We start from the raw sequence: 72,089 nt of genomic DNA on the forward strand, positions 1-72,089 counted from the left end.
GTTTATATGCATGGCTTATGTGATTGATATGGCGTATGTGGTAGAGATAGCATTTATATTTGATATGATATGTGTTATGTGGACTATGTGTGGGGTATGCTCTGGGGAACTCACTAAGTTTTGTGCTTATAGTTTACAATTTTTGTTTCAGGTATCATCGATTTGGAAAAGAAGAGCTCGGATTGATCGCAATGTACACGCCTATGATTTCCGCGATGAATGATTTTGGGATAAAATCTGATAAATGATTTACTTAACTATGGTTTGGAATGTTTGAATTAAATGGTTTCAATGTTTTAGTTATATTAAAAATGAAATTTTTACCCTTGATTTTTGGGTCGTTACATGATAGCTCCAAAAAATTTTCAACTTTTGCAAATTCTCTCTCTTTATTTCATATATCTCACCATTTTCACTCAAACCCTGCATGTTTAAGCAGGGGAGCCTAACTTCAACCTTTATTGGTTAGAGGTAATTTTCTAGGTGCAAAGACTACATAAGCTCTCTTGGATAGATTTCAAGTACACGCTGCAAAACGTTTTACATCGTACACACTACCAGATTACCTTTCATATCACATGAATTTTCACTAGAACTGGGAAGCCACAAATACACTATAACATATGTTGGCTCAATTAAACATCTGAGCTCACATCTAATCCCAACCAATACTAGCAATTTAATTTTTAAATTATCACTAGATCTAAAAAAAAATAGATTATTTTTTCAAATCTATAGTATTTTAAATTTTAAAATTTTTCCAATCTAGCAATGTTATTTCTGATTTAAACTTAAATTCCTTTTTCGACCCCTTACCCTACACTTTTTCATACAATACCGAATAAAATTCAAACCATAAACTTGCATTTTCAAAAAGTGTGGTGCATAAAATCTTCATTGCATCTCCATGTAGGAAAGCATACGCCACGTATTATGGATGAAAGAAATAGTAGTAACCAGATTTATGATATTTCAATTCATGATAATAGTAAGCCATAACATGAATATGGAATAAAAGGCTTCAAAATCATGGAAGTATGTGGCTCACGACGTGAGGTACGAAACTCACGAAGTGAGAACTGGATGTGAGCAGAACGTTTTTCTTCTTTTGAATCTTCAAGTTGTGTAAACTCTAATACCCACTTAAATCGTTAAAACTCATTTAAGAATATATTTTTTGCACTCTTTCCTTCTTTCTTTAAAATTGCACATGATTGTCACCCCACACTTATCAAAAAGTGTGGTCTTTGGTTCTAAAACTCTAATGCACTCGACTCTCTATTTTAGTTTTCTCACTCGCTATGTTAATAATTCTGCAAACAAAACAAACCATTCGTTGTAACAAGAAAACAAACATCTACCATTCGATTACATGTCTTTGAAACAAACCAAATAAAAATAAAACCACACAAATTAAACACACCAAAAATAAACTAAGAAAATAATATAAAACTCAAATAAAAAGGATAAATAAGTCATTCATCATCTCCATCTCCACTTGCTCCACTAGGCCCGACTCCGTCGTGTTATCTCGAAGCCCAAAGCTCTTCCCAAGTTGGTATGTAAGGGTAGTGAGGTGGCATGGTGGGTGGACACTCGAGATGGAAATGTGAGAACAATATGTACATGGATTGGTTGTGATAATTTACTCTCCCTCGAAGATTGTTGTTGTTGTGGACCCCGCTCTCCTCTCGCCCTCTTGGTCTCGGTTGTTCCTCGAATTGCTCAACCTGTTCCCCCTCATTATCAGCTGCAATACTCCAATGTGATCCCATATTAAGGAAAACATGCATTGACTCCAAGAAACTCATTGTAAGATCGGTACCCATGATGCATCTTAGAGTACGCATCACCCTAGGCACAAATATCCAATACGAATTTGCCAATCGGGTTACAAAATTCCATCTCGCTATTCGGCTCCCAACTCCTGATGTGACCGCCTTACTTGCCAAGTATTACGCAAGAAAATAAGGAATATTGCAACAAACGGTCGGTGTGACGATGCTCCATATAAAAAAACAAATTCAAAGTCGTTACTTTATCCCCATGTTTTTTATGATTAATTGAAAATGTCACGAGACGGTGGATGCGACGATGAAGCGGCGACCAAATTTGGCTTTCTTATGAGACCTCGGAAAGAAACTCACCATTAGCAATTGTTGTCCAAAAACCATACCCATTTACACCTTGGATGTAATCCCGATGTAACAACTCAAATTTTCAAACAATTTTTTTCATTTTTAAATTTCTCAAAACATAGTTCATAGCGTCAACCCATGCCAAAATGTAATTGTCAAGTACAAAATTTCATGAAACAAAGTCAAGTATCCCAGAATCATCAAGCTGATGTGTACAATAATGTCGGTGCCTTCCCGCGATCATGTGATGTACCTGAAACACATTTAATCAACACTATAAGTACAAATCTTAGTGAGCTCCCCAAAATACCATATACACCAATAATTATCCTATAGTGACTAAACCATAGTAAGGACCCTTCGGTCATGTGTCTTAGTGAAGACCCTTCGGTCTCACGTCTCGGTATGGACCCTTCGGTCATATCTCAACATATACACAGAATATTATAACATTATAAGTAACAAAGATAGAAATCATAATAACACATAAGCAGATACAACCCTTGAGTCAGTAATACAACTAAGACCCTCCGGTTATACAAAAGCTACCATGCAGGTAAGTATAGTGAGAAGACTCACATCTTGCTAAAAAGCAATCAATCTCGCACCCGAACTACCGGTCTAGAATCCGCCTAATTGTGTCACATTTAACTCTAATTAATAATTAATACTAATAACCTCGAAATGCTAGACTGAGTCTCTCTATAAAATCTCAGGAGGGTGAAAATACCATTTTGCCCCTCCTTTGCCAAAGGTCCACAAATTGACCTAAAGCGCAAAAGTCAATGAAAGTCAACATCCACCGAGTACATTGGGCGTACAACCAACCATGCATGCATCGGTGGATCTCAGCGCTATGTTGCGCGTAGCTGGGAGTACGCACGACGTACTCCTCAAATTTCCACTCCTCACTTCACTTGGTCTTAATCCCTTAAGACAAATGCTACAACTATAGATCTGAGTTGAATAAGGCCTATTACTTCATAAAGTTGTGGACTTTAAGCCTTAGCATGGCTGAACAAGTCCCAAACTCACAAACTCTAACCTTCTCCACACAAAGGTCCACACAACTCATGCATGGAGAGATTTATACGATCATGTTCCCTTTTTTATGAATCTAGGAAACAAAATACACTTAAAAGGACAAGAGATATGCTCTGGAGTTCACCAAACTCACAAAGCTCCAAAATTGGGACATAAAACCCTAAAATGGACCCAAAACATGAACTAACACAACAATGAGCAAGTTTCGAACTTGATACCTCTGGAAGATATACCAACAAGAGTAGAGTTCAGATCCAACCTCTGTCTGACCTGTCTGACCTTTCTGACGACTCTACGCCATTAGCAACCTCTGTCTGACCTATTGGATATGCTCTGACGTCTTGAGCACTATATTGATGCTCCTCATAACTCTCTGTCCAACCTCTCCCCAACGGATAGGGTCCGACACCTCCTCCTAAACAAAAGCTTAAAGGGAGGCATCCTGATGCTGGAGTGATAGTTGTTGTTGTAAGAAAACTCAGCCAAGGGAAGGTAGAAGTCCCAACTCCCACCAAAATCCATAAAGAAAGTGCGAAGAATATCCTCAAGCGTTTGAATCGTCCGCTTGCTTTTCCCGTCCGTCTGCGGATGGTACGCGGTGCTAAAGTGCAACCGGGTACCCAACTCCTCATCACATTTCTGCTAGAATCTGGAAATAAAACACACATCATGGTCAGACACTATAGTTGTTGGCACTCCGTGCCGAGCCACCACCCCCCGAACATAGACCTCGGCCAGCTTCTTTGCGGAAGATTTCTCACTTATAGCCAATAAGTGTCAATCGGGGCACTCGTTGCTCTTCAACTCAGGGCATTAACTACCACATTAGCCTTACCTGGATGATACAAAATATCACAGTCGTAGTCATTCACTACATCCAACCATCTTCTTTGCCACATATTCAGGTTTGGTTGGTCCATAAGGTACCTCAGGATCTTATGGTCCGTGTAGACGGTATAGTAGACACCATAGAGGTAATGGCGCCAAGTCATGAGGGAGAATACCACTACCCCTAGCTCCAAATCATGGGTGGGATACCTCATCTCGTGAGGTTTCATCTGGATCGGCCAAGGAAACTCCTAATCTCGGATGGGGATCTCGGCACCTCCCATTGCATAATTGCCTCAATCTTGGCCAGGTCAACGAAAATATCATTCTGGTTGACGAGATGTCCCAAGAACTAGACCTCTCGTAGCCATAAATCTCACTTAGAGAATTTGGCGTATAGTGTCTCCATCCTCAACACCCCAAGAATCTTCCGGAGATGCTCCTCATGTTGCTCTCTGGTATTTGAATATACCAAAATGTCATCAATGAAGACGATCACCAATCGATCCAAAACGGGCCTACACACCCGGTTCAAGAGATCCATGAACGCAGTCGGTGCATTGGTGAGCCTGAAAGGCATCACCACGAACTCGTAATGCCCATAACGAGTCCAGAAGGCCGTCTTCTGAATATCCTCCTCACGTACCCTCATCTGATGATATCCAGATCTCAAGTTGATCTTGGAAAACCAAGATGACCCATGTAACAAGTCGAATAGGTCATCGATCATTGGCAACGGATAGCGGTTCTTAACTGTCAACTGTGTGAACCATCCTTCTTCTTGACAAAAAGGATCGGCGCTCCCCGCGGTGAACTACTCGGTCAAATGAATCCATTCCCTAACAGCTCCTGAAGTTGTGAGAATAACTCTTGCATCTCGGGCGGCACAAGACGATATGGTGCCTTGGCGATAGGCGTCGCCCCCGAAACCATATCGATCTGAAACTCCACCTGCCTCACAGGAGGCACACTCGGTAACTCCTTGGGGAAAACATCAGGAAAATCACATACCACCGGAACATCAAAAACAAAAATCGACCCCTCTTTTACAACCCGAGTATCCACCACATAAGCCAGGAAACCCATACATCCATGCTGCAAACTCTGCCTTGCCCTGGCAGTAGAGAAGAAAGCTGATTCCGATCTAGTACCCTCTGTAACATCCCGAAATATCAAGAGTAGAGTTGAAGGGCTAAAAGAGTAAGTTGTGGAAGAGTGACTCGGCGAGTCCATGGATGGACTCAGCGAGTAGAGTCGCGACTGGGTCGCGTGTTAAGTAGCCGACTCGGCGAGTCGGTAAGGAGGACTCGGCGAGTAGGCGCTGAGTGGAGAAAACCCTAATTCCCGGTGTTGAGCCCTATATAAAGAACATAACAGCCCACTCTCAGCCTCTTTATTCATCTCCAAGTCCAGAAACCCTTAGCCTTCGTGTGTGAGTGATCATATCTCAATTGGGAGCTTGAAGGAGATGATTATTGAAGGAATTTTGAGAGATTGAAGGCTTGGAGCAAGGGGCTTTGCTTGGATTCGAATTACATTGCAGATTGGGCGTCCATTGGAGGTAATATCTCGTTCTTGGGCTATTGTTATGTTGTTTCTTCATTTTGGGGTTTGTGGGAACTTGCTTATAGATGTAATTGGAAGCCTAGAGGTTAGATCTGAGGTTGCTACCTCAGATCTGGAATGGAGAAGAATCAGAGAGCATGAAAGTCCTTGTGTTGGAGTGTTTAGTGAAGCTTACATGTCCCAAACCCTAAACCAAAGTGCAAAAAGCCTAGATCTCGTTGGATTCACGTAAAGTTTGCCACTTTATGTGATGAAGGGGTTGTAGGAAGATAGATCTATGTTTTGGATCAATTGCATGGCTTGGAGTGCTTTTGTATAGATTCAGACCGGTGGTACTCGGTGAGTCACATGGGTGTACTCGACGAGTTGTTTGAAGATGAGCTGGGACTCGGCGAGTTGGAAGAACAACTCAGCGAGTTGGATGAAGATGGCCTGGAACTCGGCGAGTTGTATGAACAACTCGGCGAGTAGGTTGAAGATAGCCATAGACTCGGCGAGTCTTGTCGAAGAGTTTCGATATTCTCTGGTTGAGTCGAGAATTGGTGAGTCAAGGGATGACTCGGTGAGTTGTGTGCGAGAGGACTCGGAAGTTGTGGGACTCGGCGAGTCTCGGGGTGACTCGGCGAGTTAGGTCGCGGATTGAGTGAAGTTCTGAGTATGGGAACTCGGCGAGTCATCGGGTTGACTCGGCGAGTAGGGTCAGTCAGGGGTTGACTTGGACCTTGTCTTTGACCAAGGGTTGACCAGTGGTTTCCAGGGGTATTTTGGTAATTGTTGATTATTGTTTGAGTTCAGTGCATTGGTGGTTGTCCAGAGGTGGAGATAGTATCAGTGATCGGAGCAGCTTGAGTTATCTGTTCAGTCGGCAGTTTCGAGGTGAGTTATCCTCACTATATCGACAGGGTCTACGGCACCAAGGCCGACCCTTTATCGGATGGAAATCCGGGTAGTGTTTGTTGTTATGATATTGCGGAATATGGGCCGGAAGGCATTACGTTATGGACCGGAAGGCATTATATGTTGTGGGCCGGAAGGCATTACATGTTGTGGGCCGGAAGGCATTGCGATGTGGACCGAAAGGTCATGGCCTGGAAAGGCGTATGTGTGTAATTAGTATGTTAACTGATTTGTAGGGCGATGTTATGCTAGTGACCGGTTAGGCCGGTATCTTGGTTAGGGTAATGATATGTTATGTGATCTGTTGATCGATTTGCTGACTGTGATCTGTTGTATGATTATATGTTATGTGCACAGTTGCTTGGTTTGGGGTTTGACCCGATATGTATGGTTGTTCTATGATCTGTTATGTTATGTGGGCATTTTATGTTATGGGCCGGAAGGCGATGTGTTATGGGCCGGAAGGCAATATGCTATGGGCCGGAAGGCAATATGTTTTGGACCGGAACATCGTGGCCTGGAAAGGCGCATTAGTGGTTGGTATTTTTGGGGGGTATCTCACTAAGCTTTCGGGCTTACAGTTGTGGTTTTATGTTTTCAGGTCCTCAGGAGTCTGTGGCAAGGAAAAGGCGTGATCGTACCGTTCCCCGCGTTGGTGTTTTATGATTTGAACCTGGGAAAAATACTCTGTTAAATAATGTATTGAAAACCTTTTTGTAACAACGTTATTAAAATGGGTGGTTTTTGAAAAGTTTTAATTGTTTTGAAATTTTGGTCGTTAGACCCTCGCCATAAATAGTAAGCACTCCCCCACTTGATTCCCGAACAGTCACCAACTGTCACTTACAATCGATCAAAGCCCCAAATTGGCTCAACCAATCCATGCCCACTATAACACATACATCCCCCATCGCTATCGGCACCAGATAAATCAGAAACTCAACACCAAAAATCTCCAAAACACAACCACGAAAGACATCGGTAGCAAAAACCACATGTTCATCAGCTATGGAAACCCTCAGTGGCCAACTCAAGGCCTCGTGTCTGGTGCTAAAACAACAACTAGAGGATAAGGACATAAAGGATCGACTTGCACCTGAGTCAAATAACACTAAAGCAAGCACAAAATTCACAAGAAAATTACCTAACAAGAAACACAACATAAGCATAAAAAAATTCAAATCAATAACATAAATAAGAGATACATACCAATAATGACATCAGGTACTGTGCGAACCTCCTCCATAGTTAGCTGAAAAGCTCTCCCACGAACCCTCGGAGCCTCGACCTTTACTGGCCATCCCTCAGTAATATGAAAAGTAGCAGGAGCAGGGGTCGTGGTCGACCCCTTAGCGAGCTGTGGACAATCAACTTTCCTGTGGCCTGTCTGATTGCAATGAAAGCAAACCGAAAATCCCTTGGGGAAATCCTTCGACATGTGCCTATCCTTGTCGCATTTGAAATAAATCCCTAATTGGCAAGATCCCTCATGACTCTTACCGCACTTGCCACAAGTGCGGCCCTTCTTACCTCCTTTTCTAGAATCAGTGGGGTTACATCGCTTAGTTGCAGGCTGCGACTGCACGGGCCTCCGGTCTCTCTCCAGAGACTCCCTCTCCTCTCTTGTCTGGATCTCCAGCTTTGTCTCCCTCCTCCAGGCATTGGTCTGGAGCTCAGCCAATGTCCGATACGATGAGTTCTCCACGAACTCCTGAATATCCCTCCTCAAAATGCTTGAGTACTGGCTTACACGTGCTTGCTCCATAGACACGTGCTCAGGGTAGCATAATTCCCTCTCGTGAAACATCCTCATGATCTTTGTCACTGTCTTTGTCTTCTGCTTGAGAGACAGAAACTCCTGGGCCAACTATTCCCTCTCCACCTGTGGCACAAACTCATCTCGAAACAGCTGGGTGAACCTCTCCCAAGTCACTGCAGCACGCCCTTCAGGAGAATAATCATTTGTCACAAACTTCCACCAGTCCTTCGCTCCCAAGCGAAGCTGGTTTAGCACAAATCGAACCTTCAGGTTCATAAGGCATGAACAGGGATAAAAGCACCCCTCAACATCATAGATCCATCTCATCACAGTAATCGGGTCATGGGTCCCATCAAACTCTGGTGGCTTCATGTTACCGAACTCTCGGAACATCAAAGAACCACCCCCTGATGCCTCGTAGCTGCAAGGGTTGCGGCGGCTGCGACAGCAGCAACCTCGGTGATAGACTCATAGCGCTCATCAAAAGTCTCGATTAATATGGACTTAATAGACCCAAACATCTCTGGAATAGCCTCCCTGAAAGCTAAGGCCACCTCCTCAGTAATGATCCTGCAGATCTTCGTATCACTAGCACTCGGCCTCTTAGGGTCGTTGGATACTAAACCTCGGGTAACTACCATACTCTCTCTGAAACATAAACATGGAAATCATCAAAGACATACTAAAGCGCACACACTCCACACTTATACACTCCTACAAGCTCCTTAACATCTTTCTCCTTTAGGTCACGTACGGATATGGTGTTTTCAGTAGTACGGGCCCAATACTATCTTCTACACCAACCCGTATTTTTCCCAAGTCTTCCTCTTAAGATCCTATCTCACAAGTACTCTATTCCACATAGATATCTATCTACTCGCTCAGTAGACTTCTCAAACTAAACATCTAGGCACTCATCCTAGATTACTCAATTAAGGAAACACTCCTTAGGCTATGGCATCATGGATCAGGGAACTCTAGCTCATACATCCTGAAGATACCTAACCTATCATCTAGCATGTAGTTCTAATAGTTCAATTAACAATTTCTCACATAATAAAATCAAATAAGGGTACTTTAGGAAATCACCGCTCGGGCTCTGGCTGATTGTACACAATGCTTCAACCTGCTTTTCTCTTAAAATCCTTTACTCTTTTTGGAAAAATCTTTTTTAAGAAAGTCATTTCTTTTGAAAATTTATCAAATCCTTAGTTTGAGTGCACACATACCCAAGGGCGTGCCTAAATCCCTGAAACCAACGCTCTGATACCAACTTGTAACAACTCAAATTTCAAACAATTTTTTTCATTTTTAAATTTCTCAAAACATAGTTCATAGCATCAACCCATGCCAAAATGTAATTGTCAAATACAAAATTTCATGAAACAAAGTCAAGTATCCAAGAATCCACATAAACCCTAATCATCAAGTTGGTGTGTACAATCATGTCAGTACCTTCCCGCGATCCTATGATGTACCTGAAACACATTTAATCAATATTGTAAGCACAAAGCTTAGTGAGTTCCCCAAAATACCATATACACAAATAATTACCTCTCATGACTAAACCCCAGTAAAGACCCTCCGGTCATGTGTCTCAGTGAAGACCCTCCGGTCTCACGTCTTGGTATGGATCCTCCGGTCATATCTCAACATATACAAAGAATATTATAACAAAATAAGTAACAAAGACAAAATGCATTATAACACAAAAGCATATAAGACCCTCTGGTCAGTAATACAATTAAGACCCTCCGATCATACAAAAGTTACCACGCAGGTAAGTATAGTGAGAAGACTCACCTCTCGTTGAAAAGCAATCAATCTCGCACCCGAACTGCCGGTCTAGACTCTGCCTAATTATGTCACATTCAACTCTAATTAATATTTAATAATTAATACTATAATCTCAAAATGCTAGACCGAGTCTCTCTACAAAATCTCAAGAGGGTGAAAATACCATTTTGCACCTCCTTGGCCAAAGGTCCACAAATTGACCAAATGTTCAAAAGTCAACGAAAGTCAACACCCAACAAGTATGCTAGGCGTACAACCCTCTACGTTGGGCGTACAACCAAACATCCATGCATCGGGGGGTCTCAAAGCTATGGTACGCGTAGCTGGGAGTACGTAAGACATACTCCTCATATTTCCACTCCTCACGTCACTTGGTCTTAATCCGTTAAGACAAATGCTAAAACTATAGATCTGAGCTGAATAAGGCCTATTACTTCATAAAGTCGTGGACTTTAAGCCTTAGCATGGTTGAACAAGTCCCAAACTCAAAAACTCTAACCTTCTCCACATAAAGGTCCACATAACTCATGCATGGAGAGGTTTAGATGATCAAGTTCCCATTTTTATGAATTTAAGCAACTAAATACACTTAAAAGGATAGAAGATATGCTTTGGAGTTTACCAAACTCACAAAGATCCAAACTTGGGACATAAAACCCTAAAAATGGACCCAAAACATGAACTAACACAACAATTAGCAAATTTTGAACTTGATACCTCTGGAAGATGCACCAACAAGAGTAGAGTTTAGATCCAAGAGCTAAAGGCACAAGCTATCCTTCCTTCAAGGCTCTTTCTTCACCAAAAGCATCACAAGAACACTCAAATGAGCCACAAGCACTCGCACAAGCTAGAGATACAAAATTAGGGTTTGAAGGAGATTGGAGGCTGGAAATAGTGGCTGGAAATGAGGCCATCATGCTCCTTAAATAGGGGCAAAAAAGGCATTAGGGTTTTACTCTGTGCCTATTACACCCAACGTACCCTCTAGTACGCCCAGCATACTAGGTGGTCTCCACGCACATGAAAAGTGCTTGAGTATTCTACGTGTACACATGCGTACGCCCTGCATACTTAATTACCACCTTTTCTCAATAAGGGCTAGTCTTGACAAATACATAAAAGATTAAGGTCATAGAACTATACCTCTTTTCAAGATGTTACATCCAAGCGGATGATCTAAAAAACCTATCAAAAATGGGAGACATTGTTTCATGTTGTTCGTACAAGCCCATTCATCATGCAAACTCGGCCAAACTACATTCTCTATATTGACCACCGAGACGAAAAACCAAGGTCGTGGCAAAGTGGGGATCAACTGTGTTCGTTTCAAAAGAAGTTGTTGAGAAAAATTCCACACACAATTCCTTTAAAACCTCTTCTTTAATGGAAAATAAATTCCTCCACCTGTTACAAGTGAAAGACACCCCATTGTTGAAGAATGTATTTGTGAGATAAGGGTTCAATCTTCCCAAAATCCCAATTTCATTCAACTTGTCTCAATCTATTGTTGGCGAAATGGAAAACTCATGATTGTAGAGCCACCCCAACGTGTTCGCGTAGTTGTTCAACATTTCTTGTGGGACGTCATCGAGAAATTCATAAAACGGGTGTAGGCTTGCTACATTCCTTCTTTGTTGTTGAAGAGCTACTCTTGGACCCATAATACCTGCAAAATAGAAAATAAACCAAACCTAAAACGGAAAACCACAAATTAAACGTGAACAGAAAACACAGAAAATGATTCACCCAGTTATCATGTCATGAGCTTGAATCTCACGTCGTGAGTTTGGTTCGTCAAGAAAATCAAAATCTGGCATCAACTAGGTAAACTCAAACCAAAACAAGCATTGGGGTTTCCTTAGGATGTAAATCTAAGTCCATAGAACACACATGCAACAACAAATTCACTAACAAAAAGAACCAATTTTGGCAATTACATCTCAAGAACAAAACCTAACTTTAAATACACAAAATTAGTAAAATTAACAAGATTAGAGTATGTGAATCTTACCGAAATTGAATATTGAACACGAAATTGAGAAAAAGTTGAGAAAATCAAGATCGAAGCATGGGGACCAATATCCTTTTCTGTTCGTGAGTGGTTTCTAAGAAAGTGATAGCAAATGTTTGAGGTTGTGTATAAAATGGTCCCCTTTGTATTTTTTAAAGCTCACGTCGTGAGTTCGAACTGATTAAAAAAACGGGATAAATTTATTTTCCACACCGTGGTACTTAATCCCACGTCGTGGTTTCGAGATTTTTGACCAAAAACAATATTTTTCTCCCTTTTAAAATTCTTACCACTCTTGAATTTAATCCCACAGTTGGTTTTTTTACTTTTCTTTTAAAAATTAAGATGGCTATGATGACTTATCCTAAAACTTCAATTAAAATGCAAAACTATATCAAAAGAAAATTCAAATTCAAATCGAGCTCAGGTTGCCACTCGAGAAGCGCTTCTTTTTAATGTAGTTGTGAGTCGGACTCCTTTCTCGGTCTAAGTTGTTGCTGGTGAAAGTGTAGTCTCCCTTTTCTCTTTTTTCTCCTTCCACCTACTTTTGTAAGTTTGCACCCTTATTATATACACCTTCTTGGAATTTTCTTTCTTTGTTTGAACGTTTCATGCCTCGTGCTTTCTTTTAACTCCTTGGTATTTTTCATTATTCGATTTCTTCACTTGATTTTCAGCAAGTCCCTTTATGTCTACCTCCATTCTATTAGAATGTACCTCCTTTCCTTCTTGATCATCCTTTTCATCACTTGAACTTATTTCTTCACTTTCACAAACCTCTTCATCTTTTATTTTTGGTGTAGTAAAGGTGGAGACTTGTAATACCATTTGAATTAAGGCTCTTGGCTTGGCAAGCTTGACTTCTTTTTTAGGCTTTTCTATTGTTTGAACCTCTTCTTCTATTAATTTTTATAATTCTTCAAGTTCATTTTCATCATCCATAAAGAACACTTCATTTTGAATCTTAGACTTCTCAAATTCTTCGGCTCCAAATGTCATCTCTTAATTTTCCCACTCACAAGGTGAGCTTTTATTCACAAACATCCACTAAGGCTCACACGGTATTAAGTAATGGGCGTCTAAGGATAATAGGTCCATCTTCATACTCATTCGTGTCTATTACCATAAAGTCAATTGGAAAAACAAATTTTCCAATTTTTACCAATATATCTTTAATTATGCTTCGAGGACGAGTCACCGAACGATTTTCCATATGAATTGTCATCATTGTGGTCTTCAGTTCTAGAAGGTTGAGTTTCTAATAAAACAAATAAGGCATTAAGTTTATACTAGCTCCAGAATCGGCTAAGGCAAATGTCTTTGTGTTATTTCCAAACTCGCATGATAGAGTAAGGCGTCCGGGATTTCCCATTATCTTTGGTATTCCTACATAATTACCATTGATCATTGTTCAAAGAACTACCTTAGAAGACTTCTCTAATTGTTGGCGAGTGTGGAGGAGATCTTGTATAAATTTAGCGTATTCGGGAATTTTGACTAATGCTTCAATAGATGGGGTATTAATGGGAATACCCTTGACTTGTCGGATAAATCTTTTGTGCTCTTTTTTCATGGATGTGCCTTTGCTCAAGAAGGAAATGGTAATGGAGGTTGATATGGTTGGACAAAAGAAGAAATTTTCTGCCCAGACCTTGCCTACGATGTGAGCATGTAGTCCTCACGTTATGAGACCTGTACATCATATTCATATTTTTCGTTAATCTTCTTTCTTTTCGGCTGTGGACCGGTATGTCTTCATCTAATGCCTCTAAAAATTCATATATGGTGTCTTCTTCAGTAGATATGGCCACGACATGTGGTTGCGGTCTGTTATTGAGAATTTTAGGTGGTAACTGTTCATTAACTAGTAGTGTGCTTAATTGCCCGAGTTGAGTCTCAATGTTTTTAATAGAAGCTTGTTGGTTTCTAACAATAACATTAGTTGCATCGTGTCGTTTTTCAGAAGCCTCCATGAACCTATGAAGCATTGACTTAAAGTCTATCTTCTTCTTCGGTGGTGGTTGTTCTTTTTGGTAGTAGCACTGTCCAGTTTGCCTATATTTTTCTTCTTTTTTGGTTTTTGTACTCTTCATATGGAAACCATTCTTTCCCCCATCAACGGCGCCAAAAACTTGATGTGCACATATTATACCTATCTAGCTTTAAATTTATTGACCTAAGTACTTATTTACTAATGTACTTATAGGCTGTGTACCCAGTCAGTTTTTAGTATAGTAAAGTAAGTTGGGTATCGAACGCAAGGAACGGATTTAGCTAATAATTTAACTACTAAAAATTATTCTCAAAAAACAATAACTAAAAAGGGTTTTTATTTTATTTTGCAATTCATATTAAGTTAAAACATAACAAACACTTAACTAAAAACGGATGTTATCAAGATATTAAAAACACTTTCGTTTAGTCTCAAATCCACCTTCTTCCAATGGTTAGTTCTTATTTATGGATTAATAAAGTTGGTTACTAAAATAGATATTATTAGCAATTTTGATCAGATCTACTAATATTTTTCGTAATTCATGAACTATGTAATGATCATACACAAGCAAACACATAATTGATAATTAATGATAATTTAGCTATGTAAGATATATCTAAGATAAATATTTATGATCAAGACGATTTACCAAACACAATTATGATCAAATCGTGTTCTCTAACATAGTTAAAGTTATTTTCTTTATTACCTAATCTAAAATTTGATGAATCCTAGCTCTAATAGTTTAATGATCATAAACTACTAGGTAATCAAGCTCATGTAATCTAAATTGATAATTTAACTACACCTAACTTAAATGTAAGCAACAAATATTAAAGCTTTAATATGCTAGGAATCAATAATCAAACACAAACTAAATCCAACTTCATATAATCCATAAAATAAGAAACTAGCGCATAGTTTACGGTTTCATTTAAGTAAACGAAAGTCGACTAAATTAGCTACTCATGGCAGAAAGTAAACACAATAAATCATAAGAATTCAACATGATTGAATTAATGCAAACCGAATGCGATGTATGATCTTCTAATCTTCAATCTTCAAAAGTTTTCTCTTACAAGAGTTGTTTTTCACACTTTCTAACCTCTAAACTCGATTATTACTCCAGAAAATCAGATTCCAACCTCCAAAGTCAAATGTGCAAATGAGTATTTATAGTTTCCAAATATCGTGTCTCACATCATGAGCATAGTTATCTAGCATAATCTATACTCACGTCATGATCTATAGATCCCACATCGTGAATTCAGCCTTTGCACAAATATCGCGAATTTCCTTATAAACACGGCATGTTACTATATTGCTACGTCGTGGGGGTGTCTTTGCTTGGTTCTTCTTTCTTTTAAGCTTCATTAAGCTCCCAATTTAGCTCGAGTCCTTCCAAGTTCCAATATTCGTCACTTCTGGTCCTTTTTCCTCAAGAATGTTTAACTCAATAAGTATCAAAATATCTTTGCAATTAACCAAAATATTACTTAACATGTATTTAAAATAATGCCTAAATAATGTATAAATATGGCAATATCACAATCGATGGTGGGGGTGTCAATTCCCGTATAGATCTATACATATCTTCCTAGCTCTCGTAAGATTCAGATTACAGGTATCGGGGTAGCCGAATTTAATCAGGCTAAGGATGAATATTAACAGCTCACTAACGCATTAACCTTAGGTATTTTATCTTTTATGTTTTATCTTTTCTAGTGATTTTAAAATTATCATAATATAAACCCCTTTTAATTTTATATTTGATAATTATATCTATTACATCTCATAATTATTTTGTATGCATATGTATATATTTTATTTTGTGATACATATAAACACCCTAATTATGGTTAATTTGATAGCTGAATATTTGGGCAAAGTAACAATTAGGTACAATGCATATACCTATATTTGACCAGCACTACTTTTAGGTACTAAGTTGTCTTAGTGATTTGGCCATTATAACATCTAGGTATTACCTCTTCCTAGACTATCGGGCATCATAACTCTTAGGTATAATATCATAAATTACAACTAGGCATAATATCTGTAGCTATATTATCCTAAGGCTTTATGCTTTATAAAGTAATTGATATTTATGGATATAAATATATTTTGATAAAACAATTTGATAAACATGTATTCTCCTTGTAAAACATTTAAAATAGTGAAATCGGGGCCGTGAACTCACCCTAGTTGCGTGAGACCATTGGTGTAGGGTGGAATTAGGCTCGGGACCGCTCCAAGGGTAGCAACTTCGAGACTTTCAGAGAAAGTGAGAATGGAAGGTGTGCAGAAGTGATCTACATGGATTTGGGGTGCACGCAATGCAAATATCTACGGATGTCGCGCATGATCATTGTGGCTCCATCTAGAGAAGGCCACATCTCACTTCCCAAATTGGCCACGTCACTCGCAATCTGCTTGAATCCGGTGTTAGGTGCGCAACGGACATAGACACACTCCCGCACGCACAAAAAGATTTTGCAAAAATCATAACTTCTTTGTGCGAGCTCCGATCTAAGCCCTCTTTATATTTATATGATGATCTCAATGGGTACTACAACTATTATTTAGGTTGTTTTAGCTAGTTTTGACTTTCATTTTTGTACCTAACAGGGATAAAAATAAATTATTTTACAAAAATCATATATCTCTCGTACGGATCCCGTTTTCGACACCCTTTGTCCTAAAGTTTATATCATAAAGAGTACTATGAATCTATTTTTTGCACTTTTAGACAAAACCCAACCAATTTCTAATTACCGTTTTGACGTAATTAATTTAAATTACGCGGTTTATTTCTATTTTTATAAAATCCATATTTATTTCCTTTGGAGTCGAATTTACGAATCTTATATCCTTTAGATTATGTTAACGAGTACTTTCCAATTAACCAGTTTAGAAAATAGTACAACTTTTTAGACGTTAATTTTCGAGTCTAATAGTCATTTTAAATAATAAATGTAATGACACGTTTGATTTTTATTATCTCAAAATCAAATATTACAATACTAAGCTATTACATCTATTTTTTCTATTGTTTCCTAATGATGATTCAGTGACGGAAACCTCTCGGTTGTCACTATATATATATATATATATATATATATATATATATATATATATATATATATATATATATATATATATATATATATATATATATATATATATATAATCAGTATTTTACATACCCATATTTTCCCACGAACCACTCTTAAAATGCGAACTTTTTATGTGATATTTTTTTTCAAAAAAAGTGACATAAAACACCAAATCGGTCCTATAGAAGTATAATCGCAAAAAAAGTCTCGAAAAAATGCATATACGACAGGTGCACATGTGCATTTTTTACGAACATTGTGAATTTCCAACATTTGTACACATATGCACCTGTTGTATATCCATACTTTTTATGAGATCATTTTTGCAAATACGTTTCTATGAGACCGATTTGGTGCTTTATATCACTTTTTTTGAAAAAAAAAATATTACACAAAAATAAAAATCATTTTAAGAGTGACTCGCAGGAAAATAAGAATTCGTAAAAGATCCTGATATTATATCATGGTTGCAGAAATCAGAATTAATCGTTTGGCGTTCTCCAACCAACTAAGATTAGTGTGTTTGACGAAAATTAGTGATTAATCGGGTTTGGTGGGATTAATTGGTCTTGACGGGATTAATCAGTCAACAAAAGTAAAAAAAAAAATCAAAAAATTAAAATTTTTTTTACTCCAAAATTTTTAAAATTTCAAATACTATACCAAAATGTTCATATTTTCGTATTTTCAAAGTTTCAAATTACCAATTATCTTATTTTTTTTTATTTTTGAATTACTTATTTTTCTTAAAATATATTAGTCTTTGATTAATTTTAATATTTTATTAATAATCTATGGTCCACGATTAATCCACACCAAGACCGATTAATCCCTTAACATGAGTCGACTGTCGAGCTACCGTCGGACAATTTTTACAACATTGATATATATATATATATATATATATATATATATATATATATATATATATATATATATATATAGAGAGAGAGAGAGAGAGAGAGAGAAAGAAAGAGAGAGAGACAGAAAGCTGATATTATTAGGATATAATGGCTTAAATAGTGAAATATGATTGAAAATCATTGATATTTGGTATTCTGAAATGGACATTTTCGGATTTGGATATACAGATTCTTTATTTATAATATAAATACATGTTATTTATTTAAAATATGTATTATACATTAAAATGTACTTTAAGGGGTGTGATATTATCGAGACAACATTGAGGTCATGTCATACCCCATGACCCCTCGCTGGTAGTACACCTTCAAACCCTTGCTAAAATGTTTTGTGTTTAACCCGATAATAAAGAATGGTTAAATACTTGTAAGGGTAATTGTTGCTATGTCGGGTTCTGTAATAGGTTATTCGGTTGTTGTGTCTAACTCATATGTCCGTTGGTTGTGCGTCGTAGTTGAATTCCAACTATAAAACATGTGCAACAGCATAAAAAGGATTGTTAAACTTGCCGCAGGGACTGTGCCCGGGAGCAAGCTCCGATGATCAAATTAAATTGTTGTGTCAAAAGAAAGACAACTCCTCTTAGCAGGAAAGAGCTGATTAGATGGAGACAGAGATGTCTTTATAAGAGAGAATGAGAGATTGAAGTAAATCCGGAATATTTATATGGAGTGTTGAGAGAAGCTGTTATTTATATGAAGGGAAAGGAAAACCATGACAATATTATATTAGATAGTGTATCATTTTACTAATATCATATTGAATCTTGTGTTCTTGCTAGATCATGTTTTACTATGTAGGAATCTAGAGATTTGTTCTACTTTTCTATAGGGTTGTTTTTCTATCTTTCCTTAGCTTTGGCTGGCCTAGTAAGTAATTATCTTGTGTGGACTTATGTTGTGAACGGGCTAACCCCATACACCATTAGTATGCATGTTTTATAATTATATATATATTTAGTTACTAACCTTATTGTACGCAATCTATCATTTAACTTGTCAGATTGCTTAAAAATTCCAATATGACAAGAGAAACCCACTATACCGGTTATATTTGTACTCTTCAAACAATTTGAAGAAATTAAATGGTAAATCACACATAAAAGAAAAAGATTAATGAATAAATATATATACAATTCTACAATTTGGTTACCTTTACAAATAATTATTTTTATATAAATTCAAGATAAACTTGTAGATAATAATTGACGACTATAATTAATAAACATATAAAATGCTTTTCATATAGAAACATTGAATTGTTGTTGGTTCAATTCAAGTGAAATTTGTTGGAATTGTTTTAGGTAGGATAGAATTATAAATTTTAAAGGAGATTAAGTCCATATTTGTAAAAAAATATGGTGGGATAGCTTGAGTAGGGAATGGGGTGGGGTTATCACGTGCCATGATCCTTATAAATACAAGCATGGTGAGACAAGAGGTTGCACCAAAAGCAAAGGAGTGGTCAAGCCATTAAAAGTACTAAATATACGCACAAACAAATCTTTTCACCTCTCTCTTTCTCTTTCTCTCTCTGATTCGACACAAATCCATTCGAATTGTACTAGCCGCACCTATTACTACATCAAATCCCATATTCCTTTTGGCTCTCTGTTGGTAGTGCGTAGTGTGTGACTGTGTGTTTTCAATTTTCATCACCAGAGCAGATTCTTGCCCAAATTTGTTATCAAAGTGGATTTAAACTTACTTTTAGAGCAAGAAATGGAGCTAAATGGTGAAATGAAGGTGTCAAAGTTCAAGAGGATTTGTGTTTTCTGTGGGAGTAGTCAGGGCAAGAAAAGCAGCTATCAAGATGCTGCAATTGAGCTTGGAAAAGAATTGGTATTTTTTACATTCCATCTCTTACTTTTTTCAAGATTTTTGAATCCGGGCTTTCTTGAAATCATGTGTATTTGCAATGTTCAAATGGGTTTTTCTTTTCAAATGTCTTAGCTATTTGATTCAGTCAACATCAAGATCAAGAAACCTTTTGTTGTTCTTCAAGATTCTTGAAAAACATTCATATATGATGAGTTCTTAGTTTTGTTTCTTCTTTTCATGTCTTAACTTTGCATGTATACAAAAAAAACGAAAACCCATTTCAAATCTTTCAAAAAACATCGCTGCTAAGACGGGATCAAAGCGTCTTTCATAACCGAGTTGACTCAGTACACTCGTGTTCATTTGCAGGTTTCAAGAAACATCGATTTGGTGTATGGTGGAGGTAGCATTGGGTTAATGGGATTGGTTTCGCAAGCTGTTCATGATGGTGGTCGCCATGTCATTGGGTAAGATAATACAAAAAGTGTGTCTAATCATGGATTCGTAACCTAGAAAACCTCAAAACACACACAAACAAAAATATCAATTAAACTTAAAAACAAGATGATTAAAAAATTAATGTTTTGCCATGTTATTGTCTGTTTACAGGGTCATTCCGAAGACACTCATGCCTCGAGAGGTATGTCTAATGTCTGCCATGGCTACAGAAGAAAAAAAAAAGTCTTTACATAAATAAATAAATATGTGAAATACGATTAATATTGTATATTATATATAATATATATGTATTGTAAAAGTTTATTGGCTTTAATGTTCCTCTATCCCAATGTTGGTGAGAAAAGAATTGTTATTGAACTTTGTTTCTTTGTTTGGTCCTTGTAATTTGTAGCCTTATCCAGATAACATAACATGTTGGGTAGTTTGTCTGTTATATGTTTTTTGGGTTCAAAATGGTAGTTCTGATATTTTTCCATTTCTGATTTAAAACATGCCAAATTGGGTCAGTAGGACAAGTTTTAATGCATGTTGTACAAGTGATTCTTATCACTGTTTCACTTTTCTCTAAAATTAGTATTTTTGATTGTTTTTGTATTAATTTGGTTACTGTTTTTGGTCTATACAGTTGACTGGTGAAACAGTAGGAGAAGTTAAAGCAGTGGCAGATATGCACCAAAGGAAAGCTGAGATGGCTAAGCATTCTGATGCTTTTATTGCTTTACCAGGTTAGTTTTCTAATTATAATTTTTTTTTTTTTTTAAAAGTAATGTGTTTTTTTTTAAATCTACATGTAAGTGATAAAGTTTAAGCACTTTAAAAGTTAAAGGGGTTAGTTATAATTATTTGGCTTTGACCTTCCAATTTTCTCTCAAAAGATATGAAAAAGTTGGGTTCTTTATGATGCAAAGTGCACTTACTAGAGTTGATTATGAAGAAAAAAGCAATTAGGGGTAATTTAGAGGATGCTTAGCTCACAATGATAATAAAGGACACTTTTTGGTCTTTTTCCTTAACAAAAGGTACAACTGTTCATGCGTAAATCACAAACCTAGAAGCTACATTTCAAGTTGTGGTATTAAGTAATGACCAGATTTTGTTCTTTGTAGTGCTGTGAAAGCAACTTGTAACAGAAGCTTTATGGTCAAATAAAGCTCTGTACTTTTTAACAACCCATATCCCAAGATTCATGATTAAAAAGATCAGGCTTTTGGAAACCCTAGAATCTTGACCAATCCATCAACATCTTTTAACTCAAAATATGATATTTATAAACATATGTTATAATTTGTTGTTTTAAATTTGCGATTTGTTATATATGAGTGTAGGTGGGTATGGCACTCTTGAAGAGCTTCTTGAAGTCATAACATGGGCTCAACTTGGAATTCATGATAAGCCTGTAAGTTCTCCAAAATACCCTTTTCTGAATTTTGAAAAGTAATTAAAATTTTACACATTTGATAAGAAAATAATTTAAATTTCGAAAATCTTGTAGGTCGGATTGCTGAATGTTGATGGTTACTACAATTCGTTACTCTCGTTCATTGACAAAGCGGTTGAAGAAGGCTTTATTAGCCCAAGTGCTCGCCACATCATCGTTTCGGCTCCTACTGCTAAAGTTTTGGTTCGCAAATTGGAGGTAAAATCCCCAAATTGTTGACTTTTTAGGTCAAGCGCATGACATTTTCAAACTTAAAATTGTTATCCATATCTTAGAAATTGAACATGATGTGATAAAGTTGAATGGGTTACGTCAATTTTTTGAAAAAAATTGAGTATTTCATGTGATTATAATGTTGGAATTTAGTTGGTTTGACTTTTATTTTCTTGGAATGAAAAAACAGGAGTATGTGCCAAGCCATGAAGGTGTTGCTTCAAAGTTGAACTGGGAAATTGAGCAACAACTTGAATTCACTGACTATGATATCTCTAGATGATCAAAGAAGAAAAAGATTGAAGACTTTTGGAAGAAAAAAAAAAAGGAGCTAACTTTGAAAGGGCTTTTGTTCTAATTAGATTTTTGATGTGAAGGGTAGTAATCTTTTTTTGATTTTGTAAATTATTAATGATGGAAATGACTTCCAAGAAAACATGTGGGAAAGCTCTCATTTTGTAACCCCCCTTCACTTGCAACTCTGGTTTATTTCACAGGTTGTAAAGATTACCATATATATGCATATTACTATCTTCTCTTTACTATTCTCCAATAGTTTTAAATATTGTTAATTTGTTATGGTTTAAGTGAAGGAATTTCATTGTTTACTTTTTGTATGCATTTTTTTGTATGCATTTATGACATGTACTGTGATGATTTTGATGGGAAACCATGATTTGTGATCACATGTAAGATTGAAAAAAAGGGGTCGATATGTTTGAGATATGTTGGAGACATGTTTGAACAAAACCATATGATAAAAGTTTTTGTATGGTTTGAGCGGTAGACAACCATTGATTTGACCAAAAGTGTCTATCACACTTTCTTGATTTTCTTTTGACTTACGTTTTCAGTTCTTGGTCTATCCTCACATACACTTGAATCCAAACTAGATTAAATCATTATAACAATTACAAAATAGTGATAAAGGAACAAAAACTAATCAAATTTTATTACTTTTTCACTTAAAAATAAATTCTAAATTCTTTTAGTTTTCACCATTTTACGAATTTCATGCTTCATGGTTTAACTCTATTTCGAAGCACTTCGTCGTCATCATTTCTTAACCACCCAAAATCCCACGTGTTTTTTGAGGTTTTCAAACACATAAAACCATCATATAATCGATGTTTTGAGTTGTAATTGTTCAACGATAACTTCTAAGCATTCATTATTTTGCACATTTGCTCCTGCTCAATGTCCATAAGTAACGGATAAACATAATAATTTATAAAAAATAAGTCCATCAATGGATGAGCATTCATTAGATTCTAACATGAACTCAATCCAAAATTAGCAAGTTAGATAGATTTAGATCGTAAATCCTTTTGATTACATGAGTCAACCGGATCAACTAGATTAATTAAATAAGTTGAATTATGGTTGAAATTTGTAACGTCAACCACCTATATATATATATATATATATATATATATATATATATATATATATATATATATATATATATATACCGAAAACACCAAAAAGATTTGAGAATGTGAGAACATTTGTGAACTAATCATTCTATAATGCCATAAAAGGAAAGGAATTTTACAATATAATTAATCATGGATAACTTATGGGTAATTAATTAATTCCTAAAATCATGAGATTTAATCTGATTATTTAATAGATTTTTTTACCTAAACATTAGGAATTTACAGAATCTATTTTTAATTAATAAAATCAATAAAATGGTTTTAAAAAATGTTTTTACCATAATTTAAAAAAAAAAAAGTTTTTTTTTGTTTAAAGTTTTTTTTTTACCAACCACATCAAAAATACTGATGCATTAATTATTTTATTTGTATATTTGTAATCATGCATGAATAAAACATATTTCTAATCATATATGAATCTGGTAATAATAATAGATGAATTAAGTTATATTCATAAATAAAAAACACAAATGAATAAACACATGTAAATATGGATTGCTTCTAAATAGAAAACATTGAATACACATTTAATCACTAATGAATACACTTCAATCAGTAATGAATATACATCTACTCTTATGAATACATTTGAGTACACATTTATTCATAAATGAAAACATCTAATATGAATTACTTATGAATAGAAAACATTGTTAAAAGACAAAGAACTTTTAATATGGTACCATCAAAGTAAAAATTTAGAATAGTTACACAAAGCCAAATCCATGTTCTTGCTCTTTTGTTGGACCTGCCTGAAATATGGAAAGCAAAGACATAGTCAAACTCTATTCAGCACCATTTGTTTCATAGAAGCATGAGATATATGGTAGCTTCTCTTAATTCGGTTCTTCAAGAATATTACTCAAAACCAAAAGCCTAATCATATGGGCCTTTTTTAGAATTCGATTTTAGGAGAAAACAAAAAAAAATTCAGAAATAGTTACAACACAATTATTGTTCTATAGAGGTTAAATAAAAATAAAGTCTTATCTGAACATCGGGAATCAGTGAAAAAGGTGCGAAGGAGAAATCCAATCTAAAGGCAAGTGGACTTTGTGTGCAATCTGTTTAGGTTTTGAGTAATCAGAGGAAAAATTACCTTTGTGTGATCTAATGGTGTGGTCTATTGACCTGAGATCTCTCTTGATTTTGATCGCAGAACCCATGATTGTCTTGGGTTGTCACGGTGGCTGAGGCGGCGGAGGAGTGAGAACCTGAGATCCTTCTTGATCTTCTATCAGAATCTGTGATTGTCGTTTCTGTAATTAGGGCTCAAATATAGGGGAGAGAGATGATGTTACTAAAGTAGAGAGGAGAGTGGTATAAAAGAGGGAGATATCGGTGGAGACGATGGGGGAACAGAGGGTATGTAGGTTCATTCCAAAATCGATGTACACGGAGCAGTGGGAAGCGATCGAATAGATGAGACAATAACGTGGGAAGAGACGTGTATCAGTACAAATAATATATTATGTGAGAGAGAGAGAGAGAGAGAGATTTTAGGAGCTGATAAAAATAGGATAAAACCTAATGACTATAGTACCCTCTTAGTTAATTAAGAAGTTACAGTTTAATCCTATGACTTTCAGAATTTATATAAATGGCCCATTAATATTAACCTTTGATTTTAAAATTTAGAGGGCTTACAACTATTCTCACGTTCTCAACCTTTTAGGTGTTCTCATTTCATCCTATATATATATATATATATATATATATATATATATATATATATATATATATTATTCTACAAAATCTTATATAATGAAAGTTACACAAACAAAGACCTAAAGGCTTAGAAATTTACAATGTTATTTGGAACATTAATTGTAGTAACTTGAAACAATTATATTGGTTTGTAAGTTACTTTAAAAATCTATAGTATTTTTGTTTTATTTAATTTTTAGGTTTTTTGTCACTGTGATGATTTTGGTGTGTTAATGCCTAATATTTGGGAAGATTTGTTCAAATTTTCCCTTCGACCATTTTTTTTTATCTTCTACAATAGGTCACCACCACTACAAGAAGCAGTTACCACCCTTTGGTCGGTTACCTTCTACCTCCCTACTCTGTCTCCATTCTCTCTATCAAGAAACCGCTACTATCATTATCCTTTGCCCAAACTGCCACCATTTTCGGATCTGCACACAACATTGGAACCACTTTCCCTCCACTATCAAACCCCACTAACCACCGCTATCTTCTGACCATTGGAGATACCTACACTACCATCCTCCCTCCTTCGGAAAACCAAAAATCCAAACCATTTTCGGATCTACACACACAATTAGATTTGTCTTCCCTCCATCATCAAACCCCACTAGCTACCATTGGTTTCCGACCACTACAACTATCCATGCCACCCTCCTCCATCCATCGGGAAACCAAAAACCCCTTTATCTCTCCCTTTCGATTTCACCACAACCCCTACCACTACCAGAAGCAAACCACCTCCACATTTAGTTGCAACTGTGAACCCTAGTCGCCACCACCCATGTTGTTTGTTTTGATTTTTAGATGGTGGTGGTGGTGGCGATACCACCTCTGTCTTGTGTGTCATCGTAAACCCTAGCCGACATATATATGTTGCATCTTTTGATTTGTATAGGGTGTTGGTTGTTATGGTAGAGGCAGATGGTGGTGGCAAGCAGGTTTGTTTTTGTGTTTTGATGGTGGTGGTTGCTTCTGGTGGTACATCAGGACAAATTGTGGTGGTGGTGACCTGTTGTAAATAAGGGTGACCTAATGTAGGCAAGGGACCTGTTGTATAATGTAAAACATGATTGAATGGAAAATCTGAACAAATTAATCTTCCTAAATATTAGGCATTAACGTACCAAAAATTATTGCATGAAGAAAACCATCAAAACTTGACAACTTGAAGACTTTTCTATTAAAAACATTTAATCTTTTAAGTTAACTAAGTTAAAATAGATCCAATCTATTTATTTAAGAGGCCATAGTGGGAAAAAAGTTAATGGGTGAAAGGTCAATCTGTATTTTTTAAAGACTAACAGACATCCATTTTATATTATATTCCTAAACTACTCCAAATTTACTTATTTGTCCACATAGAGATTTGAACCATCAATCCTTTAAAAGAGGAATACTTTTTCAAACACCTTGATACAGGTAGACCAAAGACCCTTTGAATCTTTGATGGTCAATATGTTTATCTTAGGCTAAAGGTCATGGTGATCTTTTTGCCTATGAAAAAAATATGTTACATAGGTGTCATATTGTCACGTAAGATTTTACCATGACAAGATTACAAAAATGGTCCCTGTGGATGGCAAATTTATGTGTTTTTTGGTCCAAAATGAAATGTCAATGCACCACTGGTCCAAAATTGGATATTTCTATTGTTTTTGGTTCCTCACACTAACTTTCGTCCATGTGTGTCATTACCTGCAATAAAGACGAGGGTATCTTCATCTTTCCACCTCCATATCATCGATTACCACCATATTGAAGTATATACACAGTTAGAGTTAATGAACCTTCACTCTCTACCCACTAAACCCACTTACTCTAACAACATCAAAGTTACTTGAGAGAAACAGGGAAGCTTCGGTCCAATAGAGAGGTCATAACTCCATGACTTGCGAGGGTCAAGGAGGGAATGCATGAAGCAGTCAAGGAGGGAATGGAGGTGGCAATCAAGGCAGGAGTTAGTGTGGTTTGTTCAAAAACTTATATTTTGGTTTAGGACTACTTTATGCATTTGGATGTAATGGTTTAGAACTACCTTGTTGTCATGGTTTTATTTTGGTCCTTTAGTTGTAACATCCATGTTCCAGATTGGTTAATCCTTTTGTTGTCTAAGACTAAAGATGGTTTTTTTAAGAAAACTATGTGTCACGATGTGGCGCAAGGATGCCGATGACGTGGCCATGTTGGAAATGGTCGTGCATTTTATGGAGCCACCACAGTGTGGCAGTTGTTCAAGCTCACGCCCACGTATTTCTAGGGTTGCTCCTATATTTAAGCATATTAACCCCCATTCTAGATCATCTTCTTCAGCCTCCATCCCTTTATTTCGAAACCCTAGCCTCTCTTCCATGGAAAAGATATTTGTAGCTTGATCTTGAGGTTAATGTCCTCTTTTGGTGAAACTTGAAGAATAAAGAAATTCATATTGGGTAAGGAAGCAAGGAACAAACTTGGATCCAACATCTTCTCCACATTTTTGAGTTATTGGAGGTATAAAGTTTATATCTTAACCTTTGTGTTTCTTATTGATGTTTGAGCCCATTTTTGGATGTTTTGGTCCCATTCTTGGATGCTCGTGGAGTTTGAGGAACTCTGAAGCTTGATATGGTTCTCTCATGGTCATGAACTTATGATGTTAGTGAGAAAAAGGTCTTAGCTTGAGTGTTCTTGACCTCGTGTTTGAGTTTTGGTCATATTAAGTTCTTGTTGGACTTAAGGCTCATGATCTTACCTTTGGATGAAGTCCTAATGGATAAAGTTGGAAACTCTATCCATTAACTTATTGAGAATGAGTAGATCTGAAGTTTTGGATTTAGATATGTAAGGATTAAGTGCTTAGTGAAGAAAATGACACTTTAGACAGTTTCCCACGGCATGGCGAAGGTGACCATGGCGTGCCAGAGTTTGAAACCTCGACTGTTTTGTCCTGGCATGGCCACGACGTGGCCAAAGAAGGCCACATCATGGCAATGGTCTGCATGTTAACTGTTTGAATTTGACCATTGATCGCTGACTTTTTGACCAGTTTCACTTTTGGTCAAACTTGAGTAGAATTGAGCTTTTAGCTAAGGATTTATTCAGTTTGGCTTTAGGAAGCTTGGGTTGGCTGTTATGTTGTTGAGGTGGCGGTTAAGCTTCCGATGAGTAGTTCAGGTGAGTTTTCCTTCATTGTACTCGTGGGCCGAAGGCACCAATGTCAGTCCAATGGATTATGTTTGTAGAATGATAGTTGTCTTTGTGACACTTACTGTTATGTCTGCATGTGCTTGTTGTCTTTATAACTCTTGCGAATATGATTGTATGCTTAGCTGTAGGGGTGAAATAGACTCGATATCGGTTTAAAGATACCGAATGGGGTGAAATAGACCCAATACCGGTTGAAAGATACTGAAGATGGTGAAATAGACATAGTACCGACTGAAAGATACCGAAGGGGGTGAAATAGACACAATATCGGTTGAAAGATACCGAAGGGGGTGAAATAAACCCACTACCGGTTGAAAGACACTGAAGGGGATGAAATGGACGCAATTATGTTTTGATTGTTATGTATGTATGTATGGGGTATTTTGGGGATATCACTAAGCTTTGTGTTTATGGTTTTGTGGTTTAAACATTTTCGGGTACTATCAATTTTAAAAAGAAGAGCCCGGCTTGATCGTACTGCATCCCCTGAAGATTTATTCTGCAATGATTATTTATGATTTTACTCTGATGTTTCAGAATACTTTTATTCCAATCGTCTTTTGGTATATTGTATGAAAGGTTTTGAATTATTTAAAATGAAAATTTTACTTGGTATTTTTGAGATGTTACATTAGCCCTTTTGGTCATGAATTTAATGTTAACCTTTTGTGATTGTTAAAGAATGATGTTTATGGTGTATTTGTAATGGTTTACCACATTTAGAGGCTTTGATGAGTTTGTTCTGAAACAACAAATACACATTAACATTAGGTGACAACTACATTACATTTTCATTACAATCATCAAAAGAATACACATTTATGAAGTTGTCCAAAATAACCCTAAATCGATATTACAATATCAAATAGCAAAAAACTACCACGTTCCCCTGTTATAATAGCATAATCCAAAAATCCCCAAAATTCCATGCAACTACAGGGGTTCCTAATTCATAAACCTTAAATGAAAAATACCCAAACTACCACAAATAGTACCCAACTTGCAAACAAACACATCTTCAGTTTTGCCACTTGATAGTTTGCATTGTTGATATTTCTCAATAATAGGTATTATCAGCATAGATCTTGCACACATTGGAGGATCAGTCCATCCTAAGAATATGCATCTGTAACCCTTCAAGAAGAAGAAGAAGAAGAAGATAAGCATGAGGGTGATTTTCCAAAATGAGGGTAAAATACCAAAATGGAACACTTACTTGTTGAGGGCAGGAATGAAACCTCCGACCAGGGTTTGTTGATGTCCAAGAGGTGTGAACCACCGCAACCCTACCATAGAAACACATCACCATTTTGATTGTTGATGTCTAAGAAGTTGCAAACACAAAGTATGAGTAGGGAAGAATATGAGGCTCGTAAAGGTTGAAGATGGAAGAGTGGGGTAACTAGCTCCTGCTTTTATTTTGAATAAAGTTGCAAAAACGGTCCATGTAGGTGGAAAGACGAAAATACCCTCGTCTTTATTGTAGATAATGACACACATGGACGGAAGTTAGTGTGAGGGACCAAAAACAATAGAAATATCTAATTTTGGAAGTGTGAGGGACCAAAAACAATAGAAATATCTAATTTTGGACCAATGGTGCACCAATATTTCGTTCTGGACCAAATACATATAAATTTGCCAAACACAATGACCATTTTTGCAGTTTTGTTTTTTACCATTTTTGCCGTTTTTTGCTTATGACTAGGGTGTGATGATGGTTTTGTTTGTGAACTTTTTTTTTATTTCAAAATAAAATATATGAATTTTTTTAATAAAAATCATTAATATTAATTATAATAAAACATAAATTTCATTAGACAACTTAAAAAAATAACATGAAATTTAAAATTCCATTAAAAACCCTAGAATAGAAATAACATAACATTGAAACTTCATTTATGTTGTAGATTATATTTTTCCCGAATCGACGTTTTGACCGCCTTAGCTGTTTCTTGATCTTTATAGTCGAGGTGTCTCACATCTTGCATTAATAATGAATATCTCGTGCGTCGGATGGTTTCAGTCAGATGTTTCTTCAAACTTGTATTCAATTATGCCATTTGCACCATCATTTCATCCGATTTGGTTGACTGTTCGGTACTGACCGGCGAATTTGAAGATATCTTTGTTTTTTTTTCCTCTAGCTTTTGCATTGTCCCTTCCCATGGGACGACAAGACGATTGTATTTCTTCATGATCATCGTTGTCATCATCAAGATCAACGCCTAATGTGATCATCCGATGACATTTGTTGTGAGCTCGAATATGAAGAGGTTTTTCTTTTTTTGAAGGCTTCAAATTTTCATATTTTCCAAATTCCTTCCACCGAACATTTTTTCGTGGTGGTTAGGATTGGAAATAGATTTGGGTTTGCGTTTCGGTTGGGTGTTTTGTTTGTGGTGGTTGGGATTGAAATTAGAATTGTGGTAACATTTGGAATTGTGAATAGTAACTAGGAACACCACCTACAAACATTTGGTTTTGAAAGTAAATTGATGGATCGATTTGTGTCCGGTAAGAGGTGGTGGTGATGATGGATCATATCCCAAGAGTGTAATTGGGTTGGAAGAGTTGGAAACATTTGAGTTGTTGGAAGACATTTTGAGAGAATAAGGTTTGTATTTTGAGTGGATTGAATAGCAAATGGGTGTGTATATATATAGTGGTAATTTGTTTAAAAAAATAGCAAACGGCCATACGTGCTCCAAACGAATTCATTTCAAACAATCATATGAGCTCAACGGGGCATTTTTTCCGTCGGTAGAACCTTGCCTCAAGTGAATTATTGTCGGCAAAAAACAATCGGGGTCGGTGTACACCGCCGATAATATGTGCCACATCTATATGAGTTATGACACCCTATAGTCTAATAGGCCTCAAAAATCTCAACCTGTTTAGTTAATGAGTCAAAGGTATACCCTACTCAGAGTCTCATACTCTCATCAATGGATACAAAATAGTCAACTATTCTTTGAAAACAGTCAATGTCATATAATGTTTCCCCCATGTTAAATCTTTGATTTGATATCAATATATCCTCTACAACAATCGAATCCAATTGGGCCCGGACCCTTTTTCAAGATTTTATTTACACGATGGAGTTGTATGACAAATTTGGTGGAAACAATTCCCTAGGAAGTAAGTAACTCGAGTATATGGTACTGAAAATGTTTTAAAATTGTTTACCTCGTCAAATAATGGTATATGTTTTTTTAATGTACCCCCACGAGGGACCCAGGTATGGGCCTTGGTTTCATGCCTTGAGATGCAATAGCTTGGAGTACACGTTTATAGAGATGGAAACTGAGGAGAGATACGTCTTTTTGCCATCAGTCAATATCATAACTTGTTTCAGGGTTACTTGTAGTGATTCCATTCCAGACTATAGACGTTGGGGGTTCCATGGTTGTTGAAACCCATGGGATGGAAGCTTTAGTTGCTAAAGAATTGATGCATCTGAAATAACTTCTTCACAGCTTTCGAGAGCTTTTTTCCATGGTGTCTTACCATGTGGCGAAGACCTCGATTAGAAAGGTTTCGATCTGTTTAGTGCCAATGAGGTGTTATCTTCTCCAAAACGTTTTATATAATGACACACAGTAGTATACTAAGGTCATCCAAAATGGAAGTTGTATTAGAGTTTAATAGAATAAATATGAATATAATAAAGAGGAGAGAGAGTGTGGGGTTGAATGGGCATGCAACGGTTCAATGGATTTGTAAAGGAAAATTATTAATTTTTTAAGAATTTAAATGAATGTATACATTCTCTTTCCTACTTGGCATTTCATACCACTCTCCATGGGTTTAATCCATTGGAGATGGCCTAAAAGGCTATGAAAAATTCCAACAATTCAAATAATGAATTAGACATATGAGAAACTAGGGTTAGCTGAAATCATCAAACATCTACACAGGGATCAGTGAATCCAGTGCGAATAAAGATCAAGTGAGCATTCGATATCAATTGACTTCAGAAACTGAAGAACAACCCTAATCAAGGAATTTTGATTTCAACTCGAAATGCTTCAGCCTTGGTGCCAAGCTTCATACATGTCATTTGCTTTGCAAGTATTGAATTTGAAATCGATCTTCTTCGTCTTCCGAGCTCCATAAAAACATGGATTAAGTATTTCAATGAAGAAATTGAAGATTGAAATTATCTTCATAACAGTTCGATTACGATTAAGTGTGCCACTTTACGGATGGGCTGAGGAGGGGAGGTGTTTGGTTCGGTTGCAAAAATGGTCGTTAATCGTTAGTTACTTAATTTTAGTCGCTGTTAAAATAAATAAATAAAAATTAATAATAACTTTAGTCTAAGTTTCAAATTTTAATATGGACAGCTTTTATGGTTTGATTTTGTTATATGATTACTCTCAAAATAGTTAAATTTAAATTCAAACTCTTAGTATTTAAAATATGATGAGAAACCATTAGAGTATTAGACCAAATTTGCAAATATTTATTTAAACAAAATAAAAGATATTAAAAGAGCATGAAGTCTTAAACTTAACTCTCAACACCTTCTCTTTAGTCTTTATCCGTTCCTCAACCCCTGGGGAAAGGTGTAAACAAGACGAGACAATTCACAAGAAACTCGAACCCAACTCAGAAAATACTTGAAATCGACTCGACTTTAATCGACTCGAGCTATTCGAGTACCTTATCAAGTCGGGCTCAAGTAATAAATTACCCGGCTCATAAAGCTCACGAGCTTAATCGAGAATTTATAAAATTACATTTTTTCCCTTCATATATTTTTAAATTACTAAAATATATCAACACTTTAGATTTTAGGCACCGGTTAAGGAGTAAGAACTTAAATTGCATTTCAAAACTTTTGAAAATGTTTATTTTTGGTATTTTGAAGGTATGTAAAATGTAATGACATAGATGATTGATGCAATATTGACATTAGATGGTTTATAGTCATTTTTTTTAACAATGTAAAAACATGTGGAATGTTTTTAATTTTTGATGATTTTTAACTTTTCTTTAATTTTAGTTGAGTCAAGTCAAACTCGCGAGACGAACTCAATTGTATCGAGTATTTCACGATTTGAGTCAGAGCTTGAAATTTAGGCTCAAGGCGAGTTCAAGTCAAACTTCGAGCTCGAGTATTTTAGGCGAGTCAAACTTCGAGCTTTACACTGCTCAACTCAACTTATTTACACCCCTAACCCCTCTTCGCCCCACCTCACCTATGTTGCCGCTTCACTTCCTCCGCCCACCACCCTAAGTCGTCTTGTCATCTCAAGTTCTAGTCATCACAAGGTTTAATGGTTAAAAGAGTATGTGTTTAGATGGCACAAAACTCTTTAAACACTCTTTCACAAATATCATAAACTATGTAGCATATGAACCATTACACACTACAAACGTAAAGGGATTGCACATTCCATCATCTTGTGATACCGTCTAGAATGTCGTCATAAACATCACAACCATTGCGAATTTGGATATCCAAGTCATCAAAAATGTCAGGACCACATAAGTCATAATCATATCCTATTTGTGGATGTACATGATCATGATTTAAAATTTGAAGACAAAGTAAGTTATCCCCATTTCAAAATTATGCCCTTTAAAAAATTTATAAATACAACGATATATGTATAGCATTTCAAACATGACGAAGATAATTTTTTTAGTTTTAAGTACTTCAACAAATAATAGACGATTTCACACAAATAATAATACAAACAAAAGACAAGAACATAGTATTCACATGGTTCACAAGACTAGAAAGACGAACACAAAGGAGAGAGAGAGAGAGAGAGAGAGAGAGAGAGAGAGAGAGAGAGAGTATTGATTTTAGCGCATTAAAATTTTGCTATCTTAGCTTACACAAATTCAAAGGATCTAGATATAGGATAAAATGAAATAATGATGTGCAAATAGTGAATTAAGACTCGACAACTTAATAAAAATAGTGCGTAAATATTATTAAATTGCAAAGTACAAAGATATAAAATATGGGACATGTGCTTTAAGGTAATACCCACCTCATTTACATATGTTATCTTCTAATAAGCTCCTCTAAGTGTTTGAAGGATTATAACATACTTAGATAAGTACAATCAAAACAAATACTTCGATAAACACAATCAAACCAAGTGCCATCATAGCTCGGCCAAAATTAAACTATCAAACTATAAATCGAAAAACAGGTATGCAACACCCTACAAACAAATTTGCAAGGCCTTACAAGTAATATGCATAGCCTTACAAACATGCACCTTTGCACATTTGAACGAAACTAAGGCATTGTTTTATGGTTCTTGCAAAATTTCCTAATCTCATCCAACTTAAACTAAGGTTGGACTTTAAATATTCGGGGCATATCCAAAACTCAACTTAGACATATAACAAAATTCTACCAACATCATTAACTTAATACAATCCTTAATCTAGGTGCCCATTCCAAGAATATCAAATTTAAGCCTTAACACTCAAGGATTACCGCCATAAAATGGTTTTACTAAATATTTTAATTAATTATTAGAATTTACTTTAAATCTTAAAGTAATTAATTTCTTTGAAATTTAACTTAAAGATCAAAAAATTTAACCCGAAAACGTAAGTGTTACAAAAACAACTTCCTCCAGTGACACCTTCGACTTGGTTTGGGTTTTCAGGATTAGCAAAATCAAGATTGAATGAATGTCGTTATTCTTATTCAATCATATAAAACAGTTTACAGCTATTCCTAATTTCCTATTCAATTATATAAAACTTAATTAGGGTTTATGCATGCCAATTTGCCATCAGTAAACTTAATATGTGCATCGTCAACCTCGAAACAATCAATTGCAGTATGGCAAATTGCTATAGTATATAGATTAAACCTCAACACTGAAGTTCACATAAACATCTACTCATTCACATTTAACATAGGAAAATCTATAGTTCAAAAAAGAAGAAGTTATGCAAACAGTCATATTTTCAAACCAAAACCAAAAACAATAATTTTGATTACAAGTGTGATCCAATTGAATCATTCATCTAAGATCAACGGAGATATTCAAAATCGGAGTCTTTATAATATATCAAAAGCAGTAATTTTCAAAATTCCTACATAGAAACACTTTCAAGAAAGAAATACCAGAAAAATCAAAGCTGCATCAATCCAGAGGAATCTCCACATCACCATCAGCAATTTCCTGTTGCAAATCCTTAGGATCCTTCCCGTCGACAGTACAACCAACGGAAACACACGTCCCGAGGATCTCCTTCACAGTTCCCGCCAACTCCTTCGCCATCGACCTCGGCCTCATCACTTTCGCAATCTCGATAACATCATCTAACGATATGTTTCCAGAATGCTTGATGTTCTTCACCTTCTTCCTGTCGCGTTCCGGTTCTTTTAGGGCTTTGATAACGAGAGCAGCGGCGGACGGAACGACGGAGACTTTAGCTTGCCGGTTTTGGACGGTAAGCTTGACGGTGACTCGCAATCCCTTCCAGTCCTTGGCGGTTTCTTTAGCAATGTCTTCTCCAATTTTCTTGGGAGAGAGACCAAGAGGTCCGATTTTCGGGGCGAGTGAAGATGCAGCCCCGACCTCACCACCGGTGACGCGGACGTAGACGTCAACAACCTGAGATGGATCGAACTTAGGAGGCATTTCTCCGGTGAATTGGGATACAGAGGTGGTGAGGTGCGAGGGTTTGAGAGAACGGAAGAAGTGCAGAAATTGAAGTGTTAGCCATAACTAGGGTTTTGTTGGTTAAAAAGATTAGATGGACTAAGCTTCATAATGGGCCTCTATTAATTTGGGCTTGAGTATATGGGCTCACTTAATTGGGTAGATTATTAGACTTTACAATCTTGGGCAATCAACTCTTTTCATGTATCATGGATCTTAATGACATGTATGATACTATGATAATCGGGCCTTTCGAACACCTTTTAAGTTGTATAGTTTAGAACTTTAGATGGCTTCTTTTTTTTTTCTTTTTTTTTGCATTTTTTTTTTTGCATTTTTTATATTTATACTACCTAAATGAAATATATGCAACTAATTTTATAACAATGATACATCATAGCAACAAAATAAATGATACAAAAAGTTGTATAAGATATTCTCATCCATCCTGAAAATATCTATACATATGCCAAATGATTGAGTTGCCCTGCTCATGAACTATATATAACTTAGAACCGTTTCTTTACTGTAACAAAAAACACACCAAAATAGGTGTGTATTACATCAATCTCTTCTCCTTCTCTTCTACATAACGAGTGATGCCCGGACCAAATTGGGAGGATATGCATGTCGATGTTGTTCCTTACTCTTTGAAAGCACAAAAACCTTTAATAGAACCGAGTAAACTAAGAAAATGATGGTTATATGTTGACATATGTCTAATTATTTATTCAAACTCAACATGATTTGATGATGAATGGGAAAGGAGGTCCTTAAATAGGGATGAAAAGCCAGTTATGAGTTGTGGTGGAAAGTAGAAAAATGACAAAGCAATGAGCATCTTAGAAAGGATATACCATTGGCACAACACATAAAGTGCACCCAAATTATCCCAGCCCCATGTTCCTTGGTGGCCACTGTTACATTCTTTGAATTATGTCATACTTATCTGCTTCATTTTATTTAAGTTTTCATCGCTTTTATTGTTTAAACCAAGTTAATTTCCTAATGATTTAGATCCGAAACTACAAATATTGTTTAAGTAGATGCAACAATGTTAAATCAAGAGAACTCTCATGTCATAAAACACTTCTGATTGTTATGTTAGTGAACATAACCTACATTCCAAAGAAAAAAAACAAGATAACAACTTTCATTATTAAAATTAGTTATTCAATATCTTATCAACAAAAAAAAAACAGGCCCTCTTTATATAATCCTAATCTCATTCATTCCACCACACACACACACATTGTTAGGCTATATATTATTAACAGCACACAACTCGTGCCCTTTAAAAGCCTGAAGAAAAAAAACCCGGTAACGATGTCATTGCCTATACCCAAGTTTGGGCTTTTCCTTCAAAGTTGTGGCTGAAAGTGATGAGTCAGAATTGGGCTCGGTTGACGAAGTGGGCCGGGCCCAAATCTTGATATGGCCTTCTCGACACACAGTGAGCACGGATTCCTGTGTGAAAATTAAACCCGAGAGTGGATCCGTGTGGACCCGGTGGACTACTAAAGGTGAGAGCTTCGGGACATCACGCATGCTTGGCGCAGGTCGTAATGTGCCAGGTGGCCATGCGTGGTCCCAGTGAGCTGACTGGCTCCCAGTGCTCATTGTTGGGGACCCACCGGGAGCCCTACGCATTGGGACCACTAACTCCTCCATTTCCAAATCCCATAATAGTACTTGTGTGTCCTGTTGCATCAAATTATAATTTAAAATTACTTTTTTTTAAATGATTTATTTCGTATATAGGGGTATTTTGGTCATTTAATGAAAAATGGATATACTAATACAACATTATTACCTGACCAACAGAACCAAATCGATATACAACATTTTCACTAGCTCCATCTGAATTCGGGGCAGACCAATATGAATCAAAAGCAACCCCGCTGACCTGTCGCCCGCATTATAATAATATCAGAAATGAGAAAAAAAAAACAAAAAGGGTATAAATGTAAAAAGACATACCCATGAGCTATGTCCTTCACCCCATGCTACAATTTTCCTTTCTTCCATACTCCATACTTGAACAAGGTCATCTTCACCTCCGGTTAATATGTATTTACCATCCATGCTGTCATTTCATTGGTTATCAGTTACACTTGTTTTTTTACGAATAAAATTAAATAATAATAATAATAATAATAATAATAATAATAAATTAAAGAGTTAAAGAAAGGAGCTTTTAACCTCCAAGTGCAACATAATAAAGCACCATAATAGCTTTTGCCTCCACATATAAGTTGTTCGGTTTTAAAATCAAAAACTCGTAGATAACCTACAACAAATATTATTTTAAATATAATTAATAAACTTATATTTACAGATATAAGAGATTAAATATAGTACAAAAAAATGAAGGATGTTGTTATTAATTATTATATATTATATATTAATACCATCCCTTCCAACAATAGCTATATAGGCTCCATCACTTGAAAAGCCAATACTGTTAATTGAACCTTGACATATATGCCATCTAGCAATTGGATTCTGTACATAGGTAATAAAAATTATAAATTATAAATTATAATTACATAAAAGAAAATATACAAATTTGGATACATGTCAATTGGTACCTTGCTGTATCGTGCATGTGAGACAGAAAATTGATTTTGATCTTTAATAACTGGGAATGAAGGGTCCCCTGAACCATCTTTATTCTGGATATATAAATGGTAAGATTAATAAAAATATTAATAAGTTTCCATTATTCACCATATTAATTAGAGACAGACTATTATTATTATTATTATTATTGTAAATGTAAATGACTTGCCTTTTCATATACATACATATTTCCATCTGCATGTGCAACAATGAAAGTTCCATCACCATTAGGTACCCATGCAATACTTGTACAGCGAGTGTTATTCACACATCCATCTTTGTTATAATGTTGGGCTCCAACAAGCTTTTTTCCACCATCTTGTAATTGTTGTCTTAATGACACTGAATAAACTACAACATTCACAAAACATGTAATGTATAACAAAAAACTGACACTAGTCGTTGAAATTTTGTCTTTTGAGAAAAACAGAAATGAATACCATCTCCAGAATTCAATCCAATGAGCAAATCATGTCCATCTTTAGCATCTGGATCGAAAGCATGAGAAATGGGATTTGAAGTGCTGAAATTTATAGACTTTATAGGATCCTGTGTATGACATTATCACATTAGAACCAAATTCATGTTGATTGTTGAAGGTGAAGTAACTAGTAAGTACCTTATCTTGAGAATTCAAATCACTGATGAAAATTGCATCACCAACGTTGAATATCAAATAAGTTCCTTTTCCATCAAAGTTTGAATTGGGTGTATAGCTATTGGTATATGAAGAACTTAATGATCCAACTTTAGTTGTTCCACTTGAAGATTTGCTTCCACCATTGCCTCCGACAAAACTAAGTGCTCTACTACCATTTCCACCACCTAAGAACTTTGCTGCTGCTGATTTTACACCACTACTGATGCCTATACTTGAAGATGAAGATGACAGAGCATGGACGGGTTTATCCTTTAGATGAGCAAGAGTCACCTGGGAAGCATATCATGATTCGGAAGTCAGATTAATCCTTGTTACTTTTCTTTATGGAATGGATATCGAACAAAAGAAGATATTAGTGATCTTCACATCTTTACCAAATAGCATACATAAACAATCCAACAGGTTACCAATTTTATGTTCTTACAGAAATGCCCAAATACTGAATTAAATACAGGTCGATTGAAACAGAATTAGAAACATGAGAAATTTATCAGAATTAGGGTGGATCAAGGACCGGAAATATTACCTGGGTAACAGACTTGCCATGGGCATAGTGAAGGAGACCGGCGGGATGACTCTTCTCGTACTTAAGCTTATACCTTCCTTCCGGCGTTTTGAAATACGTCTTCAAACCCGGCGCTTGTTGTCCGCTGCCGGCAGCGTTGTTGTTGCCTGTTGTTGACGACGAAGACATCATTGAATTAGGGTTCGATGCACTGATCATCGCCACGATCAGATGAATAGCTAGTGCTATGTACTGTGGAATTTGTACAGGAAAACGCAGAAAGAAATTGGATCAAAGCACATTGTTAAAAGCTAGGGTTTACGGAGGTTTCAAAAGGTTTTTATGATGGTGATGATCCGTTGAGTTGATTTTTGGGGCTTATCGATACTGAAAGACCAAATTTGCGAATGGAAATCAATTGACAATTGAAGTGAAACTGTCGGAGGCAAACAGGGACAGGTCGCTGGTGTTGTTCATATGCAAATTTTCCAAGGAAAGTTTAATAAGAGCATTTTTTCCTTTACTTTTTTTTGTTTAGTTGGCCTCGCTACGTAACAATGTTCCTAACAAGCTTTGGAGGATTGACTTTTAGCACTTTTTGTGAGTCCCCATTTTAGTAAAATTATCCAAGATATGGAGTATGTTTCAATATGACGGTTCGTCATAAAGCAGTTTTTGAATGTAACGAGCATTACATACTTAAGATTTTTTCGTCTAGCTATCTCTATCGATTGGCTTGGTCAACGTATGTCTCATGTGAAGTATCGCACTATCCTTAAATATCGGTTTGTGATCTCAATATTCTCAGTTGACGAGATATGTCTGGTGTGTCGCAATGCTTGTTTGGACTCCTTTGGAGAGCATGTGGTCCATTGGAAAGAACTCTCGGGGTTCAAATACTGACACGATATTGTTACGGATGTTTTATTCGACATAATTAAACGTGTTGGGGTTTCCGCTAAGAAAGTGGCTCCTGTGAATTTCTTGACCGACCCGACAGAAAGAGGATCAACCCTTAGACCGGCTGACGTTTTGGTTTTTGGATAGGTTCAAGGGAAACATGTTTGTGTGGACCGTACATGGTATCCCCTCTCGTGAGTTTGGGGGCAAGGGGTTTCAAGTCGGGACGTGTTGCATTAAAAGTTGTTACATGCAAAGTAACCAAACATGAAAAGTCGTGTATGGAAAATCAACATGTGTTCATACCATTTGCGTTTGATACGCTTGGTTTCCTCGCACCAGATGTAATGAAGCTTCTTCATAGAGTACAACAGATTATGCATAACAACGTCATGTCCCATGGATCTATAAACAAAGTTTTCAAAAGAATCAGTTTTATCATACAAAAAGGGTTAGTGACGCAACTTGTTACCAGTTTGCCTTCACACTTTTTGTATCAAGATGTTTAAATTAATCTATTTGATGGACTACCTTCATCTTTATTTGGCTAAGATCATCCATGTTGCCATTCGCCACTTTCAACCTTCTCTAAAACCAATTTCAATTTTCAAGTATTTGAATTAGTAAGAGACTTTCAAAGTCCATTGATTATTAAAAAATAATCGACTGTAATTAATTGATTTTTTTCTTTGTATAGAAAACATGGCGGTATTGTTTGATATTGAAGGGAAGTTCTTGTATTTTCTTAGTATTACAGGTAAATTGGTCAATGTAAAAATATTAAAGTTCCTTCGACTCAAACTGATCGTTCTTTTTTTCTTTCATTTCTTTTAGAACATTGTTTAATGAAATGAGGTAAACCCTAGTTGCGTGTTTATTGTTGATTATTTGCTTTATCGGTTATGATTCATGAAATGACATGTGTAATTTATCAATATTTAAGCAAGAAACCTTTGCTTATGATTTTGTTTAATGAAACTGGGAAATGTTTTGACTAGGAAAGACTTGATATTTAAGTGTGTCCGTTGTGACCCACATCTTTTTCATGTGAAGCCTTTGTTGGGTGTAATATTTATAAGCTTGGACCATATTTTTCTAGTATAAAATATTGTTTTAGGAAATAGAAATGGTTAGTGTTGAACTGAACGTTCGGCGAACCCTTCATGAACAATTTCGGCGGGAAATGTCCGTTTATGTTCGTTTATTTAATAAATAAACGAACATGAACACAAATTCTCGTTCGTTTAGTTAAACGAACGAACATGAACAATGGTCTCGTTCATTCATTTATGTTCATAAACGTCGGTTATGATGTTTGTTGACGTTCGTTTATCTTCGTTTGTTTAAGTTTATTTATGTTCATATATGTTTAATTGTTTTTTATTACATTACTATATTATATGTTAGTTTATGTTAATATATGTTCAGTTGTGTTTGTTTACCTTTGTTCGTTTATGTTAGTTTAGCAGGTTCACAAACATAAACGACCAAACATGAACAAAGTAATTTGTTAAACGAACGAACTTGAATATAAAAACTCGTTCGTTTATCCGTTCTTGTTCGTTCGTTTCTTCATCTAACTTAAATGAACGAACATGAACAAGCCTTTATCCATGTTCGTTTGATTCGTTTACAGCCCTAGATATTGTGTCAAAATACAATCTCATGAGGTCCGATGTAGAAAAATATAATGGAAGAGTGAACTTTGGTTTATGGCAAGTTCAAGTTAAGTATATGTTGATTCAATTTGAATTATACAAAGCACTAAAAGGGATATCAACTCATATTTTCAATGGTGATTCGAGCAAAACCAGTAAAGTCCATGATGAAGAATATGAAAATTTGGATTTGAGAGTGGAAAATTTGATTCCTTTGTGTTTAGCAAAGAATGCTCTTGCAAATGTACATATATCAATGACAAAGTATATTTAGGAGAAACTTGAGCAATTATATCAAGCTAAAGGCATCTCGAATTTCATTATCTTCGTATGAATGAAGATACAAAAAAAATTAGATCATATAGTTTTTTTAATAACATCGTGTCAGAACTGGAGGCTATTGAAATGAAGGTTGAAGACGAGGATAAACCATTGCGGCTCATATTATCTTTTGCATTTTCCTATGAACATATGAAACTTATTCTAATGTATGGGAAATAGACCCTAAAGTATGAAAATATCACAAGAAAACTCATATCTGAAGAAAAAAGATCGGAGAGTAGCAGCTATACTTTGTCAGAAGTAATAATTTTGATGTGCTAGAACAGGAAGAAGAAGTCACAAAAGAATTTAGTATGTTGGAATTATGGAGCGTTTATACATGTGAATAGAAATTGTCCAGATGAAGTGGATTCAGCAAAAGGCTCTGATACTGCTTACAATGTTTATGTTGCTAATGACAGTGATGTTTGGCTCTTTAAGTCATGTCATCCTTTTGGTATGCTCGTGCTACCATAAAAATGGATGTACTTTTGTTGGCAGGTTCACGAATTTACACATGGGCATTAGATTGGTATAAATGCAAGATATATGGTGAAAGTTGATGTTGATGGATGATGAACTTCCGGGTACGCCAGGTGGGGAAGTTGCAACATAAAATTTCAGCAAGTTATTCAACATGTACTGAAGTGAAATTTTTATAATGGTTTATTCTAAGGGGAGATATTTTTATGGCGGAGTGTGATAATTCTATGACTTTAGATGTAATGTCTGGTTCCTGGTATGTATTTAAATAAGAATTATTCGTTTTTGCAAGGGGACTCGACGAGTTGGAGTCCCCAAACTCGTCGAGTAGGAACAAAATATTATTGGACACGGGAATTGAAGTCTACTCGACGATTCAAGTAGCCACGACTCGACGAGTATGACTGCCAGAGTGAAACCCTAATTTTTAGGGTTTACATCCTATTTAAAGACCTTAACACCCCCATTTTGGCCTCCCTCATTACCTCCCTTAGTCCAGAAAACCCTAATTCAAAACCCTAACCCATTGTGAGTGTTCTTGAGCCATTGGTGTGTGTTCTTGGTGATTTTGAAGCTTGAGAAGGAAGAGGAAGCTTGGGGGTTCAAGAGGAATCAAGTAGATCCAGAGTTTGTGCTCCATTTCCAGTTCATTTGAGGTATCAAGTCTATACCTTGACTATTCATTTGCTAGATCTCTTCATGGAGTAGCTTAGGGCTTTTAAGAGCATATTTTGGAACCATTCATGGATGCAAGCATGTTTTGGGGTATTGACTTCAGATCTGGAACTTTTGAGGGACTTCATGGCATAAAGGTGCCAACTTTATGGCCATGGGAGTCCCATGCAACTTGTGAACCTCATTTTAGGGCCTTTGAGTTAGATAACCCACACATGAACATAAAGTTAGTAACTTTACGTATTATATCGACCCTAGGAGGCCAGATCTACGATTTGGATACATTAAGCTCGACTAAAATCGACTGTATGGGTTTAGACTACGGGGGACTTGACGAGTCGCTCATACGACTCGGCGATTTAGGCCGAGGTTCCCCAACCTTTTCTATTACTGAGCAAACTTGTTGAGTTTAGAAGATGACTCAGCAAGTTGGACGTGTTTATGGACATGAAGATCAAAGAACTCGACGAGTCCAAGGACAAACTCAGTGAGTTGATGGCAATTGTCCCAACATCTATGAAGATGAACTCGATGAGTTCAAGGACGAACTCGGCGAGTTGCGAGTGAAATGACCCGACTTGTATGAAGGGGAACTCGACGAGTTCAAACGGAAAGTCCTGATTCTGTCATGAAGAGAAACTCGGCGAGTTAGGGGGTAACTCGACGAGTTAGATCGCGAGTTCGAGATTCTCTGAATCATGGAACTCGATGAGTTGACGAACCAACTCGGCGAGTTGAGTCAACCATAGTGTTGACTTGGACCAGAAGGTGTACTTTAACCGGAGTGTTTTGACTTGACCATTTACCAGTGTTGACCCTTAAGGGGGTTATAAGTTTGAAAGAGTAAATAAAAGAGATGTTATGTGTAGGAGTTTGAGGATAGTTGATCCCAATACCGAGGACAGTTCAGCTACTTCACGACATTGAGGTGAGTTACCTTCCAATAGAAGTGGGTCTAAGGCTACAATGTCGGCCCGCTAGTAGGAGTTGTTTGTTAAGATGATTGTCTTTGTGATAATTGTCTGATATACCACCATCTGTTATGGTGTATGTGCTAGTATGTTATGTGATCATGTGATAGTGGTAGATACAGGATCAGTCCCCGGACCGGTTGAGATATACCGACAGGGTAGGTCGGGCACCCCGATATGTATGACAGTATGATATGTTATGTTATTATGTGGTAGTGGTAGGGGTGAAATAGTCCCGGTAGCCGGTTGAAGTAAACCGGAGGGTAGGTCGGGCACCCAAATATGCCTGGCAGGATAGGTCGAGTACCCAGATATGCTTGACAAGGGGTAGGTCGGGCACCCTGATATGCCTGACAAGGGTAGGATGAGCACCAAGATATGCTCAGCAAGGTAGGCCGGGCACCTAGATATGCCTGGCAACATGTTTGTTGTATGGTATGTGGTATGATGGGGGAACTCACTAAGCTTTGTGCTTACAGTTTCAGTTTTTGTTTCATGTCCTTTTTCTTCGAAGGGAAAGGAGTCGGTACGGTAGCAACACATCAGACACACACACACGATTTTTGCATACGAGATTCTTGGGATTTGTATTCTAACATTGTTATTATGTGATGACATGATTTTGAGACTTATGATTTATGGCTTTCTATGAAATGAAATAACTTGATGATGTTTTCTATAAATTGTTTTATAAATTGCTATATCAAAAATGAAATTTTTGGTCTTCAATTTTGGGATGTTACATTAGAATTATGATTGTCGGTTGAAGACGATGTTCCCGCTTTATGTAGTTACGGTTTTTTTCATTTATCTAATGTGGAGATTTCTTGAGTTTTTGGCTAAATGAATAGTGGTTCCCATCCCACATTGCTACAAGGATGAACGTTTGGGATAACTCCAAACTTATAAAAGATGTCCAAGACTTTGTTTTTAAAGCACCCCAACAAAAATATACTTAAATGTTTAGTTATTTGTTTATTCTCTTGTTTTAGAGTGTAGAGACTAGAGAGTATTAGTTAATACTTTTGAGAGTGTCGGAGTAAGTTAAGAGAGGTTTGAAAGATTAATCTATGTGATTGTAACAAATTATCATATAATTTATCTTTTTCTTTAGAGGCTCATGGGTTTTCTTTGGTTTTGGAGTATATTCTTATGTTCAATTGTTTTTTATTATTGTTATTAGGAGGTTTTTCTTTGGTTTTGGAGTTTTCTACGTATATTATTTATTATTGTTAAAATTACCTAAATGCCATCTTGTTTTTTCTATATGACAAGAAAAAAGACAATTTGCCAAATAAACATTATTTTCAAAATCCTAGTTATTGACTAAGTTTTGTTGGAAGGGAAAATTGGAATAACTTTATAAAAGTTCTATAACCTCACAGAAAAACTATTTTGTATAGTATTTAAAAAAGCTAACTTATAACTTTTTGGACATATACAAAAATTTCTCTACAAATCACTTCCCAAAAAACATAGCCAAAATCTTTAAAATCTAGACATTATTTATATATATAACCAAAACCGATATATATCGAAATTTCTCATATATATATATTTTTAGAACAACTTAAATTTTATTAAAAACAACTAGCAAGGAGCTAGAGAAAAAACAATTACATAGAAATTAAAGGGTTCTTTAACCATTCAGACCAAGATAGAAAAGCTTTTCTATTCCTACTAGAAAACCACAAAAAAGAATAATCTACCACCATATCAAAAATCAGCTCATTCCCTTTGCCATTATTCCCAAATAGCACATTGTTTCTATACTTCCAGAGAACCCACAAAGTAGTCTTCACAATTACTTGAAGGATTTCTCTACTTATTTTAGTAATTATCAAAGATTCTGGCCAAGAAAGTAAACTCAAAAGAGGCAAATGAAATGGAACTTGCATTTCCACCCATTGAGAAACAGAAGCCCATGTATGCGCTGCAATTTCACATTCCCCAAACAAGTGCTTCAAGTTTCAACATTGGAACAACAAAGAGGGCATAAAATCGATGGGACATCAATACCTTTAGTAACCAAATTCGTCCTCAAAGGGAGACGATCATATAAAAGGCGTCATATAAATATATTTACCTTCCTAGGTAGAAGAACATTCCAAATCATATTGCAATCCACATATGGTAACAATATTTGCTCAATACATCTCCGAGTAGCTTTCACTAAGAAGTTATCGTCATCTTCAAAATCCCACCACCATTTATCTTCCTCCATACTTAGTCGTCTACCTTCCACTAAAACTAGAAGATCTTGAAACTGAGAAAGTTACACACATTCATGAAGGTCTCGACTCCAATTCCAAACACAGAAACCATCACGACATCTCTCACTAACCAAACAATTTTGGTTAAGGTCAAGGCGAAACAACACTTGAAACCGAAGAGCCAAAAGGATGCCTCCACACCAGTAATCCTTCTAAAAAGCAGTAGAATTTCCATCTCCAATCTTTCTAAGAGCCATAGAGTAAGGAATTACATCTTTATCGTTCATTATATCCCAAGATTTCATAATACGACCCCACACGCCATTTCCAGGACTAGACCTACCAAAATGAGGATGCGAACAATTACCATGAAGTGCAATAATAACCTTACGCCACAAGGAATTCGATTCAGTGAGAAAACACCATCTCCACTTCTGAAGGAGTGCATAGTTAAAACACTCCAAACTACCGATTCCAACCCCACCTTGGTCCTTAGGAGCAATAACTAAATCCTAAGAAATCCAATGAATCTTTCTAGAACCTTCTTCACCTCCCCAAAAAATTTGGGCTCTGAGAGATTCCAACATCTTCTTTACTTGAACCGACATCAGAAACATAATCATAAAGTATAATCCCAACGACCCAAGAACGGAGGAAAGAAGCATGGAACGCCCACCTATAGACAACATTTTCAGTTTCCACGAGGCTAACTTCTTTTTATAGCGATCAATAATTCCTTGCCAGCTACGAACCCTAGATGTATTTTCTGCCACTGGAAGGCCCAGATATTTAAAAGGCAATTTCCCAGGAGCACAACCAGTAACCTTCACCATCTCCTCTACTTGGTTATAAATAACCCCTACACCATACAATTTTGATTTATGAATGTTCACCTTCAAACCCGAAACCATGAAGAAACAATTCAACACCATTACCATGTTTTCCAAATTCATCTTATCCCACTTTCCCAACAACAATACATTGTCTGCATAGAAAAGATGAGAAATTTGACATATTTCCCAATCTATTTTATCCACATATCATTCTCTATCATGGGTTACGCTTGCATAATTAATGAAAATAGAAATGAATGATTTACGTGAATCCTTGATCATATAAATATGAAAAGTTGAGTTTGCGTGAGAAAAAGGGATATACAAATTAGTATTGGATTTGTTTAATTAAATCTTTTACCTTATCTTCAGCAAATACCTTCCTTAAATTGTACTATAATGTAATCATTTGGTTTAAGCAAAAGCGTTAGATTAATTAGAATAAGAGATGATAGTGATATCTATCATATGTGATTACATTTGAAGACATGTAGAGCCGATGTTTCTTCAGCATCAATACAAGCTCCAAATCAAGCATATGTGAACACACAACCTTTGTCAATTAACAAGTCTATACAAAATTGATGCTTGTCCAGAATATCATCAAAGCTAATTTTAATAGTTCACGGTTTCTCAGAAACTCAGTTGTCAGAATTATTCAGTAATATAAACAAAATCAAATCAAATTGATCGATAATGACATACTAGAGGATGAAGACGAACTTGAGATAAGAATGCGTTTGGATCCCTTGCTACATCAAAAATGTGGTTGCCTCAGCATCCTTTTCAGTAATGTCCCTTGTAGCAACAACACGTCCAATATTTTGAAAATTTCACTGTCGACGTCAGTTTTAATCGTTAGAACCGTAGAACATAATGTTTTAATAACGACACCTTATCATATGAGTAACTCCAATATGGATCTAGAGAATATCTCTAGAAAAGACAGATGCTACTTTTGCTAATTGGAGATGGGTAAATGTCACTGTAACCCAACAAGCTTTACGGTTTTGGTTTAAAAGGTCGTTAATGTTAGTTTTTGGCACTATAAAGGCATATACTTTCTTGTGACCCGTTAAAAAGGGTATTAATCTCTTTTTTTCCTGTTTCACCGGTAAAAAGGATGACATGGCCATATCCTTTAAGTTGTAAAGTCATATTTGGGGTAGTAAAGTCAAGACACACAAAAATCATAAATACAATGTTTTCTCCAACAAGGATCCGACAAAGGTTACATCCACGATGTTTTGCTTTTTCCGTTCTTCATATTCAAATCTCAATATCTCATAATCTGAATCTTTTCTTCAAATTTCAAGATTCACCATCATAAATATTCAATTCCCTCCCAAACCAACATCAAAATTTTCAGTTTGTTCACAATCTCATGAAGACTACTGGATCTTTCAAGGATTCAACCCTCTTTAGAGTTTCACTTTCTAATCACAGTCAAGTCGATTTCAACTCATCAATATCTTGAACAAACATCTTTCCCCATCTTTATTGTCAACCACAAAGGATGTTGATGGAGGCTTTTCTAAAACCTTATTCTTCACACCTTCAAATCCAATGGAAGAACATATCCAATCAGAAAGCTCAACTAAGATAATAATGTTATAAACAAATTAAATCATTAGGTTTGAAAGAAATTACTTATTCATCGTGCATCATCACAAAGATGTTGTACCACATGCTCAACAAGTTGTACCTTATAACGCTCCGTCAATATCATCTTTTTGTCAAATAAAACACAGATCAGAGAGTTTAAGCTAGTAAAAAACACAAGTTCTTCGTCAGGGAATAGAGTACAGACTTACCACATATTTTTCTTTACTTAATCATTGAAGGTTTTGAGGGGTTTTTAGTTCTAGGAAGCGAAGAAACTGAAAGACCAGGAAGAGAATCAAAACTATCGATTTATGAAAGGACATTGGCGTTTCCAATTAACCAGAATGGTCACATCGGCATTCCAAATCGTTGTTCGAATGTCTTCGAAACGTGACCCCGGTGTATGATCGGTGTAAAATTAAAAATGGAGAACATTCCAATCCACTTCGCGTTCCAAGGTAGTATGTCTCTTATGATTCTCTTGATCGGAATGGTGAGAATTAAAGAGGTGCAATTGGTGAAACCTTTGGCTTGGGGTAGGTGTGAAACTATATATGCGTGTGGACATGGCATTGACTATACTCGTAAATATCTCAAAAATGAGGCTTGTTCTAATTCTAATAAAGTCAAGGATCATTGGAATATCGTTGTTAATAGTTATTATCAAAAGAAAGGTGAAGTTTCAGGGAGTTGTAATTTCTTAGGCATGACATTTATGTATTCTCATTTGTGTTGTGATTTTTCAATCAACGGAGTTGATTTCTCAAAGTGGAGCTTGTTCTAATTCTAACACACTCTCTTATGTATTCTCACTTATGTTGTGTTTCTTGATTGATTTACATGTGCAAAGTTTTTTTTTTATTACACTAGGTATGATATCTTTCCATCTTAATTGGTGTTAGCGACGGGTGTTGGTGGTGGATGAGGGTGATAACGGCGGTGGGCGACGGCAGTAATGGTGGTAATAAGTGATAGACATTTTTTTAAATAATTACATAATAGTTAATATAAATTCTAATTAATCAAAAATAAAAAGATAAAATAAATTAAAATGGGAAAATAAGTCTTTTTATCTATGAGGTTTTTAAAAGTTAGGGACTATATACTAGATTATGGAACACCACATGGACCGTTTTATGAAGCTTTGTCTTTATTAAATAAATAAAAGATTAAAATTCACTTTTGGTTCTTATGGTTTACTGAAAATATCATTTTTAGTCATAATATTGGCTTCTTTGTCATGGTTTGTCCAATAAAGGGTTTTGGTAACACCCATGGTCACTAAGCCTTAAATCTGTGTATTTTGCTTATTTCCACTATCAAAAGCATGTGAAAATATCAGTATACAATTTTTCTAATATATTTGATTTATTAACATTGTTGATAACCTTAGGAGCCATTTCCTTAAAGTTTTCAAAAAATACCCAAAAAATGTTAGTCCATCATCGTTCGTGTGCATCAACTCTCAATCGATGGAGGCAACACCCTCCCAGCATCTTCAAATTCGGCAAGACTTTGTCGGACTAGCTTCAGCATCGACGCCCTCCCTCCACCTCAATCCTCTCTTTACCGCCACCCTTTCTCTACGATCACCCCTTCTCTTGTGATCTCTCATTTTTAAACTCTAAAGTGTGTGTTATTATATAAGGACCATCATATAATATCAAGAAAATAGGGTAGATGAGATTTGTGTCTCATAATCCTTGCAACATAATCAAATTTACTAAAAAGGCCATTAATTGTGTAGATCACGAGATTTTGTTGAGGACATGTTCTACAAAAGGTTTGCAATCCCTTTAATCATTGTGTAATAATCATGAACCAATAGGTCACCCATGGATATGGTTATAATTTCTAAGCTCGATATCCATGTTTCACTTCATTGTTGTCTTGGAAGATCTTTTCGAGGGTAAACACACCTGTCGAGTCGTGACATCTTTCGTGAGTTAGAGAAGTGATTGGCAGATTGAACGATATAAACAAAACTTCACAATGGAACTTTTCTCATTCTAGATCAGTATGTCTCATGTTTGGTGCATCATATATGCCATTGATGTGATAAATGACATCAAAACTAACACAATGTGGAGTGAAAAGTTCACGTCAACCATCGTAGTTGACGTGTTCAAGATTGAGGAGAAGGAGAATGCATGTTTTGATATCTGTATTTTTTTTTTTTGTCTGAGTATGTGTAGCGATGAAGGGAAGATCACGTTGAGAGAGAGAGAGAGAGAGGTATTTTAGGAAAGAATTAGATACATAGTCTACGTCTCTACGATACAATGATAATTGGTATTTTCCTATAATAAAACGTTTACATTGATCACCAAATAAGTACAATTCAAATAGGTCTTGGGCCATTTACGCAATACAAAATACATGGGCTATATATTAATGGGAAAATGACTTATTAAGGTAATTATATTTTTGGTATGTTCACATCTAGATAACTATCTTTTTTTTGTACACGTCTAAGTAACAAATTTGTTGGAAGTGTTCACATATGACCATTATGACTTGCTATAGCAGGTTAAATCCTATATGTGAACACTTTCAACAAGTTCGTTACCAAGATGTGTACAAAAAAACAGTTACCCAAATATGAATAAAACGAAAAGTAAAAATAAATTACACAAATGGTCCTTATGGTTTGGGAGAATTTGTGTTTTTGGTCTTAACTTATTTTTTTAATTTGGATGGTCCCTACTGTTTATTTTTGTTACGCGTTTGGTCTTTTTAGGTAAGACAGAGACCAAACTCGTAACAGAATTAAACAATAGAGATAATCCGAGTTAAAAAATAAATTAATTAAAAAATAAATAGTAGGAATCATCCGAGAAGATACATTTATGTGAGGTTTATTAATTTTTTTAAACATGTAAAAAATAAATACATAAATAAGAAAATTAATTAAAAAATAAATTAATAAGGGCACAATAGTCTTTTTAGGTAAGTCAGGGACCAAACGCGCAACAAAAATAAACAGTAGGGACCATCCAAGTTAAAAAAATAAGTTAGGGACGAAAAACATAAATTCCCACAAACCACATGGACCATTCGTGTAATTTACTTTTACTTTTCGTTTTCGTTTTGTTCGTATTTGGGTAACTATTTTTTTTTGTACACATATAGGTAACGAACTTGTTGAAAGCGTTCACATCTAGGATTTAACCTGCTATTGCAGGTCATAATGGTTATATGAACACTTCCAACAAATTTCTTACCTAGATGTATACAAAAAAAGATAATTACTCAAATATGAACATACTAAAAAGTTAATTATTTTAATAAGTGATTTTCCATATATTAATCTAGGCTATCTACCAGTCAATAGTTCAATCAAGATAATGAGAAGAAAATAATAGGTTTTGAGTTTTTCTCATACACTTGAGTGTCCATCCCGTCATATATTATGTGCGAATAAAACATAGACAAAATTACATAAATGGTCCTTGTGGTCGACACAATTGATCAAATATGGTCCTTATGACAAATTTTGTGCATATATGGTCTTTATGGTTTCAAAATTTTGCAAAGATAATCATTTTGACCAACGGTGTTAACTTTTTTAGTTAAGTCCCTTGTGAATGACATATTTGCCCTTCCTATCATAGGGACCATTTATATACTTTCTTTCAGCCACAAGGACCATTTATATAACTTCTTCTAATATTTATTATTATTTTAATTTAATTTATCTATATTTAATTTTGTTTTAATATATTCTTTAGTCATGTATGTTAGTTGTGATAAATGTGCTATTAGGATTAATTTTTTATTTTCTCTTACTCATTCATCTTTATATATATATATATATATATATATATATATATATATATATATATATATATATAATTCACTATCATAGTAAGCTAGAGTAAGACAGCAAGTTGTATATGCATAAAATTCTATATCTAAATTAACTACGAAGAACAATGAATCCAACATTTTGGAAAACCCAATTAATTACGTAATTTAGAATCGTAAGTAGTAGAGGTTGCAATGGGTTAGATTGAGTCATTTTCATGTTGAGCTACTTCAACTAAACATGTTGAGTCATTACGTTTTGATATATGTTCATGGTTTTGGCTTCATCTTTACATGGTGAAAAGAGATATAATGCAAGAACACCGGCCACCAGATTTGTAGGATGTAGCTGCTAAATTGACAACTTGGAGTTATCTTATTTTTGAAATTTAATATTTATTAATTATTATTTATGAATTAATTTAAGACATGTATGGACTTACATGGATTTCAACGGACCATTTGGGTTGGAAGAAAGCCCGTGTCTTTGGGTAGTCAAATGTCAATGCCTCAATTTATTTTTTAGAATACTTAGAAGAAGTTTTATAAACAATCAACTACCAAAATAAAATTATTTTTATCATTATACATAATTTATTTATATAAATCATTATAAAGCAAGGAAATACTTAATAATAGAGGAGGTTAATTTTGCCACTCAACATTAATATATGCAAGATTCTTTACAAATCAAACACTTGTTATAAAAAGAGAAAACTATAAATTTGGTCCGTGTGTTCATCAAAAGATAAATCCATGTGTTTAATAGAAATTTGAAGGCATATACTTAGATTTTAGAGAATGGGTACATCTCCATACCGAAGCCATTGGGAAAACCTGTAACACCACCCAAAAAAAACAATTCAATAAATAATTATTTTATAGATATAATTTAGATTTAGATTAACTATTAAGACTTAAGAGAGCACTACTTACCAACCCTCTCCAACATGGTTGATGGGCCTGGACCCATTTTCCAAAATTGCCACCATTGCTGTCATGATTTGCAATAAAAATGTATTAATTATTATTTATAATTTATCTACAATATAATAATAATAATAATAACATATAGAAAGATATAGTTTAATATTACTATTTCTGAGTGTTGTGGCTAAATAGCATTCACCACGTATCCATTGCCCTTCACCCACTTCTTTCTCCATCTCATAAAGGTAACCAACGATGGTGTGATTTTGATCGATTAATCCACTTTTTATTCCATTTGTTAAGGCTAACAACAAAGCAACCAAATAAATAAATAATAGACTTAAATATTGTGTTTTATTGTTTAAATTTAATAGGGTTTTGTTTTGTTCATATTACCTCTATAAAAACGTGGTGTAAGAAGCACCACTTTGGAATCATTGTCATTGTAGGGATATTCTGATTTAATCATCGATACATTATTAACAAATGAGATTTAAAAAAAATCTATAATAATGTAAATACATTTTTAATTTTTTATACCGTTCAAGTTCAAGTCACCATTTTTTTAAAAATTTGCCATCACTGAAACAAAAACACAACAAATATATTAATTATTAATTATTAATATTAATAGAATTGTTTGGATAATGCTAATCTAATAATAAAAAATGGATTTTCTTACTTGAATCGAAGAACATATCTTTATCAAAAGTCTGCAAAAAAGGAGAAATCATTAAAAAAAAAAAACCCTACACAAAGGCTAATCATAAAATAGAAATGTTTAAAACATATTTGAATAAATATACAGATTGTTTACCTTCTCTTCAGGAAAACACTTGTTCGGATCTTCCTGTAGATGATTTAGTGAAAGTCAATTAAATACTAATTAACATTTCTCAAAACTAAAACTAACCATTATTAAATTAGTGTAACAAGAATTTTTACATACCAAATCATCAACAAATCCGGTTTGTGATCTTTCAAATGCGTTCAATGCAGCCATAGATCTCCGGAGATGCTATATATATATATATATATATATATATATATATATATATATATATATATATATATATATATATATATATATATATATATTTCACCAATTATCAGTCTCAACAGCAATTTAATTAAAAATGAAATTTAGTTGCTTAATTAATTACAATGATACCTGATCAAAGGAGTTATTCCAATAACAACGCGATGAAATTTTGGTGATGATTGAAGACGTTTTCTTGAATAATCCAATCATTTTCGCTCCTTTTCAGAGTTTTCAGAAGCTAAAAGGAATTTGAAATGCATAATATACCAAACAAACACACATATAACATGAAAAATATTGTGTGTATTATATAATACATAAGTAAATCAAAGTTTGTTGCAATTTCTTGTGCTAATATAACGATTTATATCCTAAATTAAATATAAAAAATCATCACAACACTGATAATCAAAGTTGAAAGTCCACTGTCCACACCATGCATGATAAAAGGTTGGATCCACCCATGCTTACAATTTGCATTTTTTTGTAGGAAGTAAGATAATTATAGCATATGTATGATAATAGAACATGAAGGCTACTTGAAAATTATTTCTTCAAACCAACAACGAAGATCATATACACACAAATAAACCATATAGTATTAAGAAATTCTATCAACACCAATGTATATATATGTAATAAACAAAGAACTACTACTCCACAGAAACTCAGATTTGAACTAATTCCTTGTTACAAATTCTAAAACATCAACCCAAAACTCAACTGCTGGTTCGATATAAATCCAGAAATTATCATCAACGGACGATGGTTTTAGTGAATAAATGATCCTTCTGGTGAATTTTGGGTACAAGGAGTCAACCAAACAACAGCACAGAGCAGTAAAAAGCTTAATCTATGATTTTTAATCTGTGCTTACTAAGTAAATCATACCTCAAATCAAGCCTTACGACTTTCGTTTCCTTTCTGTTGTGTTTTACACCAAATCGTCCCAAATATTTTGAGAGTTCGTGATCGATTCTTTCAAATCGACTGAAACGAGTAACCTCCATGACCTAATCAACTCCAACAAAGAAATTAAGAGTAATGACGCATTAACCTAGACAAAAACAACATCAACTAAACCTAACTATAGCATAATGAGATGATTACCTGTTAGCATCTTTGATATCAGAAATGTAGATGAAAAGGAAACAGAAGAAATGGAGACACAATGTGATCGAGAGAGTGATTGAAGACGAAGGAGGTGAAGTTGGCCGGAGAATTAGTTGCGATCGACGGTGGCTACGTGGTTGGAGAACTGGAATGGTTTAACGAGTGGAGGAATCGGAAATGAATAGACCTAATTTTACTGAAGGTAATTTCATCAACTTGGTACTGGGAGGGAATCCCAAAATTTCGCTGATTTAAGGGGGAACGTATCAGTCTCTAATGTAGACGTCTTTTGGCACCGGACCTTTAAGGCCACCACCTTACCGCTGCGTTGGCAGCTATAAGCCTATAACCGTTTTCATGTATTTAAAAAGAGAAAACTGGTCCCTATAACTTGCAAAAAAACTATCAATAGGTCTAAAAGGTTTCATTTCCAACTTATATAAAATATATAATTTCCAACTTACATAAAAGATATAAGATCCAAAATAAAAAATTTATGGGTGCTACTAAATAAATACCTTATTTTCTAAGTTAACCATTTACTATTAAAAATACATCCTAAATTTCGAAAAATATGTAAAAAGACATTGAAGACTGAGAGCATTATAATTTGTGACTTTTAATTACAGTTAATTATTTATTTTAATACTTAGCTAACTATTAATTGTTAGATTATAAAAAATAATTAAGTTAACATTAATCCAATGATACAAGATTAGATAAATCTTCTAGCATCATAACATCACACTGTGCCAACCACCAACCATTGCCTTTGCAGTCGACAATAAAGTCTGACCACCGTCTAGAAAACGCCATCAGTCTACCGGCGGCAAGCGACAACACGTCCGACCACGACGTAGAAAAAACAAAAAGAGAAAAGTGAGAGTTAGTGATCGCGAAGAAGAAATATCTTGAGGGAGAAACAGATGGAGATAGAGACATAACAACATTGGTACAATAGTGAGTAGAGGTGGTCGTTTGGAGGCGGCATAGGTGCTCTGATTGTCGGCTACTTGTCGCCTACCAGATCGAGAAAAGGATATATATATATATATATATATATATATATATATATATATATATATATATATAAAAGAAAAGTGAATATGTGGCTGTCATGTATGTAATATTATGTATAGAACTATCAAAATTGACTTCATTTTGATTAAAAAACACATTTTTCTTTCATTTTTAGCATCTTCTTATTGCCTTTGAACTCATATTACATTTGATTTCGTGATTCTTTCCAAATATCTATCTATTTCGAATGTGTTTTTAATAGACCTCTAGTAGGTTTCATAACTTCCTTAAATACCCATCTTATGTATACTTGTATGGTTTTTCTATGATGACTTGTGGAAAGAGGTTTAGTGAGTTTTTTAATGAGCAATTTCAATATTTCAATGTAGTTTTCTGTATGAAATTTCAATTTGGAGACCTATAAGTAGTTGGTAAAATATTTTTATACATGGTTTGTGGTGCAAAATTAAACATATAAAATTTCATAAAATATATACAAAGCTCAGCATAAGCTCTAATAGATGATGCACCATCTTTTTTTAGTAATGGTTCGGTTATTTTGGTTAATTTTGTTTAGGTTCGGTTTTTCGGTTAATATGTTCACCTATAAAAAATAGGTAGTGAATCAGGCTAACCTAAGGTGATTTCTGTATATACTATTGAATATTTACAGTGGCGAATCCAAGATTAACAGCCAGAGGTGCCCGATTTAATTAAAGTGGCAAAATAAATTTGTTCGAAAAAAAAAATGATTATTGATTCGAATTGTATGGATTTTTTTCTAATTGTAGACATAATTAATAAATCATTGATCAATTAGTACTTCATAATAATTGCACAAATCGGTTGAATTCTAGCTCTAATGCAAAATATATCAGTCATCAATGGTATATAAACAAGATTTATGATTGTTTTTAACCATGGACTTTGGTTATATTCTTTTAAAATGTTTTGGGGGTCAAAATAACATATAAAATATATAAAAGCTATTAATTTTTTTCTTTTTGTTTTGGTGTTGCTTGCACTAAACCAAAGCACCAGTGTCCATCTAGAGAATGATCATGTGTCCATGTTGATATTAGTATATAATCTATAAAGGAAATTTCAATACAAAGGGTGTCCATGGACACCCTTTCACAAAAGGTAGAATCGCCCTTGCATATTTGTGTAACATCCCGAGTTCAGGGGTGCAAAGTTCAGGGTTCAAAGTGAAAATGTGAATGGTCAACTTGGCGAGTCCATAGGTAGACTCGACGAGTAAGGTCGCAATTCTGGTCGCGTGTCTAGTGTCCAACTCGGCGAGTTGGTGTTGTGTGGAGAAAACCCTAATCCCAGGGATTAGGCCCTATATAAAGAACATAATACCCTCTCCCCAGCCTCTTTGCTCTCCCTTGAAGTCCAGAAACCCTAATATTCGTTGTGAGAGAATTAGAGATCATTTAGATCTTGAAGGAGTGTTTGTTGAAGAGATATTTGAAGATTAAGAGGCTTGGAGCAAGGGGCTTTTCAAGGTTTTGACTTAATCTTCTGTTGGAGCCTTCTTTTGAGCTAATGATTCATTGCTTGAGTTGTTATCCATCTAGATCTATCATTTGTGGGATTTTTGGGTGTATATCTAGTGCTATCTTGAGTTTGGAGGTTAGATCTGAGGTTGCTACCTCAGATCTAGAGTAGTGATGATCCAAAAGAGCATAAAGTCCCTGTTCAAGAGCTGTTGATGAAGTCTTTTGGCCCCAAACCCTAGCCCAAGAGTGTATTATGCTTAGATCTCCTTGGATTCACGTAAAATTTGCCACTTTATGTGATGGATGGCCTATATAAGAGTAGATCTATGGATTGGAAACCCTGCATGGCTTGGAAAGCCTCTGTATGGGTTAAGAGCAGGTAGTACTCGGCGAGTCACATGGGTAGACTCGGCGAGTTGCATGAAGATAGACAGAAACTCAGCGAGTTGGAAGAACAACTCGGCGAGTTGGTTGAAGATAGCCTTGGACTCGATGAGTCTGGTCTTGAGGTCCTAACCTTTTTTGGTTAAGTTGAGAATCGGTGAGTCAAGGGATGACTCGGTGAGTTAAGTACGGTTTGACTCAGAGTTGTGGGACTCGGTGAGTCTTGGGGTGACTCGGCGAGTTGAGTCGTGTTATGGGAGTTTCAGAGCATGGAGACTCGACGAGTCAGCGGGTTGACTTGGCGAGTAGAGTCAGTCAGGAGGGTGGGCTTTGACTGTAACATCCCAAAATTCAAGACTAAAAATTTCTTTTAATAAATATTACTTAAAGTAAAATCATCGATTCAAAACATAATCAGAGTAATATTTTCCAAAACACATGTTCGTTATCAGAGTAAAACATTCCCAGGCTGACAAATCTATGGTGTGTGTCATGCGATCACCCCGAGCTCCATCATCCGCTACCGGAAGTACCTGAAACCAAAACTGAAAACTGTAACCACGAAGCTTAGTGAGTTCCCCACCCTACCACATACCATAGATTTGTCAGTCTGGGAATGTTTTACTCTGATAACGAACATGTGTTTTGGAAAATATTACTCTGATTATGTTTTGAATCGATGATTTTACTTTAAGTAATATTTATTAAAAGAAATTTTTAGTCTTGAATTTTGGGATGTTACAAGTTGGTATCAAAGCCTTGGTTTGAGGGATTTGGACATGCTCTCGGGTGTGTCCGAACTCAAACCGAGGAATTGGTATAGAAGTTTTCAAAATGAAAAGACAGTTTTGTAAAAGGAGAGTTTTGGGAAAGAAAACCGTTTTAGAAAAGCAAAAATAATTCAAAAAGAAAAGAACTTTGAAAAGAGAAAAAGGGGTGTGGTGCATGCAATCAGCCGAACTCAAGTAAGTACCCCAAAATACCCATACAAGTTATGATTTTATTATCAATTAGTAGAACAACATGCTAGAATAGGACTAAGGATCTAGAGATGATGCCTTATGTGCCTGTTATTTGTGCTTTGAGCTGCATGATAGTGCTGATTAGACAGTAGTAGGATAGCCTGTTTAGGTTATGCCTGAGTTTGTGAGTTTGTGTTGCATGCTAGTTAAGATTCTTGCTATGTGGATATGATTGCTTGAGTATGTTATGGTTAGATTTTCCCTTGTCTGAATGCTGCTTGCTTTGTGCATTGTGGGATTCTGAGTGATGGGAGTTAGCCATTAGGTGGATGCAACACGCCACATGTGATTAGGGTTGAATAATCTCAGAGCGTTGGATTTGGTCCTATTGCGCAGCTCTTGTTTGAGTCCAACCGTTGTAGGAACGAGTCTTTTACTTGAAGGATTATCTGAGCCTCATCACATGTGACGGTATCCAGGTGATGGCTAGTTGGCATCACAAGGAGACCTTCAGCAGCTGAGGACTGGTTTGAGTTGAGTCAAAGGTTTCCCTAGGGTAAGCCTAGGATGAGATAGTGCTGAGAGCAGTATTAGTGGATAAGGGACCTGGTGGAGTCGAAGCAATTCCTGAGGAAAGTACGGATAGATGTGGAAGGTAGTATGGGCCCGTACTACTAAAAGCAAAGGATCCGTACTCGATTCTGGAAAGGCCGAGACAAGACCGGGAACCTGGTAGGGCGTGTTTAGTCTCGCATCAGTGATGAGTATTCTGATAATGTTTGTGGTATATTTTCAGCATGGTGACGTTGCGAGAGAGACCAGCGGGCGGATCAGGCGCCAGAGAGGGATCAGGCTCGGGTTCAGGGGCTGAGCAGCTCGAGGGGCGAATGAGGGAGTTGATATCAGCTGAGGTTACGCGTAGTATTCTAGCTCAGACTCATGTGATCTTTGGCACGGTCAAGGAGGGTATACTGGAGATTTTGGATGAGAGGCTGGGAGCCTTTCGTGCTGAGATGATGTCTTTGTTGGGAGCGCGTACCTTGACATTTCGAGAGTTCAGGGCCTGCGGGGTGCCAGATTATCATCGGGCTAGGGACCCCATTGCTAGCAGCAGATGGTTGGCTGATGTTGCCAACGCTTTTCGTACGAGCAAGTGTCCCGAGGGGGACAAGGTTAGACTCGCCTCCTATCTTCTGAAGGACAGAGCGAGGGACTGGTGGGAGGAGATTGGTCATGCTCTGGGGGATGATGCCGCGTTGGACGCGATGACTTGGAGTGATTTCTCGGCCAGATTCAGGGCGGATTTGTCGCCAATTATTAAGGTGCAGCAGTTGGCACGGGAGTTTCAGGATTTGACGCAGACTACAGAGACTGTGGCGGAGATCACCGCCAAGTTCAGGGAGAGGGCTCTTCTTGTACCGCAGTATGTCGCGGATGAGGAGATGAAGAAGGCCCGATACCATGAGATGTTGAGGGCTGACATCAGGGAGTTTGTGAGCAGGTCCGGCTGTAAGACGCTGGAAGATATGATTTCTCGGGCTAGAGAGAGGGAAATTGATTTGGAGCAGATCCGGAAGAGGAAGCCAGATGAGGTTCAGGTAGCTGCAGGTCCGGGCAAAAGGCCCAAGGGATCGAATTCGAGATCGAGGGATTATCAGGACCGCAGTCGGTGCGGGAAGTGTGGCAGGGCGCACGGGGGAGCGTGCAGGAGTGGTAGCGGTGGTGAGTCTGGCTGTTTCAAGTGCGGTCGGACTGGTCATTTCAGCAGGGATTGTACTGCTACCACCGCACAGGGATCCGACTTGTTATGTTTTCATTGCCATCAGCGGGGCCACAAGAAGGCCCAGTGTCCCAGTTTGTTTTCTGCAGGACGGGTGATGGCACCCGCCCCTGCAACCTTGAGGATCACGGATGGCCATCAGGGCCGGGTAGAGGCACCTGCAGCAGGGAGCAGGGCTTTTCAGATGACGACCTTGGAGACGCAAGCAACGTCGGACGTTGCAGGTATGCAATTTCCCATTTTCAGTTCTTTTATTTGTGCATGATTTTATTGTTATGGTTCTGCATCATTATCGGTAAAAGTATTTCATTTTGAGTGGTTGATTGTGATCGAGTTATATGCCATCTACATACCTTGGATATTTGTATGGTAGTTAGGGGATGTGCTCTATTGAAGAAGGTTTCGAAGGATGCAGTAACTGTAGCATGCTTGGGAGGGATTTGGTATGTCTCGCTAGTTCGGAGTGGTATAGTGTTAGAGATGGATTGGTTAAATCCCTAGCTATGGCAGGCTTGGGTTCCTCAGTAGATGGGTTATGGAATGGTAGCAAAGATCGGGATCTCTTTTGAGTATTGAGCAGCAAGGGGTAAGCAGGATCGAAGTGGGGGAGAATCCTCCGGGTGTGCCCAGAGAGGAGCACGCAGACCTAGAATGAGTACGTGACCTCCGAGAAGGAAAAGAAGTAGTTTAGCGTTTGATGGGTTGAGGATTCAGGGTTGGGAGTTTGAGAAACTCCCCATCAGTTAGTGCATGTGTTGGTAATGGTTAATGCGTGATTGGGAATTCAGGTTGTGGATCGCCCGAAGGACTCGAAGGAGTCGGAGTGAGGATCTTGAGAGCTGATGGCACATGGGTGCCTTTGTATTAGCAGTCAGTGGTAGGAGGTGATGTAAGACTACGGGGCAGCCGTAGCATTCACTAGCAGTCAGTGGTCGAAGTGTTGTAAGACTACGGGGCAGCCGTAGCATTCACTAGCAGTCAGCAATGGGTGGTGATGTAAGACTATGGGTAAGCCGTAGCATTCCTTAGTAGTTTCGTTAGCGGAGTTGGGGCGAGGCCCTTATCTTCTAGTGATCAGGTAAGGATCAGGAATGGGGTAGTGGATGAGAATGATAGGGAGTTGCCTGTATAGCCCTAGAGAGGTGAGACCTTGGGAGAGGCCGCTCCAGGATATAGTTGGGTGAGACCCGTGGGCGAGGCCCGTATGAGATTAGCAGTGTAGATGAGACCTGGGAGCAGGGTTTCTCAGTAGTATGGTTGGGTGAGACCTGTGGGCGAGGCCCGTGAGTTTTAGCAGCACAGGTGGGACCTGGTAGGGACCTTAGTGTCAAGTTAGGGGATCGGGGATCCCAGGTTTGTAGTGCCTGAATAGCAGAATGGATTGAGCAGTTTTAGGTGGTCGAAGTTTCTTCGGAAGTCGCTGGGAGCGACTAGTGGTGGTGTTGGGACTAGCTACTGGTGGGAGCCAGTAATCCAGACATTGATAGGTTGGTAGGGACCAGAGTGGTCTCAGTTCATCTAGAAGGCAGATGAGGAATGACAGAAATTTCCAGTCAGTAGTAGTGCGGGTAAGCGGTTTACGGTGGAATTCAGTTAGTCGAGTCGAGGGGTGCTCGACACCAAGTTACGACAAGAGAGGAGTGTCAGTGGTTACTGACGACGATGACCCGTACTGGTAATAGCGGGGGTAAAGGAGTTGGTGAAGGATAGGGACTTCACAGTGACAGAAGGAATAGTTGGTTATGGAGTTTTGCCTTGGGAAGGTAAGGAATTGCGTGAGGAAAGAAAGGGTGAACCCCTATAGGTTCAGTTGCAGTACTTGGAGAGTACCAGAAGGATTGTCAGTTGAGTAAATTGTGTTTCCAGAATGTTCAGGGTCAAGGTTGACCCGAGATGATTATCCGCAAGGATTGATGCTAGTCAGAATGATCGAGCGAAAGACCAGTGAAGGTAGGCGGCTGGTGTTGAATAATTGGTGGAGTATTGGAGGCAGATTGCAGGCGTTGGGCCATAGCAAACTTCGAGGATGAAGTTTAGTTTAAGTGGGGGAGAGTTGTAACACCCAAAATATGGAAGGCCAAGAAAGGAAAGAAAAACTTAATTTTAAGGGGCAACTCGGCGAGTCCAAGGAGGAATTCGGCGAGTCCGAGCGGGATCCGGGTCGAGGAGTAAGTGACCAACTCGGCGAGTCGTCTAAGTGGACTCGGCGAGTCCAGTCTGTGCGAGGAAAACCCTAAATTCGGGACTTGGAGCCTATATAAACGTCCTAATCTTCTTCCTAGGGTTCCTTACTGCCTCTTTAGCCCTGGATACCAAACCCTAGCCGTCATATCCATTGATTGAGCCAATTATTGCCTTGAAGAGTGCATTAAGCTTGGAGAAAGAAGAAGAACCTAGAGAGTGCAAGAAGGGAGCTATAGATATGGGATTGTGAGTTCATTCTGAGCATTTTGAGGTAATAAACTAGTTCCTGGACCCTTTTTGCACCTAGATCTATGTGTGGTTATTGGGGCTCTTTAGCCATAATGTTATTATTTTGAGTTAGAAGCCGGATCTGGAGTTGCTACTTCAGATCCAAGTGTGTTATGGACTGGAGAAGCATAATGTATCAGCCCTTGAGTCGATTTTGAAGCCCCTTGGCCTTAAACCCTAGTTTATGGTGCATTTTGCCTAGATCTCCATCTCTACACGTAAAGTTTGCAACTTTATGTGGATAATATGATTGGGAAGGGTAGATCTACAGTTTGGAGTCCATGCATGACTCAAAAGTCCTCTGCATGTATGTAGATCTGAATGGACTCGGCGAGTCCTTCGAGTGGACTCGACGAGTAGCATGAAGATGAGGAGGAACTCGACGAGTGGGATGAACAGCTTGTCGAGTCGGATGATGTTGGGCATGAACTCGGCGAGTTGGATGAAGATTTCCTGGCACTCGGCGAGTCTGTTCTTGGACTCGGCGAGTCAGGTCGCGAAGCCCCAAACCCTTCGAGTTGAGACTCGAATCAGTGAGTCGGGTGGAGACTCAACGAGTTGGGCAGGTCAGGACTCGGAAATCGTTGGACTCGGCGAGTCATGGACTGACTCGACGAGTCATGTCGCGAATGGAAGGACCCTGAGTATGTGAACTCGGCGAGTCAGTAAGTGGACTCGGCAAGTAGGGTTGACCTGGAAAGGTTGACTTAGACCAGGACTTTGACTTAGACCAGAATTGTCTTGGTTAACTGTCGAGGGTCAGTTATACTAAGTGTTGCATTGATATTGATAGCTCGGGAAGCTAGTAGAGCAGGAGTTCAGTGAGTGGTCGGGCAGCAACTAGTAGGATCATCAGCAGGTTCAGCCAATGCAGGTGAGTTTCCCTTTGTATGAATGGGTCTACGGCCACAATGCCGGCCCATGTAGTTATGAGTAGAAGACCCGGGGGTTAGCCCTAGGCACAGTATGCTAGTATGATATTCGGACGAGGTCCAATAATTGAGGGCAGGTGCCCAAGGAATGGTTTATGTGATAGTTTATACTTGTTGTCTGTGTGATACTTGTATGTGCCTGGTAGGGAGGTGAGTGTGGGCGAGGTCCCGTATCTCACCAATAGCAGAGTGTGGATGGTGTTTCACATCTCAGTAGCAGCAAAGCAGGGGCGAGGCCCAAGTTAGGGAAGGAGTGAGGGTGGGCTGGGCCCGTACCTCACTATCAGCAGGAGTATGGACAGGGTTCCATGACTCATCAGATCAGGACAAGGGCGGGGCCCAGAGATAGGCGAGGCCTTAGGATAAGATCCGTCAGCATGTGTTTAGATTATGTGATGTGATGTGATATGTTTACGTGCTATTATATGTTAGTGGGCAAGGCCCTATGACAGGCGAGGCCTAAGTGAAACAGATTTGTATCCGAGCGGGGCTCGAAGCCAGGCGGGGCTTGGAGCGGCGGGGCCGTTGTAGCGGGCGAGGCCCGAGGTAGGGGGTGAGGCCCAGGATAGCGGGCGTGGCCCAGTATGTGCAGTATGTGGTTATGCATGGTATGTGGTAGGGTGGGGAACTCATTAAGCTTCGTGCTTACGGTTTTTAGTTTTGGTTTCAGGTACTTCCGGTAGCAGATGATGGAGCTCGGGGTGATTGCATGGCACACACCATAGATTTGTCAGCCTGGGAATGTTTTACTCTGATAACGAACATGTGTTTTGGAAAATATTACTCTGATTATGTTTTGAATCGATGATTTTACTTTAAGTAATATTTATTAAAAGAAATTTTTAGTCTTGAATCTTGGGATGTTACATTGATCAAGAGTTGACCAGTTGACTTCCAGGGGTATTTTGGTTGTTATTGGTATTTATTGGTTTCGGTGATTAAGTGGTGGAGTTTGTGACGGTGGTCGGAGCAGCGTGATCTTGTTCTTCGGTCGGCAGTAGAAGGTGAGTCTCCTCACTATACGTTACCTTGAGTGGTAGTTATGTGTGACCGGAGGGTCTTATGTGCTTACATTGAGTATTATGTTATATGTGATACGCTATGCATCATGTCTTTGTGATTTATGCTATGCGGAGTTTATAGACCGGACCGGAGGGTCCAACGATATAGACCGGACCGGAGAGTCCAATGATACAGACCGGACCGGAGGGTCCAACGATATAGACCGGACCGGAGAGTCCAATGATACAGACCGGACCGTAGGGTCCAACGATACGGAACTAGAGGGTTCCGCTGAGACACACCGAACGGAGGGTCATATTGTAGCCTTAAGTGGCGTATGTGTTGAATGTGGTATTTTGGGGAACTCACTAAGCTTCGTGCTTACAGTGTTTTGTGTTATGTGTTTCAGGTTTTATCAGGATCACAGGACGGCACCGGATCGATTGTACACATCAGGGGAAAAGTTTGTTTTGAGGATACTGGTTTATTAAGTGATTGAACAAAAGAGTCATGTCTTGTAATTAAAACAAAAAGGAGATTTTTATGAAAAGTGTTAAAGAGATAAACTATTTTAAATGAAAATTTTGTTTGAAAATTTCGGTGTTACAAGTTGGTATCAAAGCCTTGGTTTGAGGGATTCGGGTACACCTTCGGGTATGTCCGGAATCAAACTGAGGATTGAGAAAAAGGTTTTCAAAAGAAATGGATTTTCTAAAAATGAGTAAGAGAATTTATAAGAGAAAGAGAGAATGAGCAGTGTGTACAATCAGCCAGCGCCCGAACGGTGATTTCCCAAAAATACCCTTACATTGTGTGTTATGAGTAATATGTGAAATGTTATATATGCTAGAGAGTAGGCTAGGTATTTCATATTTTAGCGCTAGAGTGGCCTGATTTGTGATGCCTTAGCCTAGGAGTTACTGTTATTTGTAAATTGCTTTTGTGTATGTGCGGATTATGAGTATCCAGCAGGAATCTTATTTAGAGAAGGATTTGAGCAGAGGAGTAATCTAGGAGAGATACCTAGATGAGCATTTAAGGAGTCTTCTGAGAAGGTAGTCGGATACCCGCGAGGGGTGGAGTTGCTTGAGCTCGGTGACGTCTTTGATTACGAGTGTGGCAAGCGGAGTTGTAACCTAGAGTGGTGATACGTGTTGATAAGGGACTACTCGATGCCCGAATGCTGCTTGCTTCGTGCTTTGTGGAATTCTCGGTGATGGGAGTCGGTTACTAAGTGAATATGACGATATTCAGGAGGTAGACGGTTGGCATCACTAGGAGTTCTTCAGTAGCTGATGGCAGGAAGGTGTGGGAACCCAGGAAGAGCCTGGGAAGTGATCTTTGTTAGATGAGTAGGCGGATAATGGAGTGTATTTGTAGGAAGAGCAGCCAGCAGGGTGGAATTTGTAAGTGAGGAGGTTGAGCAGCTACTTAGGAGATCTGGAATGATTTATGTGGAAAGTATGGGTAGATGTGGCAGGTAGTATGGGCCCGTACTACTGAAAGCAGAGGACCCATACTCGATACATGGAAAGTTCTTGGGATTCTAAGTAGTAGATGAGAGGGATCGTATGGTTTGAGTACCATGATCAGTGGCAGATGAGAGAGATCATATGGTTTGAGTACCATGATCAGTGGCAGATGAGAGGGGATTGTATGGTTTGAGTACCATGCTTGGAAGCAGGTTGGGAAGTGATGTCATGGTTCGAGTACCATGGTTTTGTAGTGGATTCAGAGAAGATAACATGGTTCGATAACCATGAGTTATAGCAGGTACAGAGATAGCAACATGGTTCTAGTACCATGGTTGCGATGATTAGTGTTACTGGTCCTACTAGTTATGCCATTATGTTGATTATACCGAGATCAGGTATGAGAGAGTATGCGGCTTGAGGGCCAATTTGAATGAGTGCGAGGGAGTATGCTTGAGAGAGAAATGGGATTCGTTTTAAGAGGTTTTATTGGTGAGGTTCCAGTGGAAACTGCACGGCTTAAGGATAAGTGGGATGATGTTGTTGAAGAAGCAGGGGTTCGATTTAAGCCATCGGCTGATGGATGAGCCATCACCTTCTATGGCGAGAGTTACGTGGTATCCGTTCTTGAGAAGGAGAATGAGCTATCAAGTTTCTGGTGGAGTAGTACTGGTGGTGATCTTTTCAGGGTGTTTGAGCGGGTTGTCCGTGATGAAGTATTCCTTGTACCATAGAGCCAATGGTGGAAACTGAGAGTCTTGGGTGAATCGGGGCAGTTGGGATGTCCAGTTATGGAAGCAGTATGTGGAGGGATTGAAAGTGCGCCAATTGGCGATGGTTCGAACCCTAAGTGGGGGAGAACCAGGTAATTGCTGAAGGGATTTGAGAACTGTGCAGAGGCAGTTAGAGGACTGGTTATAGTGATTATGTGGCAGATTCATGGGTTCAGGGCTAAATTGGTGGATAAGGCGAGGTGCAAGTGAGATGATGCATGTCGTGCATGATCCAGAAGGAATGAGTGATTCTATGGCAGGTGGCCGTTGGTCAGAGAGGTTGTTCGGGTCAGAATTTCAGTGTGTTAAACAAGACGAGACAGTTAAGTCCTTGAGTTCAGAGAGCAGCAACAGAGGTTGATGGGTATATGTCCAGAATGTGATCTCCTCACTAGGAAAAGCAATAATTGGTCTATTAGTTAATTTCGGAGACGATATGAATAGGATGGTACGAGTAGCGATCGACAATGGGTGAATTTTCGGGTCCTTGTAGTCGAGTTACGAGTTAATGGCGATGTCTTGTGTTCAATTTGGAAAGGGAATACTTCGAGGTTGCAAGTGTTGCAAGATGAGGATCGTTTTCAAGATTCTGATGAAGGGAGGCAGTATCCGTGTATGATGCTGTGAGTGCGAGATCAGTGATTGAGATAAGGCATCGTGGGATGTTGTGATGGTGTCCTGAAATATCAGAATATGCTGTCATTAAGTTCGGGTTATTTTGGAATTGTGAAGCGGAGGCAGATAGTGGGTATCAAGTGAATACGGTTCCGGTGAGAACCCTATGGCCAAATGGCATCAGGTGAGATTATTCACAAAGGTGGTTTGCAGCAGGGAAAGGTGTGTTCGGATACTGTCAGAAATAACAGTGCATAGTTTGAGTAGGTGTGTACACCTACGCATGGCCGCTCCGCAGGGCATGAGTTCATGATCGCAGTGTGTTGTCTACATGAAAATGAGATTATGAAGAGGTAAGGGCTGGTGCGGTAAGACTGTGGGGAGCCGTAGTATTCATGGATCAGAGAGGTTAGGGTGATACTACAGGGAGCCGTAGTACTCACAGATCAGAGAGAGAAAGTAGTGATGCCACGGGGAGCCGTAGCAAGCACTAATCAGGGACGAGATTGTGGTTATCTCAATTGTTTGGAGTGGTTATATTAGATGGAATCGTGATTGTTGTAGATGGGTGAGTTAAGTGTGGGTTGCGAGTGGTCCAGCCCGGGGATTGATCCAACTCCTGAGATGAGTTTGATTTTAATAGTGCGCCAGGAAGGCGATATGAGGTTTCAGATTCAGAGAATGAGTACTCTTTTGAAAAGTTAGTTGTCATTTGGAATTGAGACTAGAGGTGTAACGTCCCAAAATTTAAGAATAAAAATTTCTTTTTAATAAAACATTACTTTAAGCAAATTCATCATTTCAAGACATAAACAGAGTATTAGTTTCCAAAATACATGTTTGTTATCAGAGTAAACATTCCCAGGCTGACTAATCTATGGTGTGTGCCATGCGATCACCCCGAGCTCTTCCCTCCGCCACCGGAAGTACCTGAAACCAAAACTGAAAACCGTAAGCACGAAGCTTAGTGAGTTCCCCACCCTACCACATACCATGCATAAGCACATACTGCACATACTGGGCCACACCCGCTATCCTGGGCCTCACCCACTACAACGGCCCTGCCGCTCCAGGCCCCGCCTGGGTTCGAGCCCCGCTCGGATACAGATCTGTTTCACTTAGCCCTCGCCTGTCACAGGGCCTCGCCCACTAACAAATAATAGCACATAAACATGTCACATCACATCACATAAGCTAAACACATACTAACGGATCTTGTCCTAAGGCCTCGCCTATCTCTGGGCCCCGCCCTTGTCCTGCTACTGATGAGTCATGGAACCCCGTCCATACTCTTGCTGATAGTGAGCTACGGACCCAGCCCACCCTCACTCCTTCCCTAACTTGGGCCTCGCCCCTGATCTGCTGCTACTGAGATGTGGAACACCATCCACACTCTGCTATTGGTGAGATACGGGACCTCGCCCACATTCACCTCCCTACCAGGCACATACAAGTATCACACAGACAACAAGTATAAACTATCACATAAACCATTCCTTGGGCACCCGCCCTCTATCATTGGACCTCGTCCAAAATATCATACTAGCATACTGTGCCTAGGGCTAACCCCTGGGTCTTCTACTCATACTACATGGGCCGACATTGTGGCCGTAGACCCATTCATACAAAGGGAAACTCACCTGCACTGGCTGAATTGGATGATGAATCTACTAGTTGCTGCCCGACAACTCTCTGAACTCCTGCTCCACTCTCTCCCCGAGCTACCAATATCAATGAAACCCTGAAGCTAACCGACCCCTGAAAGACAACCAAGTCAACTCTGGTCAAAGTCAAAGTCCTGGTCCAAGTCAACCCTCCGGGTCAACCCTACTCGCCGAGTCATCCTATTGACTCGCCGATTTCATATGTTCAGAGTCCTTTTATTCGCGACTCGACTCGTCGAGTCAGTCCATGACTCGTCGAGCCTATCGATTTCCGAGTCCTGACCTGTCCAACTCACCGAGTCTCCAATCGACTCACTGATTCGAGTCTAAACTCGAAGGGTTTGGGGTTTCGCGACCTGACTCGCCGAGTCCAAGAACAGACTCGCCGAGTCCAAGACAACCTTCAACAGACTCGCCGAGTTGTTCATCCAACTCGCCGAGTTCCTGCCCAACTTCATCTGACTCGACGAGCTGTTCATCCCACTCATCGAGTTCCTCCTCATCTTCATGCTGCTCGCCGAGTCCACTCAAAGGACTCGCCGAGTCCATTCAGATCTCTATACATGCAGAGGACTTTTGAGTCATGCATGGACTCCAAACTGTAGATCTACCCTTCCCAAGCCTATTCCTCACGTAAAGTTGCAAACTTTACGTGTAGAGAAGGAGATCTAGGCAAAATACACCATAAACTAGGGTTTAAGGCAAAGAGGCTCCATCACCAACTCAAGGGCTGAAACTTTATGCTTTCCAAGACCAAAATATACTTAGATCTGAAGTAGCAACTCCAGATCTGGCTTCTAACTCAAATTGATCACTACTCATGGCTAAAATCCCCAAAACTCACAACCAAAAATAGATCTAAAGGAAGGGAAACGACTTAATACCTTCAGATGTTCAGAAATGTCTTCCCAATCTCAGATCTATAGCCCCCTCCTTGCACCTTCAAGATTCTTCTTCCTTCTCCAAGCTTTAATGCACTCCTCAAGACAATAATTAGCTCAAAAATGGATATCGCGGCTAGGGTTTGGTGTTCTGGGTTAGAGGGGCTGTAAAGGAACCCTAGGGGAGAGAATGAGGCGCTTAAATAGTCCCCAAGTCCCGAATTTAGGGTTTTCCTCGAACAGACCTGACTCGCCGAGTCTCCTTGGCCGACTCGCCGAGTCGGTCACT

At 37.5% G+C, this 72,089-nt stretch overlaps 5 protein-coding genes and 1 long non-coding RNA gene across 6 annotated transcripts; 1 reads left to right on the forward strand and 5 right to left on the reverse strand.

Annotated features, from left to right (window-relative positions):
* Nucleotides 1–19,515: 19,515 nt before the first annotated feature.
* Nucleotides 19,516–22,551, forward strand: LOC145090338 (cytokinin riboside 5'-monophosphate phosphoribohydrolase LOG3-like). Its single transcript, XM_079028609.1, has 7 exons — nucleotides 19,516–19,920; nucleotides 20,269–20,366; nucleotides 20,509–20,539; nucleotides 20,984–21,083; nucleotides 21,684–21,754; nucleotides 21,851–21,994; nucleotides 22,200–22,551. The coding sequence occupies exons 1-7, from the start codon at nucleotides 19,801–19,803 to the stop codon at nucleotides 22,290–22,292; spliced, it is 657 nt and encodes a 218-aa protein (XP_078884735.1). The 5' UTR covers nucleotides 19,516–19,800; the 3' UTR covers nucleotides 22,293–22,551.
* A 12,727-nt stretch (nucleotides 22,552–35,278) lies between these two features.
* LOC145090350 (large ribosomal subunit protein uL11) lies at nucleotides 35,279–36,069 on the reverse strand. The gene has a single exon (XM_079028610.1). It carries the CDS (start codon nucleotides 35,976–35,978, stop codon nucleotides 35,478–35,480), a length of 501 nt encoding a protein of 166 aa, XP_078884736.1. The 5' UTR covers nucleotides 35,979–36,069; the 3' UTR covers nucleotides 35,279–35,477.
* Nucleotides 36,070–37,128: 1,059 nt separating this feature from the next.
* On the reverse strand, nucleotides 37,129–40,325 carry LOC145090364 (putative catabolite repression protein creC). Its single transcript, XM_079028616.1, has 10 exons — nucleotides 39,809–40,325; nucleotides 39,241–39,552; nucleotides 39,062–39,170; nucleotides 38,791–38,972; nucleotides 38,591–38,674; nucleotides 38,411–38,504; nucleotides 38,202–38,289; nucleotides 37,980–38,085; nucleotides 37,813–37,905; nucleotides 37,129–37,700 (listed from the first exon to the last, which is right to left on the reverse strand). Exons 1-10 carry the CDS (start codon nucleotides 40,004–40,006, stop codon nucleotides 37,329–37,331), a joined length of 1,638 nt encoding a protein of 545 aa, XP_078884742.1. The 5' UTR covers nucleotides 40,007–40,325; the 3' UTR covers nucleotides 37,129–37,328.
* A 6,086-nt stretch (nucleotides 40,326–46,411) lies between these two features.
* Nucleotides 46,412–47,019, reverse strand: LOC145056662 (uncharacterized). Its single transcript, XM_079004371.1, has 2 exons — nucleotides 46,882–47,019; nucleotides 46,412–46,756 (listed from the first exon to the last, which is right to left on the reverse strand). Exons 1-2 carry the CDS (start codon nucleotides 47,017–47,019, stop codon nucleotides 46,412–46,414), a joined length of 483 nt encoding a protein of 160 aa, XP_078860497.1.
* A 201-nt stretch (nucleotides 47,020–47,220) lies between these two features.
* Nucleotides 47,221–48,999, reverse strand: LOC145056671 (uncharacterized). The gene is made up of 3 exons (XM_079004380.1): nucleotides 48,903–48,999; nucleotides 47,605–47,993; nucleotides 47,221–47,520 (listed from the first exon to the last, which is right to left on the reverse strand). Exons 1-3 carry the CDS (start codon nucleotides 48,997–48,999, stop codon nucleotides 47,221–47,223), a joined length of 786 nt encoding a protein of 261 aa, XP_078860506.1.
* A 4,913-nt stretch (nucleotides 49,000–53,912) lies between these two features.
* LOC145069154 (uncharacterized) lies at nucleotides 53,913–56,600 on the reverse strand. Its single transcript, XR_013689321.1, has 11 exons — nucleotides 56,336–56,600; nucleotides 56,117–56,238; nucleotides 55,355–55,463; nucleotides 55,133–55,201; nucleotides 55,001–55,033; nucleotides 54,866–54,896; nucleotides 54,724–54,765; nucleotides 54,580–54,639; nucleotides 54,350–54,487; nucleotides 54,190–54,247; nucleotides 53,913–54,090 (listed from the first exon to the last, which is right to left on the reverse strand). It is a non-coding gene; the product is annotated as an uncharacterized LOC145069154 (long non-coding RNA).
* Nucleotides 56,601–72,089: the final 15,489 nt, after the last annotated feature.

The sequence above is a fragment of the Lactuca serriola genome, chromosome 1 (assembly GCF_051521515.1).
Source record: "Lactuca serriola cultivar US96UC23 chromosome 1, Lser_US96UC23_V15, whole genome shotgun sequence".
NCBI lineage: Eukaryota > Viridiplantae > Streptophyta > Magnoliopsida > Asterales > Asteraceae > Lactuca > Lactuca serriola.

Excerpts from the sequence above, each read along its gene's own strand:
- LOC145090350 (XM_079028610.1), bottom strand. The coding sequence starts at position 35,978 with ATGCCTCCTAAGTTCGATCCATCTCAGGTTGTTGACGTCTACGTCCGC.
- LOC145090364 (XM_079028616.1), bottom strand. The coding sequence starts at position 40,006 with ATGATCAGTGCATCGAACCCTAATTCAATGATGTCTTCGTCGTCAACA. Across the intron at positions 38,973-39,061 it reads TGGATTGAATTCTGGAGATG|TTTATTCAGTGTCATTAAGA; the intron begins GTATTCATTTCT and ends TGAATGTTGTAG. Across the intron at positions 38,086-38,201 it reads TTATTATGTTGCACTTGGAG|CATGGATGGTAAATACATAT; the intron begins GTTAAAAGCTCC and ends ATGAAATGACAG.
- LOC145090338 (XM_079028609.1), top strand. The coding sequence starts at position 19,801 with ATGGAGCTAAATGGTGAAATGAAGGTGTCAAAGTTCAAGAGGATTTGT. Across the intron at positions 21,084-21,683 it reads TGCTTTTATTGCTTTACCAG|GTGGGTATGGCACTCTTGAA; the intron begins GTTAGTTTTCTA and ends ATATGAGTGTAG. Across the intron at positions 21,755-21,850 it reads TTGGAATTCATGATAAGCCT|GTCGGATTGCTGAATGTTGA; the intron begins GTAAGTTCTCCA and ends AAAATCTTGTAG.
- LOC145056662 (XM_079004371.1), bottom strand. The coding sequence starts at position 47,019 with ATGGAGGAAGATAAATGGTGGTGGGATTTTGAAGATGACGATAACTTC. Across the intron at positions 46,757-46,881 it reads ATGTTCTTCTACCTAGGAAG|CACTTGTTTGGGGAATGTGA; the intron begins GTAAATATATTT and ends TGAAACTTGAAG.
- LOC145056671 (XM_079004380.1), bottom strand. The coding sequence starts at position 48,999 with ATGACTTTACAACTTAAAGGATATGGCCATGTCATCCTTTTTACCGGT. Across the intron at positions 47,994-48,902 it reads TTTTAACGGGTCACAAGAAA|ACAATGTATTGTTGTTGGGA; the intron begins GTATATGCCTTT and ends TTTTCTATGCAG. Across the intron at positions 47,521-47,604 it reads TGTTTCTGATGTCGGTTCAA|GATTTAGTTATTGCTCCTAA; the intron begins GTAAAGAAGATG and ends TGGATTTCTTAG.